Consider the following 72,089-nt stretch of genomic DNA (forward strand, 5'->3'; position numbering starts at 1 on the left):
AAAAGTGGATAAGTCACAAGTAAGAAGGAAATTGGCAACACTATTTGATCAGGAGGGGGTGATGGGGAACAAACTGGTTATGCTCAAGAGAGGGCTAATGAAGGACAACAAACTGGTTATGATTAAGTGAGGGATGATGAAGAGGAGCAAAGTTTTTATGTTTAGGAGGTGGATGATGAGGATTACTGGAGTGAAGATAGTCAATTTAGCCATTTGTATGTAGAGGAGACTAAAGTTGAGGGTGACTTTGTTTGGTGATGGCTCTCATGATAACCTAATCGATGTGGTTAACAACAATATTAATCAGTCTTGTAGAAGGGCAACAGGCAAAGGGAAGACAAAGTTGATTGATGTTGACGACTTAGATGTAAGAGTTGGTGAGGAACTTGATGTGAATTCTGATGAGGACATTAGTGTGGCAGGTTCAGGGGGTGATGAAGCTAAGTCATATTGTAACAACCTACGTTACTTGAAGAGGTCTAGTGATAGACTTAAATGACTAATGCTTAAAGGGATTGGAAGTACTACTCATATAAACAAAGTCTACTTTCTTTTCTGGTTATCCATGCAAAAGAACTCCACAGTTAAGCGTGCTTGGCTGAGAGTAGTCTTAGGATGGTTGACCTTCTAGGAAGGTTCATGGGATGTGCATGAGTGAGGACAAATGCGCTAGAAAAAACCCGTGTTAATCCGGGGGCCATGTACACAGCCTGGCAAGCTACCGTGAGTGACCACTCCCGACCCTAGGTTTGGGCAAGGGTGTTACAAGTGGTATCAGAGCAACCCTGCGATCGTGTGGTGATGGGAGGCAATTGTTATACACCCCTGGAGGCTATTGTTATACGCTCCATTGTGATCACCCACCTAGCGAGGGAGGATTCTAGGTTAGCGGTTAGCGGTTATGCTCCCAAGCGCAACGAGGACGTTGCGTTCTTCAAGTGGGGGTGATTGTAACACCCCACATTAATTGAAGAGGTCCAGTGATAGGCTTAAATGATTAGTGCTTAAAGGGATTAGAAGTAACTCATATCAACAAAGTGCACTTTCCTTTCTAGTTATCCATACAAAAGAACTCCACAGTTAAGCGTGCTTGGCTGAGAGTAGTCTTAGGATGGGTAACCTCCTGGGAAGGTTAACCGCTCTAGACCCGGTTTGGGTCGGTGTGTTACACATATGATACATTTAATCCTGCTCTTGACTTTGGGAAACAAATTATTCTTAAGAAAGGATTTAAATTTCCTTGTGTTGCCTAAATGTACTTGTGGTGTTAAAATAAAGTGTAAGTTTAGGTTGTATGGCGCGAAATTAAAAGGTGACATAACCAATTTCAGATTAAAACATTGTACTTGGATCATGTCTGTGTATACATAACAAAAAATGGAATGGTTACATCAGAGTGGATGGCTCAAAAGTACCTACAGGTGTGATGGAGCGGGTCGTTGTCCGCCATCAAATACATTTATACCCAACTACTAGCATAGCAAGCAAGTCGGGGTCGATCCTTGGGACGGGGGTATTCAAATTGTTCAATCTAATCGTAGTTGTGCTAAGGGTTGTCACAATTGGTTTGGGTTGATGATTCTAAACTAAAGAAGGCAATGGAATAAAAATAGCAATAAAGCAAATAAAGATGTAAACAAGTAATAAAGGATACTAGGACGATATCATGGGATCATAGGAGAATCATGGTAAGATAGAATAAATGAGTTATATAGATGCAAGAAATTTATTATTGTTGGATTTTAAGTTAGTTCATGTCATATAGTTCATAAGAAGATTTGGGTCCCTGAGCCGAGTCATTTGTGACTTTACAACACCTACAAGTCGACTTAATTCTTCCTATTAGACTACATGCATGATAAACCAATTCCTAGGAAAACTTACATCTCGGAGCCGAGTCGGTTAAAACTTTACAACACCTACAAGTCGACTTGGGTTTTCCCTACTTAACAATACGCACGGTCTAACAAGGCTTGAGTTGGTTTACATCTTACAAGCCTTGTTGAAAAGATACGAGATGAGTAAAAAATGCAAGGTTTCATAGTCTAGCATTAAATCAAACATGACATGTGCATAAGTTGAAGAACAATAAGCAAGCATTCATATGAACTCATTAAGCATAAATCTATCCCATGATTAACTCCCCTAATCCCCCACTAATCCTAGTTAAGAGACTACTCACTACTCATCATGATTATTATGCTAGCAATAGTGTCAAACATCACAACACAAGTGAACATGATGATTAAGCAAGACAATAAACAAGAGATTAACATGTAAATAAAAAGGGATTAAGAGTGTTACCAACTTGGAGAGTAAAGATTAACATAAATAAAAAAGAATCCTTGAATAAAGATGAAGACTTGTCAATTAATCTTCAAATACACACGCAAGAGATCCAAATGTAAACAACTTGAATTGAACAAAGTAAATGGAAGAACAATAGAAGAAACCCTTTGATTAATGGTGGAGAGTTGTCAATTCCCCAATACAAACCCAGAATTCTTCAAGTACCAAGCTAAATCTAAGATTGTATGAGAAATTATTGAGGAACGATTATTGTGTAATTTGTTGAAAGATTCAAGACTAATCTATTCTAATCTACTCCTAATGAAGGATTAATCTAATCTAAGGAAGCTTGATTTAATCTAAGGGAACTTGGTCCCTTGATTATTACAAATGGAGTATATATAGTGGTACATCATTAGGTTAAGCAAGGATAGATTATTAAATAACAATGCTAAGTGTTGAGTAGAGCTTTGCAAGTCCTGAGGGAAATGCGCGGATCCTAGGTCTGGGATGCTCATCCTAAGCTCGGGATGCGCAGATCCTCGTACAGGATTTTCTGAAATGGCAAAGCAGCTCCGGACGCAAGTCTATATGCAACTAACATATGAAATATGTGAGATATATTATAATGCAAACTATACTATATGAACTAACTAATATGCAAGGGTGATATGAAATATTTTACAAATGTAAGTTTATTCTAAATGATCAACTAAGATGTATGTCACTTGATTGTTTAACCTCCCCAAACCAATTTTAAACACCATTGCTAATGTAGGAAGAAGGGGTTTAACTATGAGGTAAATATACAAATGCAACTATACATGAGAGATAGGGAAAGAAAGGGTTCTTACAATCATTGTAGGAGATGAAGATGGTAGATAGGATGCATACATAGCCATGTCATGAGCCAAAAGAGAAAAGGTGAGATTTTAGCATTAATCCGCTCGAGTCAAGTCTGATCCGTTCGAGTTGAGGCTCGGGACGCCCGGTTTCACAGGAATCCGCTCGGATTGTCATGCATGAACCTTTTTATTTCTTTATTCATATCTTAGCTCACACAGGTTCACCTCGGTCCCCACGGATTGATGCAAGAATTGGCCCAACACTCGATTTCTTTATTTTCTTCATTTCTTTACATTTTCCATATTCTCATTTTCATCAATTTCCTTCAAAAGCTCAATTGAAATATGAGATCTCTCCCTTTAATCTCTCATGCAATTTATTAAATGAATGCAAATCTACACTAAATTCATATATACAAGTTAATGGTTATTGAGGAACTCCGTCAAACCAAGCATTGTCAATAAACAATTTCATAGAAAATTATCACTAGCACTCAAAGCACGTAGAAGTTGGTCAAATTCTTGGGAGTGGGACATGAATAGGCATGGATAGCAACACAAGATTATGCAATTGAAAAATGCCCAAGTAAAACACCGAACAAGCATGACAAGAATACTATGAGAAAAATCATAAGAGATGTGATGGATGGTAGGAACATGAAATGGGTAGTTGGTTGGCAATTCACTAAACTCGTCCTCCAAATAGTCAAAATCACCACATTCAATGCAAGTACTCTCATTATCATCTAAGGTGATTTCAAGGGTATCTATTTGGGGTTCTCAAATGTCCTCATATTCTTCATCCCAACAAGGTCCATTATCAAAGGGGTTGTCATAACAAGGCTCACCAAGTTCAACACAATTGTCTCCCTATAAAATATCATCCTCAAAGGGTGAGTTTTCACTCAAGCTCACATCCATCTCACTCTCAACTTGCCCATTAACATCAAATTCAATGGAAGTTGGTTTCATTGTTACACAAGAAGAGTAAGGTGACGGCATCCAAGCATTGGTTTCACAATCAAGAATATACTCCTCCTCATCATCACTCTCTTCATCTATCACACCATATTCCCAAGGAGGGGCAAATTTGTGGGCATAGTAGGTAGGATCAAGGTTATAGGAAGGTGTCTCATTCTCATAAATCTCATTTTCATCATAGTTTTCCTTAATGAATTTTTGAAATGTGGCCTTTATCGCTTCCATACCTTCCTTGGCACTTTCAAAGATGTCATGTACAATTTGCTTAAGACAATCACTACTACAGATACAGGCTATAACAACGGTCAAAAACCGTTGTTATATAAAAAAGCGGACGTTGTAAAAGCGTCCGTTGTAGAAGGTTTTAACAACGGTTAGTTTTCTTACGGAAACCGTTGTTATAACTATTAATAACGGTTTTAAATATAAAAACCCGTTGTGGAAAGTGTGACTCAATTTTGGGGGGAAAGTTATAACAACGGGTTTTAATATACAAAACCGTTGTTATAAATAAAGACAACGGGTGTTTGTAAATAACCGTTGTTGTTTGTTCTTAAAAAATAAAAAAAAATTAAATTAAATATTACTAGCTATAAATATTAAAGCATCTATCCTTTACCAACATATTAAAGCATCCTTTACTAACATTCATTAATTGAAACAACATGGCAATGAACCCTAATTTTATCAACAACGAAGAATGGCTTACACAAACGATTGAAGATGATGGGAAGGTTCTCGCCGGACTTCCCGCCGATCAACACCCATTAATCAAAGCATCCCTTGAACATCAACGGAATTATTGGATTAAGAGGCGTGAAGCGATCCGCTTGTCAACAAAGCCTCATCATCATCTTCATACCCTAGTCGGCCTGTTACTCGCAACTTGGTCGCAAAGAGATATGTTGAGTTGTACTCTTCCAACCTTATCTCCACATGCAAGTCGTGTCCTTACATATATTCAATCATATTGCAAAATATGAAGCCAATGACCCTAAGTTAGCGGTATACCATAGTGGCGTGATTGGTGGCAGGTTGAGAAGCGCTTTTTACGCTTAACCGGGGTTGTTCCGGCTTATTATACATCTTTTGATTTCTGATAATTGCTGTAATGTATTTGGTTTAAAATTAAATGAAATGATCATTTTGAAAGTGTTGAGTTATGCTTGTTTGATTTGCTTCCATTTTTTCACTCCCATAGATCTATCAGTCATCATCAAGATCTGATTATGGCACAACTTCCTAACATATATGGCACAACTTCCTAACATATATATTATCTCAACTAACATGCATTTCCATTATCTCAATATATTCTCCAAACCCTAACTCGCTAAAACATGCTCGATCCGTATCAAGGACGCCAAATGGTCGATAAAAACACATACATTAAAATGAAATAATTAGAACAATAAAATAATGACGATGAAACAAACCTCGATAATTACGTAACGTACGTAAAGAGACGATGAAATCAACAAAGGACGGCGAGAAAGATAAAGCGACGATGAGAAAGAGAGAAAGAGACGATGAGAAAGTGTGTGTTTTGTGTTTGTGTTTGGTCGCTTTGGTTTGTGTTTGTGTATTAAGGTTTGTGTTTTGTGGCTGCAGCAGACTTGTGTTTGTGTGGTTTATAGTATGTAAGGTATTGACAACGGTTATTAAACAACAACCGTTGTGAAATATGTTTTAACAACGGTCTTAAAAAACACCCGTTGTTAAATAAGTTTTAACAACGGGTTTCAAAAATAACCGTTGTGATTACTTTTCACTAACTTTGCGCCAATTTTGCGCCAAATTATTAACAACGGTTGTGCATGTGTGACCCGTTGTTAAAACTAATAACAACGGTTTTTATAACCATACCCGTTGTAATTGATTTTAGTAAAATTCGCGCCATACATTCTACAACGTCTATTGTGATTTTCGTGAATAATCGTTGTTAAAGGGGCGTTGTAGTTGCCTGGATTTGTAGTAGTGAATGGGTGGTCATGAACTCAACAAATTCCCAAAATTCCTCACAACTCATCTCACATATCCTACCACCACTCAAGTGAAATGCCAAGTTGCGGGTTTCAAGGTTCATGCCATTATAAACAACACAACATGCTTCATAATTTGAAAGAGTAAAACCATGATGCCAAGCATGAATCATTTTATCTTCAAATCTTGCAATATATTTATCAAATGACTCATTTTCATATTGCCAAAAAGTGAATGTAGACATGTTACACATATGAAATAATGCAAGTACAAGAATTAAAATTCTCAAAGAACCAAGATTCCTCAAGAAGAAGCACAACTAAAACTAGACAAAAGCACGATTCAAATACACAACACCGTCCCCGGCAACGGTGCCATTTTGATGGAGCGGGTTGTTGTCCTCCATCAAACACATTTATACTCAACTACTAGCATAGCAAGCAAGTCGGGGTCGATCCATGGGACGGGGGTATTCAAATTGTTCAATCTAATTGTAGTTGTGCTAAGGGTTGTCACAATTGGTTTGGGTTGATGATTCTAAACTAAAGAAGGCAATGGAATAAAACAAGAAATAAAGTAAATAGAGATGTAAACAAGTAATAAAGGATACTAGGATATCATGGAATCATAGGGGAATCATGGTAAGATAGCATAAATGAGTTATATAGATGCAAGCAATTTATTATTGTTGGATTTTAAATTAGTTCATGTCATATAGTTCATAAGAAGATTTGGGTCCCGAAGCCGAGTCATTTGTGACTTTACAACACCTACAAGTCGAATTAATTATTCCTATTAGACTACATGCATGATAAATCAATTCCTAGGGAAACTTACATCTCGGAGCCGAGTCGGTTAAGACTTTACAACATATACAAGTCGACTTGGGTTTTCCCTACTCAACAATATGCACGGTCTAACAAGGCTTGACTTGGTTTATATCTTACAAGCCTTGTTGAAAAGATAAGAGATGGGTAAAAAAATGCAAGGTTTCATAGTCTAGCATTTCATCAAACATGACATGTGAATAAGTTGAAGAACAATAAGCAAGCATTCATATGAACTCATTAAGCATAAATCTATCCCATGATTAACTCCCCTAATCCCCCACTAATCCTAGTTAAGAGACTACTCACTACTCATCATGATTATTATGCTAGCAATGGTGTCAAACATCATAACACAAGTGAACATGATGATTAAGCAAGACAATGAACAAGAGATTAACAAGTAAATAAAAAGGGATTAAGAGTGTTACCAACTTGGAGAGTAAAGATTAACATAAATAAAGAAGAATCCTTGAATAAAGATGAAGACTTGTCACTTAATCTTCAAATACATACCCAAGAGATCCAAATGTAGATCCAAATGTAAACAACTTGAATTGAACAAAGGAAATGGAAGAACAATAGAAGATACCCTTTGATTAATGGTGGAGAGTTGTCAATTCCCCAATACAAACCCAAGAATTCTTCAAGTACCAAGCTAAATCTAAGATTGTATGAGAAATTATTGAGGAAAGATTAATGTGTAATTTGTGGAAAGATACAAAACTAATCTATTCTAATCTACTCCTAATGAAGACTTAATCTAATCTAAGGAAGTTTGATTTAATCTAAGGGAACTTGGTGTCTTGATTATTACAATTGGAGTATATATAGTGGTACATCATTAGGTTAAGTAAGGGTAGATTAGTAAATAACAATGTTAAGTGTTGAGTAGAGCTTTGCAAGTCCTGAGGGAAATGCGTGGATCCTAGGTCTGGGATGCTCATCCTGAGCTCGGGATGCGCGGATCCTCTTACAGGATTTTCTGAAATGGCAAAGCAGCTCGGGACGCAAGTCTATATGCAACTTACATATGAAATATGTGAGATATATTACAATGCAAACAATACCTAATGAACTAACTAATATGCAAGGGTGATATGAAATATTTTACAAATGTAAGTCTATTCAAAATGATCAACTAAGATGTATGTCACTTCATGGTTTAACCTCCCCAAACCAATTTTAAACACCATTACTAATGTAGGAAGAAGGGGTTTAACTATGAGGTAAATATACAAATGCAACTACATATCAGAGATAGGGAAAGAAAGAGCTCTTAAAATCATTGTAGGAGATGAAGATGGTAGATATGATGCATACATAGCCATGTCATGAGCCAAATGAGAAAAGGTGAGATTTTAACATTAATCCGCTCGAGTCAAGTCTGATCCGTTCGAGTGGAGGCTCGGGATGCCCGGTTTCACAAGAATCCGCTCGGATTGTCATGAAGGAACCTTTTTCTTTCTTTCTTCATGTCTTAGCTCGCACGGGTTCAGCTCGGTCCCCACGGATTGATGCAAGAATTGGCCCAACACTCGAATTCTTTATTTTCTTCATTTCTTTGCATTTTTCATCTTCTCATTTTCATCAATTTCCTTCAACAGCTCAATTGAAATATGAGATCCCTCCCTTTCATCTCTAATACAATTTATTAAATGAAGGCAAATCTACACTGAATGCATATATACAAGTTAATGGTTATTGAGGAACTCCATCAAACCAAGGATTGGCAATAAACAATTTCATAGAAAATTATCACTAGCACTCAAAGCACATAGAAGTTGGTCAAATTCTTGGGAGTTGGACATGAATAGGCATGGATAGCAACACAAGATTATGCAATTGAAATATGCCCAAGTAAAAGACCGAACAAGCATGTCAAGAATACTATGACAAAAATCATAAGAGATGTGATGGATGGTAGGAACATGAAATGGGTAGTTGGTTGGCAATTCACTCAAACCGTCCTCCAAATAGTCAAAATCACCACATTCAATGCAAGTACTCTCATTATCATCTAAGGTGATTTCAAGGGTGTCTATTTGGGGTTCCCAAATGTCCTCATATTCTTCATCCCAACAAGGTCCATTATCAAAGGAGTTGTCATAACAAGGCTCACCAAGTTCAACACAATTGTCTCCCTCTAAAATGTCATCCTCAAAGGGTGAGTTCCACTCAAGCTCACATCCATCTCACTCTCAACTTGCCCATTAGCATCAAATTCCATGGAAGTTGGTTTCATTGTTACACAAGAAGAGTAAGGTGACAACATCCAAGTATTGGTTTCACAATCAAGAATGTACTCCTCCTCATCATCACTCTCTTCATCTATCACGCCATCTTCCCAAGGAGGGGCAAATTTGTGGGCATAGTAGGTAGGATCAAGGTTATAGGAAGGTGTCTCATTCTCACAAATCTCATTTTCATCATAGTTTTCCTTAATAAATTTTTGAAATGTGGTCTTTATCGCTTCCATACCTTCCTTGGCACTTTCAAAGATGTCAAGTACAATTTGCTTAAGACAATGGGTGGTCATGAACTCAACAAATTCCCAAAATTCCTCACAACTCATCTCACAAATCCTACCACCACTCAAGTGAAATGCCAAGTTGCGGGTTTCAAGGTTCATGCCATTATAAACAATACAACATGCTTCAGAATTTGAAAGAGTAAAAGCATGATGCCAAACATGAATCATATAATCTTCAAATCTTGCAATATATTTATCAAATGACTCATTTTCATATTGCCAAAAAGTGAACGTAGACATGTTAAACATATGAAATAATGCAAGTACAAGAATTATAATTCTCAAGAAACCAAGATTCCTCAAGAAGAAGCACAACTAAAACTAGACAAAAGAACGATTCAAATACATAACACCGTCCCCGGCAACGGCGCCATTTTGATGGAGTGGGTTGTTGTCCGCCATCAAACACATTTATACCCAACTACTAGCATAGCAAGCAAGTCGGGGTCGATCATTGGGATGGGGGTATTCAAATTGTTCAATCTAATCGTAGTTGTGCTAAGGGTTGTCACAATTGGTTTGGGTTGTTGATTCTAAACTAAAGAAGGCAATGGAATAAAACAAGCAATAAAGCAAATAAAGATGTAAACAAGTAATAATGGATACTAGGATATCATGGGATCATAGGGGAATCATGGTAAGATAGCATAAATGAGTTATATAGATGCAAGCAATTTATTATTGTTGTATTTTAAGTTAGTTCATGTCATATAGTTCATAAGAAGATTTGGATCCCGAAGCCGAGTCATTTGTGACTTTACAACACTTACAAGTCGACTTAATTCTTCCTATTAGACTACATACATGATAAACCAATTCCAAGGGAAACATACATCTTGGAGCCGAGTCGGTTAAGACTTTACAACACCTACAAGTCGACTTGGGTTTTCCCTACTCAACAATATGCACGGTCTAACAAGGCTTGAGTTGGTTTATATCTTACAAGCCTTGTTGAAAAGATAAGAGATGGGTAAAAAATGCAAGGTTTCATAGTCTAGCATTTCATCAAATATGACATGTGCATAAGTTGAAGAACAATAAGCAAGCATTCATATGAACTCATTAAGCATAAATATATCCCATGATTAACTCCCATAATCCCCCACTAATCCTAGTTAAGAGACTACCCACTACTCATCATGATTATTATGCTAGCAATTGTGACACCCTCATTCATTGCGGAAAAGTAAACACATAATTCTAGATAAAAACTGCCTAGATATGTTTGTAATAGGTTCATTTGGGTAAAAGCCTGTAATTTTTAAAACCTGAACCTGTTATAAAAATATCCAAATGGGAAGGTGTCAAACATACAAGGTCCAAAATAAATCTCATAAATAAAACATCGCTAAAGTCGCGAAAGAAAGTTATACAACCCAAATGTGAAAAAGGGAGACATATGTCCCTAAAAAGTATACGACATGAAAAGGTGTTTAAGGGTCACAATAAAATAAAGCCAATCTAGGTCCCAAGGTTACTTTGCTCGCTAGCTCGTCCATGTACCCCATATATGCATCACCTACCTGTCAATCACATTTTATACAAATACGAAAGCCACAGTCAGTGGGGAGTAACTCCGAGTTCTCCCAGCCACGAAATGTCATAATTAATATAACATGTAAACATAAGAATATGAATATGAATAACACATAGCCTTAGCATATAAATGCTAAACAATCGTGCTTATCATGTGAACAACAATATAACAACACATAGTCCTAGCATGTGAATACTAGACCGACTCATACTACACTATCATGTGAATCACATGACATCCAGGAATCCAAACTCTATCAACCATAGCCGGCTTGCATCTCACCTTCTATGATTCATAGAATCATCAAACAAGAAAGGACAATATATCTAGAGACAGACATAAGTTCTTAGTACAATTAATAGTCACTCTGTAACTCGAGTCTATACCACGAGGTAAGGTAAACACCCTAGTCCTAAACCTGCGCAGACCTAGCGACGTGCGGAAAACTACCGCATCCAAGACCATGATAACACCACATGAGTACCCCTAAGGAGTCCACCAAAGGGTTGGCTAGTACTTAAGCTGACCATATACTTCTAAGAGTACGTCAGGAGGTCATGCCCTAACTTGGATATAAACCCACCAAGCTAAGACACAAAGGCTATTAAGCGGTGAACATACACTCGTCAAAGACTATAATGGCCTATCTATGGCGAAGGCCGAAATACTCACCTAGGACCTAGTCCCAGCTTGAATACTTTAGCCAACACCACACAAGACAAGTAAGACACCCAATTAACCATAAGAGGGGCAAAGAGTCCAAACTTGCACACACAAATGATCATACACACCCTAGCATATGAAAGGCTACGCAAGAGCATGTTCAGCTGACAATCCAACAATATCTCCAATATCAATAGTAATCCAAATTCCAGCTAACCAATAGTACCATAATCCATGAGAACAAGCTAAAATAGCAAAGAGGCAACAAGACTCAAGCATAAGGCATCCAAAGCATCCAACAACCAACATGTGAACAAATATCAAGCCATCAACATAAAACATCCAATGACAACCAATCTCACCTCAAAGACAAACCCTCGACCTGAGTCCCGCGACGGGTCATCGGTCAAATCGAGGCTGACCGGTTTAAACCTAGTTTGACCAAACTCGTTCGGTCAATCTGGCCCAGCTCAGAGTCTTGGCCTACTTTGGCCCAAATCACAAAATTCATTACAATATCATTCTCATGCAATATTCCAATTTCTATCATGTGAACACTATCAACATAAAGAAAACATTCCAACTTACAAAATAACTAATTCCACAAAATTCTCGCATAATAAAATAGCATAAATAACCGTCTCACACAAGGGTAAACTTTTCTATAAATTTTAATCGATAAAACGACGTCATTTACTCATACGGACTCCGAATTGAGTGATTCAAGTGGCTAAACCACCTAATTTTTCGATGCCGTTCAATCTGTCATATTTTTGGAAACATTGGAAACCGTCTCGGTCCGGTACTGACGCGTTCCAGCCAAAACACGGACTTGTCACAACACATAATTCCTCATCCAAATTTGTTCCAAACAATAATATACAAATGGGTAACATAAATTAAACATAAGCATACTCATCTTACTTCATTCATTCATTTATCAACAAGATCGTCTCAAACAACAACAAACAACAACAAACAACAAATACAACTACTAATGTGACATTAATTCGTCGAGTGACTCGGAATAGTTACCTTAAGCTAGAAAAAGAGAACAATAACACTTGAGAAAGAGCCCTAGAAACCGAAATCACTCATCATCTTCTACAATATATGAGTCCCCTAACTCATCTTCAAAATCTTCACCTATACAAACAATAAAAACATGTTAATTAGCCTTAACTCGAAACCCTAGAAAAATGTGTCTTAAACAAAATTGGTGGAAATGAAAATAGAGTTTACTATTAGATGGGGAATGGAGAGAGGATTCCGAATATATAATTTTTATGCGATTTGGTGGAGAAATGAAGAAGTTATGGTGGATTTAGGGTTTGGTAAGGATGATTTTTGAGATGAATTTGGTGTTTGGAAGAAGGAAGTGATAGAATGAGAATTGAGGAAATGAAAGATGAAGAGGAGACCCATGGAGGATGGAGGGTGCATGGTTTGGGGTAGGGTGTTTGGGTGAGTTTCAATTGTTTACGTTTTGGTTCGTTTCGACGGAAATTAAAAATATTCGTCGAACGCGATTTCCGAGAATATTAAAGTTCTTAAACACGATTTTACTAAAAGATTAAATACTCATATGCCCAATATCCAAACTCGATTACCCAACGACCGTAAGAAATGGGAAAATCCCAATTTTACGACTTTTATCCGAAATCTATTTTATCAAAGGAAAAGGTTTAAATATAGTTTAAATCACTTTTAAACATTTCTAAACTCTCAAAAATAATTACATTTCTATAAAATAAAATAAGATTATATTTTATTAAATAAATTTTATTTCAAATAAATTAATATTAAATTAAAATAGATTAAAATATTACTTTTAAAATATAATAAAGGTCTTCAAATTTACGGGGTGTTACAGCAATGGTGTCAAACATCACAACACAAGTGAACATGATGATTAAGCAAGACAATAAACAAGAGATTAACAAGTAAATAAAAAGGGATTAAGAGTGTTACCAACTTGGAGAGTAAAGATTAACATAAATAAAGAAGAATCCTTGAATAAAGATGAAGACTTGTCACTTAATCTTCAAATACATACGCAAGAGATCCAAATGTAAACAACTTGAATTGAACAAAGAAAATGGAAGAACAATAGAAGAAACCCTTTGATTAATGGTGGAAAGTTGTCAATTCCCCAATACAAACCCAAGAATTCTTCAAGTACCAAGCTAAATCTAAGATTGTATGAGAAATTATTGAGGAAAGATTAATGTGTAATTTGTGGAAAGATTCAAGACTAATCTATTCTAATCTACTCCTAATAAAGGCTTAATCTAATCTAAGGAAGTTTGATTTAATCTAAGGGAACTTGGTCCCTTGATTATTACAAATAGAGTATATATAGTGGTACATCATTAGGTTAAGCAAGGGTAGATTAGTAAATAACAATGCTAAGTGTTGAGTAGAGCTTTGCAAGTCCTGAGGAAAATGCGCGGATCCTAGGTCTGGGATGCTCATCCTGAGCTAGGGATGCGCGGATCCTCTTACAGGATTTTCTGAAATGGCAAAGCAGCTCGGGACGCGTGGATTGAGTCTGCGACGCGCGGATCCTAGGACGGTTTGTCTATTTTAGCTCGGATTGTAAAACGGACGTCATTTCCTCATCCGGACTCCTATTGGAGTGATTCAAAAGCCTAGACCACTTGATTTTTCGACTCCGTTTTATCCAGTATACTTTCAGAGCTAAGAAAACAACTCTTGGTTTGGTTCCGTGCAATTTCTTCTTGTAATAGCTTCCTTCTCATCATCCTTGCGTTTAAGCCTATGATCCTTCTATATACTCTTTATTCCTACATACTTGGTCATCATTCTTGCCTCCTCTTCATACTAGTCTATCCAAGATCGTCAACAAGCTTCCGAATATGTGTGAGAGACGGGAATTCCGCCTCATTATCTTCTTTCCTACAAGACATATACAATGCAATAGGAAAGCAAAATAGGAAGGAATTGACGGATAAAATGGTCATGAAATGCTATATTAGTATGAAAATGGGTTCAATTAGAGGACTAAATGTGCGCAATTAAGAGTCACGTCAAGGTGTGGAGGGGAGATCCACATTGGCTTTTAAAGGGACTTCAGACTAGAGTAAAGTTGGATTATGTAGTTGATGTAGGATATCACAAGTGTTGGGTGGCTAGAGCAAGGGCAAAGATGATGATAGAATGTAATTCAGATGACCAATATAAAGGGTATTAGACTATGTATTTTTAATTAGAAAGTATAATCCAGGGTCCTCGGCTTATGTTAAGGATGATAGGATTGACAGACCCTCTCCAATTTTCCAAAGAATGTACATATGTATGGCAACTTGCAAAGAAGGGTTTCTAAAAGGGTGTAGACCCCTCCTTGGTGTTGATGGATGCCATTTGAAGGGGATGTACCCTGGAATGTGTTTTGCTATTGTGTTAATGGATGGGAATAACAATATCTTTCCAGTTGCATAGGGTGTTGTAGTGGTGGAAAATACTGAGACCTGGGAATGGTTTTTGGATTTGTTAAATAGAGATTTTGGCTCTGATGAAGGAAATGGCTTAACTTTTATGTCTGATAGGCAAAAGGTATTAACATTATATCATACTTAATTCAATTCCTAAGTATAACTATAATATGATGCCCTTGTTAACCAATATTCTTTTGTGTGTTAGACACATATGGGCCAACTTCAAGTTACAATTTCATGGTCAAGCCTTCGAAGATAGCTTTTGGAGGGCTGCTTGGGCAACAGCAGAGGTAAATAATTCATTAACCTCCCGCTGTCATTAGATACTACCCGTAATTAAACTGCTGGTACTACTGTAATCACAATGCTATTAGATACCTGCAAACTGATCTGCTACTAAAACTATTACTACTATTGTCATTACACTGAACAGGTTGAGTTCAAGGCAGAATTGGAAGAAATAAAAAAAAACTTTTAGATGAAGCTTACAACTATGTCAGCAAAATACCACCAACGCATTGGAGCAGACATGCATTCTCAACCAATTGTAAGAGTAGCATGATTCTCTACGATCTTTGTGAGACATTCAATTCTGTCTTGAAAGATGCAAGAGACAAGCCTATTATTACACACATGGAATAGATGTGTAGATATATTACGAAGAGGAACTTTGAAAAAAGAGAAGGAGTAGATAAGTATGAGGGAATATGTATGCCATACATTCAAAAATGCTTCAAAAGATCGATTATTGAACCAAGGACCGCCGAAGTCCAGCCAAGTATGTCCACAGATTTTGAGGTTGACTATAAAGGACATACTTTTACTGTCAATTTGGTGGAACAAAAATGCATTTGCTTTTATTGACAGTTAACTGGTATACCATGCGTCCATGCCATGACATGTATTCTGGATCAAAGACTAATCCCTGAAGATTTTGTAAATGAAGCATATTCTAGGGAGAAGTACCTAATGGCATATACACCTATAATCAAATATGTGCCTGGTGTTTCCCAATGGGAAGAAGCAGGCCTACCTGAACCACTACCACCTGCCTTAAGAAGGATGTCAGGGAGACCTTCTAAGAAGAAAAGAAGCAGATGAGTCCACTCAAGTGAAGAGAACCAAAAAGTCTAACAAGTGTGGAAGATGTGGTGGTCTATGGCATAACAAGAAGACTTGTAAGAACCCTCCAACGGCAACCAAGCACAGAAACAAAGGTGGCAGACCACCTACTACGGATTCATGGGTCAATGCAAATAAGACTAGAGCTCAATACAAAAAAAGAACGTCCAGAACCCATGATGAAGCCATTCCGAGCCAAACTGAAAGTCAACCTCCTTGTGGGTCAACATCCCAACCACATCAGTAAGCTGCAAATAGGGTTGTCTAAGGCCACGGGCAACCACGGGCGTGGGTACCGGGCCTCCGCTTTTGGTCATCGTATGACGAACTTTTATTAATGAAATTCAATACAAACTCGAAGTATAATATACTTAGTGCATTAATATTTGGGGCCTCATTTTTTCGTGTCGCACTGGGCCTCCAGTTGTTTTAAGACGCCCCTGGCTGCAAATGATAGGTGATGCGTGCCTTTTATATGATGTTTTACATCCCTTTTTACACGCATTTCAGAGCTCATTCATGTAGTTTATGCTACATTTCTCCCTATTTCCGTCTACTTCCGTATTTTTGTACATTATTGCAGAAATGTGAAGAATCCAGCGGAAATCAAGCTAAATCCTTCCACGAGTATCCTGCATTGCATGTGACGGGAAGTATTTGCTTAAGGAACGAGCTTGGTGCGCATTTCAAGGCCCAAAAGACAAGTTCACGAGAAATATGAAGTCTAGTAGCAGCTTAATTAGTCGATCGACCAGTACCTTCAGTCGATCGACCAATCCTCGGGTTACAGAAGCTACTGTTCATTGATGTCCCAGTCGATCGACCACCACATTGCTGTTCCAGACGAGAATTAAAAGACCGAGGAACTTGAAGCCCATTAAGTTTAGGTTTTGGAATAATTGTTACGTATACTTTCTATATAACGTAACTGAGAATATCTAGTCTTTTATCAAGTTTTATTATCAGAAATTTACATTGAGTTTTTAGTATATCATAGTTAGGGTTTGGGATTATTGTGGAGCATTGGATTTTTAATTCTTATTCCTAATCTTTCCTCTGCAACTCGGTATTCTTCTGCCCTATTTTTAGTTCATCTTTATTTCATCAATAGTATAGAATTGCTAAGTAGATTCCCGCAACTGTTATCATTGTTTATGTTAATTGTTTGTTCTACTGTTTTAAGCATGAATTCCTCTGTTTACTTTATTAGTTTTATTATTGTTTTCACCCTTAGCATGAGTAGCTAAATAGATTGTGCTAGGATGTAGGCGATTTAAAGCACAGGCGGCATTAGATTGAACATGGACTGATTCGCGTGTCAGTCGATCGACTGACATTCTTGGTCGATCGACTGACCTCGTGGGGTTTTATATTCGTTTTAATTGTTTTAATGTTGTATTTAACGAATCGAATGCATGCGACTAGTTAGATACTTAATTTATGACAAACCCATTAGATCGAAAGATAGGGTAAGTTATTTGATCACCAATTAAATCGACTAAACTAAACTGGCCGAGATCGAAAGATAGGTATAGTTTAGACCGTTAGTCACTTTTCAGACGAGAGTCAGTATTAGTGATATTAGGGACCTATAGCGAGATCGAAAGATGCTATTTGTTAAGAGTGGACCGAGAGGACCTCTTGTTTCCCGCCTCACTTGTGTTCGATTTAGATCTGTTTAGTATGCTGCCGCCAAAGCTTTAATGAACCGACCATCCTAGTACCCCTTCTTTATCTGTTTAAACCGTCTTTTTAGTTTATTGTCTTTATTTATTCTTAGCTATAGACTATCTCAACTCAACCCCCACAATTGTTACCTTAGACTGAATATAAATCAACTAGAATTTACATCTGCCTCCTTGTGGTTCGACCCTGTTACCACTAGCCTAGGTTAGTCTTAATAGGAAATTATAAATCTTATTTTTGGTACTCACAACGACGGGTATCAATAGGTTTATGGGCTAGCAGATTGTAGTTTGTAACAAATTTCTAATATGGACCTTTTGTTATGAATTAGGAAGTTCAATTTGTTTTTTTGGTTTTGCTTGTATTAGAGATAATGAATTATTGATATGGATTTTTGGTTTGTTAAATACAAATGGAAGTTTTTAAATGGCATCACTTCGCATTCCATCAATTTATGATATGGTTATTTCGATTGTTAAAATGCATCTAATGTTCATAAAGGAGATTGATGTTTGAATCAATTTCTGATTGCAAAATAATCATACTGAATCCATTGCATAAAAGGTTGCCATATTGCATTCCATTATAACATAAAAGCATTAAAAGTTTTTTTAAACAACATAAACTTACTAGAAATTCCAACTTACTAATTCATTAACAATGGAAGAATTCATAAACAATGGAAGAATGCAGTTACATTGCATAATGATCTTACAACATGAACCTACTAATGCATAAATACATCAAATGATCTCTTATCAGTTAAGACTTGCCAAATGGCGTCCTTCTGCCATCAATTTCTCATCCTTTTTTTTTGTTTTAAATGCAGATTGACTGAATCCTGAAAGATAATGATGAAATCCCATTAAACACATAGCCACACAATCTGTGAAGTCAAGACTTTTGACCGCCCAAGCTTTGTAAAATTCTGCAATGATTCGCATCGACTTGCTACCTTACAACTAGAGGCCGAGATTTAGAATTAGAGAGAGTGCTTCACCGAGTATGTTACTGCACAAAGGGTCTTTGTTAAGGCCCTTAATGGATGGATGTCCAAATTCTTAGTTCCGTTCAAGTAAAATATGTATTCCACAAAAAAAATTATCAAATCTTCTAGCCACCCGCCAGCATCAACATAAATAATAGTAGCATTTTGAGCACTATACTAAGAACGGAACAGCCCCAGAAGCTGAATTAATTTGATTATGAGAGTTCATTCCTAAGACCGATTCCAAGATTCTTATTCAAGAAGGTTGTCTTTCCAGCAGCAGATTCGAGGTAAGGCGCTCTATCTTTCCCAATATGCATAAATTAACCATGACTGAAATTAAGATGGTATATAAGCAATGCAATCCTTCATGTACTTTGATGCATGAGTAATCAGAATGAATCCAACATAATACACTAATAGAAAAGCTAATTCGAAAAAAAATAAAATAAGAAAAGGAGAAGCAAACCTGAACTTGCCCAGAAAATGATGACATGAGGAAGAGCTCTAGTAAACGATTTCTGGGTTTTTTGGGGATTGGGGGTATTGTTTGATTTGGAGGAATGAGAGGGATTGTGTGTAAATTAAATAGGGTTAGTAAGGGTAGTTTGGTCAGAAAAAATGATCGGAAGTCGTTAAAATGAAACCGAGTCGATAATTTTGTAAAACTATTAGAAGAATGTAGAATAAGTGAAAATGGTGTGGATAAACACGAAAGTTAGGTGGTTATTTGTAAAATTGAATATATTAGGTGATAATTTGTAAAAATGGAACATATTAGGTGGTAATTCATAATTTTTCCATATTATTATGATTAATCAAAATGCTAATTATAATCTCATTATTAAGTGTCTCCTTTTTTTGGACGTTAATAGCCTGCTTCCTCCTCCAGACCCCATCCAAACGCACTACCATCAAATCCACCCTCCTCCACTACTGTCACCTAAACTATAACCTCCTGCCCGACTTTCCCTAGAATCAACTCCTCTTCTCCTCATTGCACCGCCTTCCGCAACGAAAACCAACGCCTCGTCTCCTTTTATGATCAATTAGAGACTTACCCTGATCATAATTTAGGGTTGTGGATTCTTACCCAATTTCTGCTCTAATTTTAGGGTTTTTTTTTAGAATCTGGGTATTGTTGGTGAGAGTTTAAAGATTTGAAATTGGATATTTTGTGGGTAGCAGAGAAGCCATTGTTTTTGAGTTCCTATGTTTTTCCGTGTTCTATTTTCATGGCAACTTAAGGGTAAGTAAGTGGTGGTTACCCTATCTTTAATGGCCATTTGACATACAGATTCTACTACCCCTTGTTTTTATTTGAAATCTGGGTACTTACCCTAATCTTGTTTCAAAATTAGTAAGATAAGCCATTATTTTTTTAAAGGGTGGTGCTCATTCATGGACAGATTTTACTCTCTCATGGACGTAAATGATCATATTACCCCTTTTATTTTAATGATTTTCGTTTTAGTACGCTTCTTTCATTCGCTCTCTCTATCATCTTCATTTAATCTTTTCTCACTCTAACTATCACCAACCAACCATCACTACCCGTCAGCCACCATCCACCACCTTACCGCCGCCTCCCTTCTGCCGCCGGACGGTCTTGTGTAAAATATTTAACAAAAAAAAAGAGTACAAAAATTTAACCAAAAAAAAAAACGAAAATGAAAAAAAATCAAACAAGCAGAAGAAACTATCAAATGGGTTATGATAAAGATTCATGATAACAAGGTTTAAATGATTTGATACTCATTGAATAATTTTAGTCGTGCCTCTCCCCAATGTACTTGTTCCCTTGTCTATTCTAACTAGTAGCTACTAACTACACCCTTCCTCCTCACTTTTTTCATCACGACACCAATCACACTTCCTACTGCATAATCATTTCCTGCACTAACTGCAACTACATCTCGAATTTCATGATTTTCAATCTGCAGTTTCAGCAATATCACCAAATAATTGAATAATTTTAGTCGACTAGTCCACTGTCGGCGGGCCACACACTAAGCATCACCCCAACCCCGGCGGTCGTCCCTCACTCCAACGCCGGCGACGATTTAAGCAAACCCTAATTTAATTAGTGTAAACTAATTCCTTAATTTGATACGGAGTATAATAACTAGTGTAGACCCCGTGCAATGTATACAAGGTATCTATAGAGTTTTGCTTTTCAGTGTATTATTTATGGAATTGAAATTGACAATTTATTTATTTTTCATGTTTCTCCTCATTGTATTTTGATTAGATAAATAAAAATTTAAATCGTAAAAAGTAATGAAATGAGTATTTTTTTGAAAGTTTTTTTTTTGTTTTTTTACCGAGAAATTAATGATGTTAATATACGAATATTTACTAATAACATATTTTTTAACCGCAACTTTTTATCATAAAAACTCAATGAATTTTTAACAAATATTTACTATAAACATATTTTTTAGCCACAAATTTTTATCATAAAAATCAACGAATTTTTATCATAAAGTTCTTTAGGAAAAATAAAGAATTTCTTTATCATAAAAAGATCAGAGATAAAATTTTTATGCAGAATGTGAAAGATTGAATGTTATAAATATTTAAATACAAAAGATTATGTCCATTTATAACTTATCATGTCCATATTCTATAGTACATGCTAAAAATATCAAGCACTATTATAGGAAATATGTTTTAGGCGGGAAAAAATTGGAGTTTCGCCTATTCTTTTAGTAAATAGGGGATTAATAAAATTAAGAATTAGAATTATTACTTGATTGATATGAGAATTAACATTCATACTTTTTTTTTGACAGTGAGAGAAAATAGGGGATTAATAAAATTAAGAAATAGGTTTTGGGCAAAATCGTCTTTACAAGCGGAAGCTATGACACTTAAATGTGCAATTTCTGAGGCAATTTCTTGTGGCTATCGTCATATTGACGTAACTACTAACTGTCTAAGCCTGGTCCTTCAAGTCTGCGGTTACGTTACTATGGATCAAGCTGCTAAAGCAACTCTATTATCCTTGCAAGCTTTGGTTTCTCTCAACTACATTGTATTTCAATAAGTCACTGTCCTAGGAATCTTAATAGGGTCGCTTACTCCATTGCTAAATTAGCATTCATACTTGTGTAATTTGACGGATTTAAATAATTTTGTGAATTTGAGTAATTTTGTGAGGGAGAGTATTAGAGAGTTTTTTTTTTCAGGCAAAAGGCAAAAGGCAAACTATGGAAAAAAAATGAAAAAAAGTACATAAATGAGTAAAACACCACAAATACTATCCTACAACTAGTTGTATAATAGCTATGTACAACCGCGTCAAAGTTATCGAGCTCTCACACAAAATTGTTGAGTTATTTTACAAATTATTGAGTTATTTTACAAAGTTATTGAGTTTAATAATTATTCTGTTAAGCTCAACAACTTTGTATCATAACTCGATAATTTTGTTAATAGAGCTCGACAACTTTGTAACAAAGCTCCACAACCTTGAATAAGTTGTATATACAACCGGTTGTATAATATATTAACTGAACACGTACATGAATGAGCAACTACGTTTTTAAATTATATCCTCCACGTGATTTGAGGGTACATAAATGGTGGTGGATTGATAGTTGGTGATGAAGGAAGAAGGAGGTTTAACCAAAAGAAATTAGGATACCTGTTGGTTTACCTGATATTATAGGTAAAAAATGACCCCAGTGAAGTATGAGTAACTAAGGGTAATAGTACGGTTTATTTTGAGTTACATTAAAATTTGGATTATTATGAGTAGATGACCCTTAGATTATTCCTATTAAAATCGTTTGTAAATACGTCTTACTTAACCCACTCCTAGACACGAAGTTGTATAATATGAAATCCTAATGCTCATAATCAAGACTTTAATTAATTAAAGGAAAATTGACTCATTACATCATTTACATGTTTTGATAAAATCTAAAAAAAAAAAACTACTTCAACCAAGATAATGACCCAAATGGAAATAATAGAAAAGGACACCCTTTCATTAAATAAAATATTCTAACCAAAATGGAAAGCAAAGCAAAGCAAAACACCCAAATCATCGCATCAAACTCAGCGTTAATACCACCACTCAATCATCATCAATTAGTTAAATTTGTTTATTGTTTATAACCCCAAAAAACCATAACCAAATTTCATCCTTAATCACAAATTAGCAACTTTTATCACCATCTTTTTTTTGTTAATTAATGGCAAAATCATCTAATTTATAGTAATCACCATTATTATCTACTTAATCACACTTCCTGGAGACAACTTTAAGGTCCACCACCTCCAAATCTCAACCTCACTATCTTAATTCTTAACACCATTTTTATTTTTATTTTTATTTTTATTTTTATTATTGGTAATATCTACCCATTAATTATTATCACACCTTCAAATTAAATGCACTTATTTTTCAGTTACCTTTTTGATCCGTTACTTTGATGCTCTTCATCTAATCGCATTTCTGCCGCATACCCATTTCAATTTCTCATTTAATCTTATCTGGGTATTTCTTAGTTTTTCATTTCATTTTGTTTATTTCTTTGATTTGATGATTTTTTTTTGCATGTTTTTCACTGTTTATATGTTCATGTTTTTCAGGAAAAAAAAAATGGGTTTAATCTCGGGAGTTATGTTGGGTATGGTATTTGGGATCGCGTTAATGGCTGGTTGGCACCGTATGATGCAGCATAGAAGTACTAAACGTACAGCCAAGGTTTGTAGTTGTGTTTGGGTTTATATAAGTTAATTTCTCGGTCCCAGTTATCATTGTTTGAATACGTGAGGAGAGTTTTAAACTATGATAACTCGTGACTGGGACGGAGTGAGTACATTAATAGTCAGTTTGTATTTGATAGTTTGTTTGATTGATCAATTTTTGTTCAAGTATGTAATTGGGTTCTATTTTGCTTAATTGTTCCAAGTTTGTTTAGCGGGTATGTTTGATAATGTACTCTCCCTGGTCATATGTATACGGCTTTTATTCTTCACGGGAGGCATTTTAGTCGAAGGTTAACAAATGATTGAGACAAATGGAGTATTTGTCTTGTGTTATGGTCTTGTATATGACTTGGGAGGTGTTTTGGGTGAGCACGGGGACTGGGAATAAGTGCGGACATGTCATCCAAATGCGCAACACTAGTATGGGGCATTTACTTGGTAGACTTATGACAGTGTAAATTGTTTTTGAGATTGTATTAGAGTTGGATAAATTATGTCTTGATTCTTGAGGAATATGACTGAACGTCACTGACGTATTTTGTGAGGAAAGAAATGGCCAGTTTTTGAATATAGAATAGGCGTGAATGGGCGTTACATTGTGAAACATGGACTGCTGTTTGTCCCATGGAGAAAGGAGTAGCATGTGATCAATGCAATGCGATTGTGAATAATGTTGGTTGGGGATCTCGTAAGCAGCAGATGTTATAGTAGAGCTACTAGGTGATTGTTTAGTTTGTAGTCTTTGTTGAAAATGGCTCGAACTCATATAAATTTCACATGTGAGTGTTCCCACATTATTCATGAAACGAATCAAATGATTATAAACAAATGAGCTACCTAGCATTGCCAATTGGTTTTATGAGGGCATTCTTTTTGGTACTGTATAGACGTATAGTAGATTCTCTCGCCTCCTTGTGAGTGTCGCCTAAACCTTGGTCAATATTTTTAGAGTTTCGAAAACATTGCATCAATGTGTTCAAGGTACTTCTTTTTAATAGTTAATTGCAAGCTGTTAATTTCTTTTTTTGAAACTTCTACAACATTTATGGTGTTATGTAATTTGCTGTATTACCTTGCATTGGAATATGCACAATTGCAGAATTAGCTTTTAATTGTTGTTTGAAATGATAACATCTCGTGATCGTCGACTTGAATAAGGAGTCAGTGTCATTTTGAGTTTGTTAAGTCATGTATCGTTCGGCCATCTTCTTCATGCAGGCAGCTGATATAAAGGTCCTTGCATCCCTTGGTAGAGAGGAGTTGAAGAAAATTTGTGGTGATAGTTTCCCTGAGTGGATATCTTTTCCCGTCTTTGAACAGGTGTTTACTAAGTCTCTAGTTCTGGCATCTGAATGTCTATACTGTGGAGTATTTGTGCACCGTACATCGGATCTTTTGCACTTTCCCTTCTTTATTAGTAACATGATAATTGCACCGTCGAATCAATGTTCTCCGCCTGTCTTAAAGGGATGCAAAAGTAATTATTGACGGGAAGGGCGTAATTTATGTTTTGCCCGACAAATTAATCTGTTATTGGTCCTTCTGTCAGGTGAAATGGCTTAACAAGCAGCTGAGCAAGTTGTGGCCATTTGTTGCTGATGTAAGTATCTTGTTGCTATATGCTTTACAACTTTATAAGTCGTTATCCATTTTAAAAATAAATGTCTGTGTGTGGGGAGTATCGGAAAAGAATTTATTCATGTAATTTGATACATTTCGTTTTATCATGTTGTTCTGATCGATAATTTGGAGCTTTAGAGGAGATACATCGCTTAAATGATAATACTTACCAGAAATTTTGAACTTTGAAGTCTCGTTACATGGGGGAGAAAAACCTAAAAAAGAACTAGACCCTAATACATGACATTAAGGACCCTTAGTAGTGGTCCTAAGTCCTAACTCTTAATGAAGGTGTGAATGGCTAGAAGTTGATTGTTGTTGGAGTCCTTTGATGTCTATTTCAAACCATGTTGACTATATGCTGGGATTGGGGCATTAATTATACCAATATGTATCTCAGGCATGTATATCTCTGGGACAGAAGTAAAGATAAAGCATTTTTGCACTGTGCTATCACTTAAACAGTTGGCATTCTTCGAACCATGTTGGCTACCAGACTTGGTTCTGCCTATTACCCTTTATGGGGCTGTGTCTCATAGAGGCAGTCTGTTATAGTGCTAGCACCTTATTTTCTTATGGCTGTTCTGCATGTGATCAAAACCTCAGGCAGCAGAGTTAGTAATTAGGGAATCTGTTGAGCCTCTTCTGGAACAATATCGACCTACTGGAATCAGCTCACTGAAGTTTAACAAACTCACTCTTGGCACTGTTGCCCCAAAAATTGAAGGTACACTGAATTGTTTAATTGCTCACAGCTGTGCATTGTTTGGTAAGGTATGATGCCCGGAAGGCTATGCCAAATATAAGATGTCTGTAAAGCTTTGCTAATCGTATGATGTCTGGAAAGCTATGTTGAATGTTTTTTCTGCTTTTTCTTAATACTCCCTTCACTTAAATGAATAATCCCCATTTGTCTTCTCTTTTCATGAGGGAAAAGTCAAATAGAGCTTACTCATTGAAATTCCCCGAGTGTTTTTGTGTAAGTTTTAGATTGTTTTGAAGTTTAGCATGATTGCTGATACTTTTTGAATCTTGTGCTCTGGAAATTTCTTCTTGCCTCTACACTTAGAAGTTGGCTTCTTCCCTCTAAGCTCCTGGTGAATGCAGTCAGCTTCAAGTGGCTGGTTGTGCTTTGTTGATTTGTGGAAAAAAAAATATCTGCTGTTTTCTTACCTTATATTATTGGTCACACGCAGTTGCGGGACCAGGTAAATAAGATTTGTGGGGGAGGGGAATTGACGAAAATAATAGGGGAAGTCCCTAGTCCCTACTAGCCTTCAGTCGCTTCGCGCTATGCACCAACACGATAGATAGTTTCATGGTGGTAATTTAGGAATTCTTTTTTTTTATGGCCCAAGGGGTTATTCTGGTGGGCATGTTTTTTATCCTTTTCAAAGCTATTGAGTTGGTCTTTGTCTTTACTTTAGTCTGTTGTAATTCAACTGCTGCATGTGTACATTTGTTTTAACTTCTGTGCATGCACACAACTACTGCAGGCATTCGTGTTCAGAGCCTCCAGAAAGGACAGATAATTATGGATATTGATCTTCGATGGGGTGGGGATCCCAATATCATCTTAGGTGTTGAAGCTGCAGTTGTTGCTTCAATACCCATTCAGGTTAGACGAATTTTCTAATAAATTTTTTAATTCTCTTTGTTTAAGTTCGTCGATGGTTCATTTCTTTATCGATAACACTCCCTCAGTCTCATCCTTTTGGTTTTGCTTTCTTCTGTTGTGAGTGAATTTTTTTGAACAAAGGTAAAGAAATGGACGAGGGATGAGTATCTTTTTTTTGTTGTTTTTTTTTTCTTCGTTCACACACCTACACTTCAATATATGTCTAATTCTGTTGTGATTTGGTTGCTGGCTGCAGTTAAAAGATCTTAAAGTTTTCACCGTCATCCGTGTTATATTCCAACTTTCTGAAGAAATTCCTTGCATCTCTGCTGTCGTAGTTGCTCTCCTTTCTGATGTAAATATACATGTCCATATCTTTTTCCTTTATTTTTAGTAAATTTTTTTAATGCATTGATAGTAAGATTGAGAAACATCCTTTCTGCGTTTTCAACATAATGGTTAGACCTTGTTCTGTCTCCTCATATTTCGCCATTGGCAGAAGTCTTTGAGGCACTAAGATCATATTGTTCTACTGAATATTGATAATAGTAATGGAATTCTTCAAATTGGCCTACGAAAGTGTGTTTATATTGTAATGTGGGAATCATTCAATGTTCTCAATGCCAACATATTCCTTGTGGGTTATTTGAAACAATCTTGTATGATTTCATTGCAAGGTAAAGGTTGCATACATCATTACATGCACCCCTTACCCCAACATAGGCAGGAGCCTTTAAGGCATTGGGGTAATCTTATTGTCGTTGTTGTAGTACTAATATGTAATAATGCTCGTCTTTTATATGACCAGCCAAAACCTCGGATTGATTTCACTTTAAAAGCAATTGGTGGAAGTCTAACAGCGCTTCCTGGTCTCTCTGACATGATTCATGTAAGCAAGTTCTGTGATTTGATCTTTATGTGGCATTTATAATATGATGCTAGGACTGGGATACATGTTTTAAACTAGGATATTGATCCGTATTTTATCAAGAAAAATTCTTAACTCGAAGTTAAACTAGGATATTGATCCAGATTTTATCAAGAAAAATTCTTAAGTTGAAGATAAAAGGTAACAGGGACACATAGATGTATCAATAGTTCTAAGTTAGGATTCACATAAGATAAGGACATTTCCCTGAGCTGAATTCATAGATGTTAGAACAGGTGTTTTGGTTCTTTTCTTTTCTGGCCTCCATTTGAATAATAGAAGAGTCCTAAGTCCTAACCAATTTGGAGTGTGGAGCATCTAAAACAGTTTGACATTGTCCACATGGAGTTCGGGTTCTAGTATCAATGCGCAAATGCTGATTATTTGCTTAGAGTTTTGTGCCGTGGCGCTAACACCTTTTTTTTTGGCGGCATTTTTGCAGGATACCGTAGAATCTATCGTGATTGACACCCTTCAATGGCCTCACAGAATTGTTGTCCCCATTGGCGGTCCAGTTGATACTAGGTAGTAAAATCTTCGGTCTGTTTTTCTTAATATTGAAAGTTTTCGAATGTTGATTTATCAATGTTAGTGCCAAAACTTTGTGCAATGCTCTTTCTCGTTCAAAAGTCTCTTGTCACGCTGTTTGACACTTTGACCCTATTGTCAAGCTGCACATTATTTACTCAAACACCCCTGTAAATAACCTTCTAGCAACTAATGTAAATATATGGTATTTGGGTAAATAGCATTCTGACTGACGAAGAATCTTATGTAAAACCACCTTACTTAACTATTTCTGTTCCTAGTTTGACATCATCACTCATCAGCATCTTCAAAATTTTGTGATCTAAATTTGGTAAATTGAATTTGTGCTTTCTTGTTGTATGGTAATCAAACAATTATAGCCCATACTAGCAGCAGAACTATAGTGTCCTATTTTTTACATGCTATGTGCTAGTGTGTAAGCGTGATAAATTAGTAAGTGAGATCCGCATGGCGGATGCCCTTGTTAGCCGAAATTTTTCCAGTGGATTTCTGTTCAGCAATTTGTGAGCTCTTTATAGGGCTCATTTTGTTTTCAGCCCTTTCAATTATTGATAATTTACAATTACCTTGCAGTGACTTGGAACTTAGACCTCAAGGCAGATTGACTGTGACAATTGTGAAAGCTAATGATTTGAAGAACAAGGAGATGATTGGGAAGTCTGATCCGTATACAGTCATACATATCCGGCCACTTTTCAAGTATAAAACAAAGGTCATTGAAGACAATCTAAACCCAGTTTGGAATGAAACTTTTGAAGTGATTGCAGAGGATAAGGAGACACAGTCACTCATGATTGAGGTTTGGAATAGTTTTCCCCATCTCCATTTTTTATTTACATTAGGAGACAATCCATCTATTCTCTTGAAACCCAAACAATCAGGAATCCCACTGATGCGAACACTCAACAATCAGATATTTGAAGTGTTTGGTCTCAAGTTTACATTATACAACGTCAATAACAACACACTCAGTTCCAAAATGACTTGGCATTGGCTTATTTTACAAGAGGAGTGGGGATTTGGAACTTGTGACCTTGATGTTAAAATTTTGCCTTAGATCTCAGCAGTAGACCCGTAAACCTGACCTAACCCGATTTTTTAGGGTCAAAGACCCGGAAATATTGACCCGTGACCCGAAATGATCCGTTATTTTAGGGTCGAAACCCGATCCGACCCGTTTATCCCGATGGGTCAATGATAAATCAAGAATATTATTAAAATATTATTATTTTTATATTATATTTGAAATAATGAATATAAAAATAATTATTTTAATATTTTAAATTTAAAATTCAATTTTATAACTTTTATATCATTAAATAATAAAATAGTTATTTAATTTTATTTTTATAAACGTCTTAATATAATTACAAAAAATAATGAATATAATCATATTATTACGTAATTTATTTTCACAGTACATTTTTTACTCATCATAGTACTTTTTGTCTACTATTTTCCATTTGCATGCCCCTAGAATCAAAATAATGTACTGCATCCAAAATAAAAGAACATATGAAGAAACTACAAAAATTAACCCCCGCAGTACAATCCACCCCCACCACCATACACTCCCACCGCCGCATACTCGTCGGCCGGTCGGCTTCCATGTCACGCCGTCATCCCCCTCATCGTTGTAGTTATTTGGCTCACTCCACCTTCGCCTACAAACCCAACCCGTCGCACAATACTCACCCTCCGGCTTCCGTCGCCGACGCACCATACTCCCAAGTCCCACCCCTCGCCGAAAAAACAATTCGTCTGCAATGGCAAACTTATTAATGCTATGCGATTAATTTTAGAAATATTAAATTAAGTGCCCTGGCAGCAGTTTTGTCCAGGTATTATTCTAGGTTAGTGCATTTGCTCGAACTTCAGAAATGGCGAACTTATTCGCGCGTATTTCACATTTGTATTAAAACGAACTCCGTTAACTATTAAGCGATGGTATATGATGGTGATTGTTGATGGTGATTGACGGCGATGGTGATGGGAGAGAGGATACGAGGGGAGGGAGAACAATTAGATAAAAATGAGATGAGAAATGAGAGGGGTAAAATGGTCAATAGCGTACTGTAATGAGTAAAATGTGTACTGCGAAAATCAGTACCCTTATTAATATTAAATATAATTTAGTATTAAAAAGTATGTTTTGCGGCTGAAAAATGATAAAATAAAAGATGTCAAACTTTTTTCTAACCGTATTCCAACCCTAACCCAACCTGAGATCCGTATGACTCGACCCGCCCGACCTGTTTGCTCAGGAGATAACACTAATTTTGACGCTCTCTATTGGCAAGATATGTCATATGAGTACTTTTCTCCCAGATGTCGATTGTCAAGAGTTAAGATCCTCTCCATTTCCTATAGAGAGTCCATTTCCTTTCAACGGTCCAAATTGTATTCTGTCCACATCGAACGGTTCAAGATTTATGCATAGAAACAAAGGGTTAATAGGGTGTAGATTGAAAAATATTATTAAATGGGTTTGTGAGAGGATGATTCATGTTGCCGACCCCAAATCATTTTGGGATTAAGGCTCTGATGTTGTTGTTGTTGTTGGTGGGTTTGTGAGAGGAAATGGAGAGAAAGGAAATGAAGAGGATCCTATTTGAGATGTAAAGGGAAGGCCCGGCCTTTTAAATATCCACCATTTCTCCAGGGATTTTTATGAACCATTCTTGCATATTTGATTTCGGTGCAATCTTCCTAGCTCTGTGCTTGAGGGGCAGACCATGAATCCAATTTGTTTTAGTAAATACTGGTTTTTCCCCTTGGAACTAATGTACTCCCTCCGTCCCAATCATTTGTTTGCCTTTGATTAAATACCCCTCACAAAAAATAAAAAAGGCAAACAAATGATTGAGAAAAAGAGAGTAGATGACAAAGTTTGGATAACTATAGCAGCCCTAAATTGTACCGAGTAGGAGGGAGGATGTCATGCTGCATGCCAGCCTTTGATATCTACATTTCTTTGTCTTTCAGGTCTTTGACAAGGATATTGGGCAGGACAAGAAACTGGGTATCGCAAAATTGCCTCTAATTGATTTGATTCCTGATACTCCTAAAGAAGTTGACTTGAAATTGAACGAGTCACTTGATTCAACCAAGGCCAAGAAGGACAGAGGAATTATTACACTCAAGGTGCCTAGTTTACTCCATTTATTCATCACTACTGAGCTTTCTATACTGAAATGTCCCAAGAACATAATTTTTGGGCAATTACCTTATATGGGATATTGAAGTTAACAACACGCGCTTTTTTTTTTTTTAAAACAAACGTAACATGCGTCTTTTACAATTATGAATATGTAAAAAGTGCCTGATCAAAGTACGCTCCTTATTGTGGGATTGTATTGCTTAAGCATTGATGAGGCTGTCATGGAATTATCATTTTAGGTGGTTTATCACCCATTCACCAAAGAAGAGCAAAATGCAGCCATGGAAGCAGAGAAGAGGATCGAGGAGGAGAAAAAGGCGATGAAGGAAGCGGGATTGATAGGCAGCACAGTGGATGCACTTGATGGAGCTGCATCACTAGTTGGGTCTGGGGTTGGTATGGTGGGGACTGGTATTGGGTCTGGCGTCGGGTTTGTTGGTTCAGGACTTGGAGCCATGGGAAGTGGACTCAGCAAAGCTGGAAGGTTTATGGGTAGGACCATTACCGGTCATTCTAGCTCAAGGCGGAGTGGGTCAAGTACTCCGGTTAACCCTGTCCCGGAAAATGGTGCATAATACCCGTGTTAAAGTTTGTAGATAATCCCAGGTAGCAATTTCATGTTAATTTGACCTCAGTGTTATTGATTTGTTGCAATTGATTTTTCTTTTCATGATTCAGTCAATCTTTATAGTGTGCTTGACTTAATTTGCTGCACAGTTTTACCATTCTATTGCTAAATGCATTTGTTCTCTCTTCGGAATTGTCCTTGGTTATTCTGGTTTTCTGGCCTGTGTTTAAATCCTTGTTTTCCAAGCTGTGAAAATTCCTATATTGATGGGTTGTTTGTCTCACATTCGGTTTCGGCCTGAGTTCAAATCCTGGTTTTCTGGCCTGAGTTCAAATATGGGTTGTTTGTCCCACATTCGGTTTTGTAAAGACGCTTGAGGTTGGATTTAAGACATTTGAAAACAGAGGTGCATGCAAGATTGGAAGGTTTACTTTAGTCCGATCATCTTTCAAACTTACATAGTATAAACCACGAATAATTAAGTACACTAGGAAAGGCAAGGTAAGGGCATAGCTGCATAGGCAAGATAACCCAGGCATTAAGTAAAATGTTAGGCTGAAACCTGATACCATCCTTATTAGCTTTCCCAAATCTCCAATTCTCGGAATGTTACATTATCTTTAGCTTTCATATATTTGAAAGACAGTAAAGTGTATGCTGAAACTTCGCCATCCTGAAACTCTTCAAGAAACCGCCCTCTTTTGCATAAACCTTGATTGTTACTCATGAGATTCAATCCTTGTTAGTAGAAGTGTTCATTGTTCTGGCCGGGATGATTTGACATTGTGGAACCCTTTTATTTGTAAATCATTGGTGATTCCCCCTTGCCCATTTCGCTCGGCTTGGTCCACGGAGGTTGTTTATGCGTTTGGGTTTGCACCCGCTTCTAACAATTATAAAATCGTTGCGTTTAAACGGGAAAGCAATGTGGGTGAAGAGCTTCCGAAATTGTATGTTGCAGTTTATACACTCCGTGCTCAACATTGGAGGGTTAGGAATAATGGGTTGAGTATCGTTTCTCAAACAATAGTGGGTTGTCGGGGCCATTTGGTTTTTATTTCATTGGTGTTTTCTTGAAAGGAGTGTCTTATTGGATTGGGGATAGTGATCTCCATGGGAATGATAATCCATTTGGTTCCTTTGACTTTGATAAAGAAGAAATCGCTTTTTCGGAACTACCATTTAATTGGAACGACTTAGATCACTTAGACTTCTTTTTGTTTCTTCTTGGGGAATCAGTAGAGATTTTCACAATTTCTCCAGTAGAGTCCAGCATATGGATGCTGGAACAAGGCGCCAAAAATAGGCGATGGACTCGATGGTTCTCGGGGAAATCAAGTCAGGATGGTTGTGCTCTTTTCTACAATTTAAATGTAAGGGTTTTCTTTTGTGAGAGCGATGGTGGCCATTTTATTCGTGGGCATGGGTCGTATAATATTGCTACTTGTGCATGGCAGGACATCGAAGAATTGAAAAACATCGGATTGGTCAGGTGTTTCTGCCACCTTGACCCTTTTATCAGTGTTATACTCTTGATTATCCTTTTATAGTACGTTTTTCCTTTATTTTATAACCCGGGTTGTTACAGACCATATTCGGATAAGATGTTGAGAGAATATTTTCGTTGAGAAATGAAAATGCCAGAGTCGTTTTGAGCAATTTCTATGCCGAGGAAATACTTTACAGGACCCAAGTCTTTCATGTGGAAGCATGTGCTTAGATATTGTTTGAACTTTGTTATCATATAGCATTGTTACCATAAATAACGAGATCGTCGACGTAAGCGAGAACATGTACCGCTGTATCGATGGTAGAGATAGAAAATAACGAATGGTCATATGGGCACTGTCGAAAACCATATTTATTGAGTGCGGAAGCGAGTTTGGCATACTAGCAACGTGGTGCTTGTCGTAACCCGTATACCGACTTCGACAAACTCGGACATCAGTAGAAAGGAGAAAACCGGTATGAGGTTTCATGTAAACTTCCTCATTAAGATCGCCATGGAGGAAGGCATTATGAATGTCCATTTGGTGGAGGACCCATTTCTTAGCAGCGACAATAGCTAGTAATATGCGAACCGTGACAAGGTTGATAGTAGGAGCAAAAGTCTCATTGTAATCCACACCTTCTATTTGTCGATTGCCCATTACTACCAAACGGGCTTTGTAGCGTTCGATTAATCCATACGCGTTATACTTGATTTTGTAAACCCAGTTGGAGCCGATTGCCTTTTTATTGGGAGGAAGAGGCTCAAGTGTCCATATATTATTGCATTCGGGGGCTTCGATTTCGAGCTTCATAGCATTGCGCCACTCGGGTACCTACGCTGCATCTTTATAAAAACTAGGCTCGTGATGTTTAATCACGGCCGAAATAAAGACACGATGGTTAGGGGTAAACTTAGAGTAGTCGATATAATGAGAGATAGGGAAATGAGTACCTGAAGATGGTGTCGATGCGGTGAGCAAGTGAGACGAGGGACGAGGGACGAGGTTTTTGTAAAATGTACCCTTGAAGATTAGAGAGTGGTATTTTTAGACGGTGTCCACGGGCTAATCGATGGGTGTGGATATCGCATTATTTGTTGTGGTCGTGGGATGTTGTGGGATGTCGAGGGATGTGTTGTAACACCCTCATATACCAAGGTGCCTTACCAAGGACCACCCGAGCATATGTCGATGCTACATCTCGGTTGCCCGAGGTAAGTATATCAAAAGTAACAATCCAAAAACAATTATTAAGATATAATGTTTAGTGAATACATCGTCTTAACTGAAAACCAAAATAAAAGAACATCAATCCCAATACATCAAAACAAAGTATCTAAACTCGTGACAACGGAAGCTCGACTCAAAAGCGATGACAACTCATCCTTGTCTCCGCAGCTAAATGTAATCATCACATGTCACAATCTGCTCACCATCTCCGAATGGATCACCACAGTTTTAAAAAAACACAACGGGGTCAGTTCACTAAATAATCAAGATAAGCTAATCATAAAGAAACAACCAAGGCAACAACTGTACGACCAATCTCCAACTCCAATCATATCCAGTATCCGGCTACACACTTAAGTATGTAGCCCTGCCAGATTACCCATCGCAACAGGTAGTCCTCACCGCCAGTGGGGGACCGCATCTTTGCCCAACTTAGCCCCGTTCATCGCAACGAGCAATAACCCATATCCATTAATGTGCACACCCCCCTTTGTGACGGGAACCACAAGGGGCGAATCAAGGGCGTGAAGCCATTCCCGAAAATGACTCCACTCAGCCGAGGACGCGCCTCGCAAACATAGACAAGCAACAACAATTCCAACAACCAAGAAATACAATTCCAATAGTAATTCCACACATGCCAATACAACAACTAACACCTTCTTAAATCAATTAAACAGGCAATTGAGTAGGGAAACCCTACCCTATCACTGATCCGAATCACGAGTATACAGCGGAAGCTAGAAACGTTCCTCTACGAATCCTTCATCTAACAATAATAACAACCACCTAATCACAAATATGACAATCAACCATTTTCCCCAAATCCAAACATTAGGGCAAAAACCCTAAAGGACAACTCTAAACAAAATATATGAAACTAGTGACTTACCGACGAACTGACGTGAAAGTGATGAACAAAAGACTCATGAACGATCAAATGCCTTGAGAGTGATTAAGGATGATTAGAGGAGTGTGGAATATAATTAGGTTTTGGAAAAATGAAGGTAAACTGTAAAACACGATTTATAAAATCTTTAATCATCCTTCATCAAACCGCGGAAATAAATCCCGTCAGACCGGTTCCTCGGTGGAGTACCAAGAGTACTCGACCGAGTACCCCTTACTCGGCCGAGTATTACACTACTCGGTCGAGTGTTCATGGACAGTAGCCTGATCAGAAAAATAAATGACACTCTACTTGGCCGAGTTAGCCCTATTCGGCCGAGTAACAAGATCCAGAAAACCGTGGTATTACAGTCTTCCCTCCTTAAAACTAAATTCGTCCCCAAAATTCATACCATACCAAAAACAAACAACACAACACAACACTAACTACTCAACGACAACAACCACAACTACTCAAAGGTACCAACAACACCAACTATACATAACAAAACAACTCATCCCAAGCTCAAAGACACCAACAACACAACCATGTTGACCTCAAACTAACTCAAAACATGCATGCGACCATCTCCTACCCCCCCTTAAAAGACAACGGTTATGTCCCCGTAACCAAACATACCCGATCAAAAAGGCAAGGAAAACGCTCTCTCATAAACACCTTCGGTTCCTATGTGGCCTCTTATTTTGATTCGACCAAAGTACCTTTAGTAAGACGGTCTCACCATTCCTTATTTTGCACACCTAACGGTCTAAGATCTCCTTAGGAACTTCAGCATAAGTTAGAGACTCGTCTAACTCTATGTTCTCAACCTCAAGCACATGAGATGGATCACTCACATACTTTCGGAGTTGTGAAACATGAAACACGTTGTGGACCCGATCAAGCGATGGTGGCAAAGCTACTTCACCTACGCGGTCTAGAATCTCATAAGGATTGATAAACTTCTGACTTACTTCCCTTTCTTGCCAAACCTCATTGATGCGTGTCCTAAATAAGATGTTTTACACCCCATTTTACACGCATTTCAGAGCTCATTTATGTAGTTTATGCTACTATTCTCCCTATTTCCGTCTACTTTCGTGTTTTTGTACATTATTGCAGAAATGTGAAGAATCCAGTGGAAATCGAGCCGAATCCGTCCCCGAGTGCCTTGCATTGCATTTGGCATGAGGTATTTACACAAGAAATGAACTTGGTGCGCATTCCGAGGCCTGAAAGACAATTTTATGAAGAATTAGGAGCCAACTACCAGCTAAAGCGGTCGATCGACTGGGTGATATGGTCGATCGACCAGAGCACGACATACAGAAGCTACTGTATAGCGAGGGTTAGTCGATTGACCGGTCCCAGTGGTCGATCGACCAGACCGTGACTCTGACGCAAATTAAAAGAACGAGAAGTTTGAAGTCCATCGTAATTAGGTTTTGGGAAATAAGAACTACGTTGTATTCCTATATAACGTAGCTTAGGTTTCAGTTTTAATCATCTAGTTCTTTACATACAATTCAATAATCATTAGTTTAGTTTATTCTTTCATTAATAAAGTTCTTTTTTGCAATCGGTTTTGATCTTTCCTTTACAATTCCTTTACGGTATTCTTCTGTTCTAATATTCAGTTTTATTGCTTTCGTTTGTAGTATAGAATTGCTAGGTTAGATCTCCCGAAGCCAAATTATTGTTTTATGTTAATTGTTCATTTAATTAATTTAAGTATGAATTCGAATGTTTTAATTGTTAAGTTTATTGTTGTTATTATTTCCAGCTTGAGTAGCTAAATACCCTGTGCTAGGATGTAGGGAATCTGTAGCGTAGGCGGCATTAGAATATGAAGACCTAGAACGCGCCATGGTCGATCGACTGGGTTCCCTGGTCGATCGACTGGCCACGTGAGATATGCTTCGTTTTAATTAATTTAATTGCTATGTTTAACGAATCGAGTGCACGCGACTAGTTGAATGTTTAGGATTTGACCGACCCAATAAAGATCAAAAGATAGGGAAGGGAGATAGCCTACCTAATTAAGACGACTAAATTAATAAGATCGAGAGATAAGTTAATTTAGCCTTTTAAATCACTTTTCAGGACGAGAGTTAGCATTAGTGATATTAGGGACCTGTAGCGAGATCGAAAGATGCTACCTGTTGAGAATGGACCGAGAGGACTTCTTATTTTCCCGTCTCACGTGTTTGTTTTAGACCTACCTAGTATACTGCCGCCGAAACTATAGTGAACCGACCATCTTAGCACCCTTTTAATATTTAATTTCATCCGTTTATTTAGTTTACTTTTCATTTACTGCCTTTACTTATAGAACAACTCAAATCAAATCCCCCACACACTGTTACCTTAGACTAGAATTAGACAACTATTAATTGCATCGCCTCCCTGTGGTTCGACCCTGACTGCCACTAGCTATAGTAGTAGTTTGGACTATAAATATTATTTTTGGTGCATACAACGACATGCATCAAATTTTGGCGTCGTTGCCGGGGAGGCAATTGTTTAAAATTTTTAGTTGTTTCTATTTTTAGTCTTTCTCTTAGTTTAAGGGACATCTGTTCCTTAAACTATTCTCATATTCTACTTGTAGTTTCTTCTTATGCGCAGGTCACAGGGTGGTGAATTACTACTGTTCAATCCTGAGATTGAGAAGACTTTCCGTGAGTTGAGACGATCATCTAGAATATTGCCGACAGAGGAAGAGCTGAGTACTCTGTCTAGTTACTACGAGAACGAGCTTTTTGAGGAGGATCCCTCTTCGTCACCTATTTCTACTTCTTCAGCTGAGACCGTCACATCTCCAGACATGGCTGAAGAAGCGAGTATAGCCAGTCACTCTGAGCCGACAGCTGAGAATCTCTATAAGGGATTCGCATTACCAGGGACAGATAGAAAATTCGAGCCGAAACCGTCCTATATCAACTTGGTTGAGAGAAACCAATTCGGGAGAGCTGCAAATTAAGATGCAGCCAAACATATGGAGACATTCATTGATTACTGTTGTTCCATACCCCCACCAACCGGTGTGACCCAAGACCAGGTGAAGGAAACGATGTTCATATTCTCTCTTCGTGATGCTGCAAGGGAGTGGTACCGAGACCTGGATCGAGCTGCTAACGGGATCACTGATTGGAATTCACTGGCCTTAGCATTCTACAAGAAATATTTCTCTGCCTCGAAGACAAATGCCATTAGAGCTCAGATCACGAGCTTTAAACAGGGTCCTGATGAGAATTTTCATGAGGCGTGGGTCCGTTTCAAGAAGCTAGTGCGAACTATTCCGCACCATGGGTTCGAGAAATGGAGCCTATGCAATCAATTTTATAATGGACTCTATGACGATCAGAGGGCTATCCTGGATGCGGCAGCTAATGGCAGATTCCAGGAGAATGTTGGAGAAACTAAGGGGTGGAAAATTATTGATGATTTGGCCACCCATAAAGCTGAGTATGGAAATTCCAGGGGAAATCAAAGGAGAAGTGCTGAATCCCCTTCTGTAGCTTCATTAGAGGCTCTTACGGCGAGATTTGATAAGTACGAGTTGGGATGAGCTTCAAAAGGAGGGATCTATCATGTGAATGCTGTTTTAGACGGTCCTTTCGTCTGCAAGAGATGTGGAGGAGAAGGACATGTTTCGATAACATCGCAAAGATTCCCTATGAGTCTTGTCTTTGTCTTTTCAACATTATAGGCAGACAAACACTTATTTTGAGCCGAATGTCCATCCGAACTTGAGGTGGAGTAGCCAAAATGTCCTAAATCCGACTCCACCTCCACAGCAGCAGCAGCAGAATTATGTGCCCCCTCATAAGCAGCAGCAGCCATATCAAAAGCCTCCGTATGTCCCTCAGCAGCAGCAGCAGTACCAAGGCTCCGAATTTGCCGAGTTGAAAACTTTGTTGCTGAAAGAGTCTCAAGCTAGAGAGGTCGGGATGAAAATGTTGGAGAGCCAAATTGCTCAATTGGCGAGCAAGAGTGCAACTCGAGCTCCGTGGCATTTACCGTCGCAGACGGATCAAAAGGAGACCCTTAATGCTATTACTTTGAGGAGTGGGTCCACCCTTGAGGGGCCCGCTATGGTCGAGGATGTCACTGGAAAAGATGAGGCGGAACCAAGTAAGAAGAAAGCTGTAACGAATAATAGCAAGAAAAAGACGATCAGCAGGTATGTAAGACGATCAGCAGGTATGTCAGTCGATCGATTGACATACCCAGTCGATCGAGTGACATACCCAGTCGATCGACCAATCCGCGAAGTGACACAGCTACTGTTCATGTAGAAGTCAGTCGATCGACTAACATGCATGGTCGATCGACTGACCACGCTGCTGATGGTGAGTCTTTTCGTCCTCCAATGCCAAATAACTTGAGGGACCACTTGTTTTGGGGTACGACTACGAAAATATTGAGGCAAGACCCAAATGCTGATGGGTCAGTCCCAGTTCCAAAGTATGATCCGATGACGATTAATGGCTCATTTTTGAGACGGTCTGAAGAAGGGTCAAGCTACAACAAAGAGAAGGTAGTGGATTTTCAGCCTAAATCCACCGATGCCGGCATGAGAGACCTAGAGGAGAGGGCTAAGTTGCTTCTTTCAGCCCCCTATCCGGAGAGATTGGTGCCGACGAAGGAACATGTATCGTTTAACAAATTTGAAAATGTTATTCGTAGCTTAAATGTGCAAGTTCCTTTTCTTGAATTAGTTAATCAAGTGCCTGCTTACATGAAATTTATGAAGCAACTTTTGTCTAAAAAGAAGTCACTTGAAACTGTGCAATCTGTCGCACTAACTGAGGAGTCATGTTCTTATTTGACCCACACTGCACCTCATAAGCTAGAAGACCCAGGTAGCTTTTCAGTCCCATGTAGTATTGGCAGCTTTTCTATTGAGAAGGCCTTGTGTGACCTAGGAGCCAGTATTAGTGTAATGCCCTTGAGTCTTGCTAGGAAGTTGAAATTGACTAGGTTTGCATTTACCAACATGACGGTACAAATGGCTGATCGTTCTGCGGTCCAGCCAATAAGAGTCTTAGAGGACATTCCTGTGCAAATAGGAAAGTTCTTTTTCCCTGTTGACTTCGTTGTACTAGATATGCCCGAGGATGCCCACATTCCTATCATATTGGGTAGACCATTTCTGCACACTGCTGGTGCAGTTATAGATGTTGGTTCAGGGACTTTGACCTTCAAAGTAGGGAAGCATTCCATTGTCTTTGCCCAGACAGCTAAAAAGAAAGACCCCATGTGGCCAGTCACTTGTAATACGGTTTCTGAAAAGAAATCTTATTTTGTTCTTTCTGATATGCCTGTCTCTATGCCTGTTTCTGCTATAACACCTCCGCCCCAGATTGGGAGCAAATTGGAGGAAGATTCTTCTGTTTTGGATGTTGCAGGAGCTGGTTTGGGGAAGGAAGAGCCGCATGTTGCTCCAGCTATGAAGGAACCAATCGTTCAAAGAGGCGATTTAGGATGTCTTAGCTATGGCACTGATGAGGAGCCTGATGAGGAGCCAGTCAAAGTGACGGAGTTCGATTTGGATTCTGATGAGCTAGATGAAGTTATTGATTGGGGAGATGCTGAAGCTGTTGATCCATTGAGTTCTCCAGATGTGGAAGTTGAGAAGAGTGCAGCTGAGAAGATGAGCACTGTAGAGGCTACTTCTTGTAGCCAGAAGCCGAGCAAGTGGGCCATTCCATGGCCATTCTTGATCAACTATTAGTTGATTAAGACTTTTACAAAAACATTCATTTTATTTGCTTTTGTTAAACTTTCTTTTTATTGCTTTTGTGTGCGCGAGACTTCGCATTTTAATAAGTTTGCTTAGGATTTTAAACACTTTAGACTTTACATTTGGGTTTTGCGCAATTTTGGGCGCGTTATTGTGTGTATTTGTAGGTTTATAGACCATATTAGCTCGAGTCATTGAGCTAATTCAAAGAAAATCAGAACTTACAGCAGGTTTTCCAGTCGATCGACTGCCTCCTATGGTCGATCGACTGAGCTGCGACTTCCAGGAGCTTCTGTTCCTGTTCACTCTGGTCAATCGACTGGGTGATGTGGTCGATCGACCAAGTTCGCTGCTGTACCTGTTTTCGATCATTCCCCTGCTGTGTTTGGTCGATTTACGGAAGTTGAGGGAGTCTTTTCTCCGCTTTATTCTCCGACTCATTTCTTTTTTCTTCCGTTTATTTATTTTACACATAATGTTGCGTTTAATAAATTGTTTTCTCGAATTTACGCGTGGTACTTTTGCTTCTTTTCAGGTACTTATTGGTAGCACTGCTGGCTACTGAAACCTCCTAGCTCACGCTGGTTTGGGGAGGTTTCCTTTTGCTGCGCTTAAAGTCTTGTGAGTTTCCGAATCCTTACTTCATGTCTTGTGTGATTTGGTTTGGGGAAGGGTTTTGCATTGCATTTACATGTTTTTATTGCATTTCTGTTTCACGTTTATTGCATTTCAGTTTGCATTGTTTATTTCATTTCCTATTTAAATTGAGAAATTCAAAAAAAAAAAATTGAAAAATTTCGAAAATTCCAAAAAATTTCACGTTTATTTTAGCATTTAGGTCGAGTCGGAACGGTAGTATTTCAATGATGACATTGCACTTGCAGCTGTTTTATGCCTAAGCCTTGCTAATTGACATGTTATTAGTAGAATCATTTGCATAGTCTACGAGTTTTCATTAAATTTCTTGCTGAACTTGAGACTTGACTTAGTTTTTTTGGCAAACTACATCATTTTCTGAGTTTTAGAGCTTATAATTGGTGATATTCATGACCAGTTTATTTAGGATGTGAGTAGTTACTCCTTATGAGACATGTTACATAAATTTGCATAAATATGAACTTAATCTGCTTAATACCTGTATGCATTCGGTTTGTGGTTTGTTGACACATATGGAAGAGGTTCCCTTTATTCATTTTGCCCATAAGCTCCACACTGCCAGAAATAGCCTTTTTGTCCCGTTACTTCATCCTACATTTAGCCTGCCCTGGTCAAGCTAGTAGTTTATGTTCTTGGGATTGTTACGTCATTTTTGGTTGCATATGCTCTTTTGAGATGTTGTTGGGAAGATGAAAAAGAAAGGGAAAGAAAGAAAGAAAAAAAATAGAATTGAAAAGAAAAAAAAAAAGAGAAGAAAAATGATTCGAAAAAGAGAAAAAAAAACGCATGCTGTACTGTAGAGGACGGTCGATCGACTGCCCATCTTGGTCGATCGACCGAAGCCCGAGAAAAAAAAAAGAAATAAAAATCACATGGTTGGAGTTTTGATTAGTTGGTTATTTTATTCCTATGCTTTATTATCATCACTTGGGGAATTACAATTATTTCGGAGATTGTGAGATTTGTGCTTGCTATTAGCACCGTTTCGATTGAAAGTTTGAGCAAGAAGTTGGATGTTGTTATAATTTGGTTCCCTTAGTTACTAGCTTGACTCTTAACTCTGTTTTTATCCAAATTTATTTTAGCCTCTTCTTACCCATTACCTCACATATCCATATTTACCTCGGCATGTGTCATGGTCATTTGTTTGGTTGGAATGCATATGTATGGTTGTAGAGATTATTTTCATATTAGATTGCAGGCATGTTCTTATAGGTCGTAGTTAGGTGAGTGTCTTTACAAAATGAATTCTTTCTATCTTATACATTACTCACCTGTTTTTATTGAGTGATATGAGCGACCCGTGAGAGTCCGATTCGATAAGTCTCTATAGTTGACGGTTCAACAGATTTTTAACGACTACATAACTCGTTTGCATGATTCATATTGCTAATTGATTGTTAGTTATCGCATTAAATTGGTTTAGGCTATTCGGTTTGCATTTCGCTCTGAGATTGAACTCGTTCCATTAGGTTTTAGGATCGAGTCTAGTTCTTTCTTGGGGACAAGCAAGGGTTTGGTTTGGGGAAGTTTGATTCTTGTCCTAAATATGATGTTTTACACCCCATTTTACACGCATTTCAGAGCTCATTTATGTAGTTTATGCTACTATTCTCCCTATTTCCGTCTACTTTCGTGTTTTTATACATTATTGCAGAAATGTGAAGAATCCAGTGGAAATCGAGCCGAATCCGTCCCCGAGTGCCTTGCATTGCATTTGGAATGAGGTATTTACACAAGAAATGAACTTGGTGCGCATTCCGAGGCCTGAAAGACAATTTTATGAAGAATTAAGAGCCAACTACCAGCTAAAGCGGTCGATCGACTGGGTGATTTGGTCGATCGACCAGAGCACCACATACAGAAGCTACTGTATAGCGAGGGTTAGTCAATCGACCGGTCCCAGTGGTCGATCGACCAGACCGTGACTCTGACGCAAATTAAAAGAACGAGAAGTTTGAAGCCCATCGTAATTAGGTTTTGGGAAATAAGAACTACGTTGTATTCCTATATAACGTAGCTTAGGTTTCAGTTTTAATCATCCAGTTTTCATCATCTAGTTCTTTACATACAATTCAATAATCATTAGTTTAGTTTATTCTTTCATTAATAAAGTTCTTTTTTGCAATCGTTTTTGATCTTTCCTTTACAATTCCTTTATACGGTATTCTTTTGTTCTAATATTCGGTTTTATTGCTTTCGTTTGTAGTATATAATTGCTAGGTTAGATCTCCCGAAGCCAAATTATTGTTTTATGTTAATTGTTCATTTAATTAATTTAAGTATGAATTCAAATGTTTTAATTGTTAAGTTTATTGTTGTTATTATTTCCAGCATGAGTAGCTAAATACCCTGTGCTAGGATGTAGGGAATCTGTATCGTAGGCGGCATTAGAATAGGAAGACCTAGAACGCGCCATGATCGATCGACTGGGTTCCCTGGTCGATCGACTGGCCACGTGAGATATGCTTCATTTTAATTAATTTAATTGCTATGTTTGACGAATCGAGTGCACGCGACTAGTTGAATGTTTAGGATTTGACCGACCCAATAAAGATCGAAAGATAGGGAAGGGAGATAGCCTACCTAATTAAGACGACTAAATTAATAAGATCGAGAGATAAGTTAATTTAGCCTTTTAAACCACTTTTCAGGACGAGAGTTAGCATTAGTGATATTAGGGACTTGTAGCGAGATCGAAAGATGCTACCTGTTGAGAATGGACCGAGAGGACTTCTTATTTTCCCGTCTCACGTGTTTGTTTTAGACCTACCTAGTATACTGCCTTCGAAATTATAGTGAACCGACCATCTTAGCACCCTTTTAATATTTAATTTCATCCATTTATTTAGTTTACTTTTCATTTACTGCCTTTAGTTATAGAACAACTCAAATCAAATCCCCCACACACTGTTACCTTAGACTAGAATTAGACAACTATTAATTGCATCGCCTCCCTGTGGTTCGACCCTGACTGCCACTAGCTATAGTAGTAGTTTGGACTATAAATATTATTTTTGGTGCATACAACTACAGGCATCACTCATCACTCCTCGCATAGGTGACACTTTCAAACGAACCTTGTCACCTACCGCGAACTCAATGTCGCTGCGGTGCAAATCCGCGTAACTCTTTTGGCGATCCTGAGCTGCTTTCATCTTTTGGCGAATCATGTGAACTTGCTTAATCATATCCTGCACCATCTGTGGCCCTTAAACCACAGTCTCAGCACTATCATCCCAACATACCGGACTCCTGCACTTTTTACCATACAAAGCCTCAAAAGGTGTCATCCCAATGTTGGTCTGATAGCTGTTGTTGTATGAAAACTCGATCAAGTCCAGTCTATCCTCCCAACTTCCACCAAACTCCATGGCACAAGCCCTCAACATATCCTCTAAAGTCTTTATAGTCCTCTCAGTCTGACAATCTGTCACAGGATGAAATGTTGTACTCATCTTCAAGGTAGTTCCCATCAAGTCCTGCAACTCCTGCCAAAACAGTGATATGAACTTCGCATCTCGATCTAACATTATATCCTTTCGTACCCCATGTAACCGAACCACATGCTTCCTGTATCCCAAAGCTAGCTGCATCTTAGTCCAAATATCTTTCATCGGGATAAAGTGAGCTGACTTTGTTAGACGGTCGACGATCACCCAAATCATATTGTTACCTTGATGAGTCCTTGGTAACCCCACGATGAAGTCCATAGAGATCAAATCCCATTTCATCTCCGGTACTTCCAGTGACTGAATCTTACCTTGTGGTCTTCGTTGTTCCCCTTTTACTCTTTGACAAGTTAAACACTTAGCCACAAACTCCGCTACATCTTTCTTCATATTAGGCCACCAAAAAGTCTTCTTTAGGTCCTTGTGTAGCTTGTCACCACCCGGATGAACTGAATAAGGAGTGCAATGATCCTTCGTCATGATCAACTTCCTCAAGTCCACGTCACTAGATATAAATCATCTCCCATAAAAACGAACACTCCCATCTGTCTGTATAGAAAACCTCGAAACTGTACCACTTTCTACCCTTGACTTCCACTCTTGAATCTTGGGATCAAGTTCCTGTTTCCTCTTTTTGTCATCATACAAGTCCGGTTCGATAGTCCAGTCCCCGATGGCGTCGCGCTTTCGAATCATTTGGATCCCCATCTTAGACATCTCATTCCTCGGCTTCATCAAAGACATAGCTATACACAACGAATGTACACTCTTCCTACTCAAAGGCATCTGCCACCATATTATCTTTCCCCACGTGATATATGATCTCCATGTCATAGTCCCCAATCAACTCCATCCATCGACTATGTCGCATGTTCAGCTCTTTCTGTGTATAGATGTACTTCAATCTCTTATGATCCGAAAACACCTTAAAGGTTTCCCCATAAAGGTAGTGCCTCCAAATCTTTAGAGCAAACAGAACTGCACCCAGTTCCAAATCGTGAGTGGGATAGTTCTCCTCATACGGTTTCAGATGCCTCAACGCATAAACAATAACCTTCATATTCTCCATCAATACACAACCCAACTCATTCTTTGAAGCATCAGTATATACCTCAAAGTTCTCACTTCCCTCAGGTACAGCTAGAACAGGAGCTGTGGTCAAACGCTCCTTCAGGGTTTGGAACGCCGTTTCACAACTCTCATCCCAACGAAATCTGGTCTCTTTCCTCATCAAAGCTGTCATAAGTCTGGTGATCTTCCCCTTTAGTAGCCAGTTAACCCCAAGAAACTCTGGATCTCAACAACATTCTTCGGTGCTTCCCAGTAAGTCACTGCCTCAATCTTACTAAGATCCACCGACACATCCTCTTTTGATATCACATGGCCCAGAAAAACCACTTTCTCCAACCAAAACTCGCACTTAGATAACTTGGCATACAACCGATTATCTGGCAAAGTCTGAAGTACTAACCTCAAGTGCTCCTCGTGCTCCTCCTTAGTCTTGGAGTAGACCAAAATGTCATCAATAAAGACGACCACAAACCTATCCAAAAACGGGCTGAAAATCTGATTCATAAGATCCATGAAAACTGCTGGTGCATTAGTCAACCCAAAAGGCATCACCACGTACTCATAGTGACCATACCGCGACCGAAAAGCTATCTTTGGAATATCCCCATCTGTTATCCTCAACTGGTGATAACCCGACCTCAAATCGCTCCTGCGCCACTCAGCTGGTCAAAAAGTTCATCAATCCTTGGCAAAGGATACCTGTTCTTCACGGTGACATGGTTAAAGTCTCTATAGTTGATGCATAGCCTCATATTCATGTCTTTATTTTTCACAAACAAAACTGGTGCACCCCAAGGTGATACACTAGGTTGAATGTACCCCTTATCTAACAACTCATCCAGCTGCTTCTTCAACTCTTCTAGCTCTTTAGGTCCCATCCGGTACGGTGCTTTAAATATAAGTCCCGTCCCCAGTTTGAGCTCAACACTGAAGTCGATGTCCCTCTTAGGAGGTAATCCCGATATCTCATCTGGAAAAACGTCACCAAACTCCCCAACCACAGGTATATCAGATGCTAACGGCTTCTTCACACGCATATCCCTCACATGACAAAGGATTAAAGGATGCTTCTTCATCAAACATGACATGAAAGTCATTACCGCGGTCAACTTCATCTTAGGTCTCACTATGAACCCTCTATATGATACCTTGACCACCTTAGGTCCCTTTAAAGACACCCTCTTTTGTCGACAATCTATCTTAGCATCATACTTGCCCAACCAGTCCATCCCGACGATAACCTCAAACCCATCCATAGGAATCTCTAACAAGTTGACTGATAAGTCTACTTCCCCCACCAACATGGACACGTCCCTATATAACTTAGAACATGACACTGACTCTCCCGAAAGTGTAAACACACTATCTTTTACCAGTTCACATTCTCCCAAACCCATAGTTAAGGCATGACTCCTAGACACAAAAGAGTGGGTCCCGAATCGAACAGAACAAAAGATGGCGTGTTATGAACAAGAAAAGTACCGGTAACAACGTGAGCATCATTCTGTTCTTCCTGCTTGCCCATCATAAAGAGTTTTCCACTGCTTTTCTGGCCTCCACCCTGAACCATGGTAGTCGAAGTAGTCAGCTTGGTTGTTGAGTTATGCATTACACTGTTGCTCGGACGCTGATAGGACCCTCCATTATTGCGGTTGTAGCCGCCATTGTTGTTGTTCTGCCCTCCGCGATTGTCTCACGACCCATCTGGACTGTTGCTAGCAAAGCTCTGGCTTGGAGCATGCGAAAGTTTTCCTGATATGTCCCTCGAACCCCTTCCCCTCTCCTCTAGCACTGGTACACTCATACCTATTATGACTCGTTCCACCACAGTTGAAGCAGGTAAGATTGGAGTTATCACTAGTACTTCAACCGCCTCATCTTCCCCAAGTTCGAGATCCCCCGCATAACTAGATCCGCCAGAAAAGGTTCTAGCTTGATTGTGGTTGCCCTTCTTGTGACTCGACTGGTTGCCACCTTCACTCGCAATCTTTCTTTTCTAAGAATTCCTTTACTTAGCCTCTTTAGCTAAGTCCACTAGTTTCTCAGCCTGCCCTGCTCTTACATATACCTCCTTCAGATCTATGAGTACCCCAGCTGGTAATCTATCCATGATCTTCGACGCCAACCACTTTTCAAAGCGAAGAGCCAAACTCCGTTGACCCAATTGCATATCCTCCGTGTACCGTGACAGCTCTATACACCGGTGATAGTACTCTATGGCGGTCATTTTAGCAGCCATGGAAAAGGAATCGAACTCAGCTCTCAGCTTGTGGCGAATGTGCTCCGGCATGAAGTGTTCGATCATAGCACTCTTGAAGCCTGCCCATGGGATAGCATCCTGTCCCCGGTCCCTGTAGTATGCCCGGGCCTCTTCCCTCACGCTCTGCCACCATACTCTAGCCTCATCCCTTAGGTAGAACGCATCCTGTTCCACCATTATATCCACCGATGATAAGTCCTTTTTATATAGAGTTTAACTCCCTATTTTAGCTCGGATTTTATAGTATTATTTCACTTATATTAGTGTATTTGAGAGCTAATCCCATGTTCTAGGCGTTTTGCGTGTATTTATTACATTTTGTAAGAATTGAAGCTTTTGTAGCCTTTTCCAGTCAAAATAGCAAACATCGGAGTTCACGAGGCTAAATAAAGCAAGTTGTGACCATGCAAATGTGTTTCAGGAAGTATAGGGGCATTTTGGGAAGAAATAAAAATCCCGACCTCAAAACCAACTTGGGTTGGTGCAAGAATATTCAAGTCCAAATAAAGTCCAATAAGTTAAGTGGATTTGCATGAGCTTTGGATGCTACTTTGGTTACCAAAGGATGCCTAGGATACCTTAGACGGACGCATTAAGACATAAGCATTGGATTCCGCATCAACGTCAAGTGAAAAGTTAAGACAGAATTAAGAGAAAATTGAGAAAACCCACGACCTCGATCGGGGTGGGGTGGCCTCGATCGGGGTTAGCCTCTTCTAGGTTGTTTACGTTACACCCCCTTATTCCTATATAAGGGGGTTGATCCAACACTTGAAAGAGAATTCCTATTACGTTCTAGTTCACATGAGTTGTGGGAGTCTTTACTACAAGAGTGAGGAGGAGCTTTGGGGTTTCCTAAGGTTTATGGCCGACCAATGTCGGGAAGTAGCTCGCTAAGAAACTTTAAGGTGTGTTGCATAGGAGCTCATAATGCTTCTTCAAGATCATTTGGAGCAACAAGCATCTGAGGCCCGTACCTTAAAAAGACTCGAAGACATGCTCATAGACATGCGAGAAGGAAATAAGCAATTTATCGAAGCTTCTACTCTTCCACCAATGTGAGTCTTTTGCCCCTAATAATTTAGAATTATTGGAAGAAGATGATGATGGTCAAAATTTTTCTTTTGAAATCCCCCTTAACGTCACTCCAATTGACCACTTAGAGACTCATGTTAATGACATTGACCTTGTAATAGATGACACCCATGACATGGCTGTTGTTGGGCCCGATTTTAATGACACGGGTGAGGTTTCACCCAAGCCTTTGGAAACCTTTGAGAATCCTTTCACGGGGGATGTAGTTGACCCAATTGTGGTTGATAAGGGACTTTGTGATGAGACCATCGAGGATAACTGGGAAGAACTGACCATTTCCAATGAGGCTCACCCCATTGATTCTTCATCCCCTCATTTTGAGACCATATATGATGATAATTTGTGCACTAATGATTTATTTCATGGTCTTAAGCATGACGCTCCATTTCCTGCTGACGAGTGGAGTAATACGGTGGTTGTTTTTGAAGCCTCTCCTACGTATTTTGATAAGATTTTTCATCCTTATCTGTTGGGTTTGTGCCTTGATTCTGTTAGTCGCCGCTTTGAACGACTATGCTGGGGTAACTCCTCACATATCAATAAAACTCTCTCTCTTCTGCCATGTGGATGTAGCTAACACACCGTTAGAACCACGTAAATCTGTGCGTTTGTCTCTTTATTGTTCTTTTATTAGTTCTTTCTTGCTTCCGTTATAATATTATCCTTTGATCTATTATGCGTTAATCTTATCAATTGCGTAATGCTTTTGTATTGCCCATGCACAGGTATATGATCGGCTTCTAAGGGCTTTTACTTATTTTTTAAGGATGACGAAGGCCGCAACGTTAGAAAAATAGGAGTCTAGCAAGACTTAAAATTTGCGCTTCACGTGAGGCAACTCGTGTTTTTATTTTTGCATTTTTGCTTTTAATTTTTGCAAATTTCCTGTTTTCATAGAATTATTAGCAATAATTTCTAGACTAGTTGACATTTTTTAGTTGTGTTTTATAGGAAATTGGTGATAGGCTATCGCACACCTATACAAAGATAATATTTATACCCTAGACAACAAATGAATGTAGTACTTAGGGGTCGAACCCAAAGGAGACGGGAGTTATTAATTAATTGTTATGAAGCGAAGTTTATCTTGAGTCGATGCGGTTGATTGATTGATTGGTTGATTATGCAAATAAAATGAAAACAACAATAAAAAGAAATTGTCTAGGGAGGTCGGGTCACACATGCTAATTACGTAAATGTTTATGTCAAGTTAGGAAGTTGATTTTGCGGTAAATGTTTAGGCTTAGAGATACCCACCTTACGGCATTAGTATCAACCATAGACCGGATCCTAAAGAAACTCTCGTCCATGACTTGGTCGTCCTACTACACATGCTTAGTCTAATTCAATTCCGTGCCTCTCGACTTTTAGAACGAATGAACAAACTTAATCAATGAATAAGGCCTTTAAACAAAGATTAAACATTAAGGTGCAAACATGTGATAGAAACAATTTAGACAATATTATATCAACCTAATTTAACATTTTACAAATACTTTTTATGCATGGCTCCCTTCATTCCCTAGACAAAATAAACTATTCTGACATGGTGGAAATGTAAATAAAACTAATAATAAATGAAAACATGAATAAGAAATTACCTTGAAATTGGAAATGGACTAGAAATGGAAGAACAATACTTGTAATATAATTAACTTGTAAATGTAAATTGTTTTATAACTTGTAATATAAATAGGAAATGTAAATAACATAAATTAAATCTAAACTAAACTAAACTAAGAGCTAATCTAAACTAACTACTAAATTTAGAGAGAATTATATGTAAAAGTGTGTAAGAATGTGTATATAAATGGTGTGTAGTGTGTCTAGATGTTGAAGTCTACACCCTTTATATAGGAAATGAGGGGTGAAACTTAGGGTAAATACAAGGAGTCAGCCCCAAATATTTTCTCTTAATTACTTGATTAATTACCAAAGGAATACTAAGTGAGCCACTAATTCCATCTTAATTCACTTGGTTAAATGTGATATTAGCATCCAAAGCTTCACTAAGCATCCAAAGTTTCCACCTTAATTGGACTTCAAATCTTGGGCTTGACTTTGCATAAGACCTTATTTTGCATTTCTCATTTTAATCCATATCTTTATGCATGCAAATCCATGTAACACTTCAAGTTTGGTCCATCATCTCTTCTTCACTTAGCTTATGCTTCTAGTATTTGTACTTGAGTAGAATTGGGCTCATTTTAGCTCATTTTCCTACAAAACATGAGAAAACATACAAATGGAATTAGAAAGCAAATATTAGCTCATAAACACTAAATGTAGTGCATAATACATATAAAATGGAGCTAATCTAAGGGGTAAAACAATGTAAATTATGCACTTATCAATTGGAGATGAGAAGAGGGACACATGAAGAATATCACGCTTCCCCATGCTATAACCCCGTTCGGGGACGTAACTTTTGAAGACGGGACACTAAATTACCACGGAGTAAGAGCAAAGTCAAAACTCGGAGAACCAGTCAACCCCGATTAGGGTGGGGTGTCCCCGATCGGGGCCATCTGCTTTCATGTTCTTTGCCAAGTCCCTTGTGTCCTCATATCCTCCCGACGGTATATACTCTCCTTCTTCTCTGTTTTCTCCATTTTTCTCACTAAAAATAACACTCAAATCCTCCTATTATTAGATGAATCCCCTATTTATGCTAGCTTGGGGGAGGCTAGCTAGTTTAGTGCGTATGTTTTCATTTGTATTTTCACATTTCTTCTCTTTCCTCATTGAATATAACCCCTTGTTTTATGTGCTTTGAGCCGTTTTTGCGGTTAGCTTGGATGATTTACATGTGGGCACATTGAGGACAATGTTGTGTTTAGATTGGGGGAGGGATTACATTCGTATCTTAGTTAGTTTGCATTTTCAATTCAATAAAAATCTCAAAAATTGAAAAATTTTGTGCTAGTTTTGCTTCTTATGCTTTGCTTTCCTACCTTTTGTCATGGTTTTTATACTAATATCCCTATGCATTTCCCAATGATAGCTTAATAGCTAACGACTCTTTATTATTGACAAGATTATCGCTTCATGGGGATGTCTTGACATAATAGGTGGAAGATGGAATTTGAACCAAATAATCTTGATCTTGACTATTGGCAAGCCACAAAGTTGGTAAGGTAGAACCTCCTTAAACCGATGCATCTATATCCGGTCTCTCTTAGGTGAGTGTAGGTCTCCTTATGGTGTGTATTTCATCAAAACGCACAAGTATGGTCTTTATTCCATCACTAACAAGCATTACTTTCATATTTTGCATTGCATTTGAAGCCATTCACTTTGATTATATTACCCATTTCTAGCCCCCTTTACACATGCTTACAAATTCCCTAGCTACATTATATATTTGCCTACCTTGTCAAGCTAGTAGCTATGTCATTGGTGTAGGGTGCTCATTTGGGATAGGGCTGAGCAAAAAATTCGATTATCCAAACTGATCCGAATCCGATCCGAATTTTTGGATATCCGATCCGAAAGTTAAGTTTGGTTTGGATATCTGATCCGAAATCTTTGATTTTGGTTTGGATATGGATATTAGAATTAAAATATTTGGATATCCGATCCGATCCGAAACTACAATTTTCTAATTTAATTTCGAGAAAATAAAATTTTATTTGATACAACAACTTAATTAATGTTTAAAATATTAGAAAAATATCTAAGTGGTACTTCAATTTTATGTCGGGAACATTGGAGTAAGAATACTAAAGAAAATCATCATGTAAGACTGAATATAATCGTGTTTCAAACTTAATTTTAAAGTAAATTCAAAAGTATGGATATCCGATGGATATCCGCATCTGATCCGGTTATTTTGGATACCCGAACATTGGATATCCGAAACATTTGGTTTGGATATTGAATATCTAACTTCAGGATTTCTAATATGGATATCCGATCCGAACTAACACTTTGGATCGGATACCCGATCCGTACTCTGCCCTAATTTGGGATGTGTCTTAATGGAAATCATAGTGAGTTTGGTTAAACGGAATTGCTAATTTCCGTTTCAAATTATTATGAAATAAGAAAGTGAAATGGAAAAGAAAAGAAAAAGAAAAGAAAAAACAAGAAAAGAAAATAAATGAATCATGAACAATGAGAGAAATGAAAAGAAGAAAAAGAACATGATTTGAAAAGAAAGAAAGAAAAATAAAGGAAGAAGAAAGAAGCTCTCATGCTTTATTAATTCATATATTTTGGGGAGTATTCCTAAGTTTTACATTGAAAAAAAGGTCAATATATTATTGTATTTGGTTTCTAAATATTGGGTTACTATAGGATCGAGATTGAGCATCCTTACATTTGATCGTTGCTAGCTTGATCACCTAGCCCCACAAAACCATAATTCACATGTTCCCCCTTATTACCGATTACATATTGCCTTCTTCTTACCCATTTGACTTCTTATATGATTGCATTTTTTATTGTTTTGTCTTATGTTTTGGATTTATTTCCATATTAGATTGCGGGCACACTCTCATGAGTCGAGGATAGGTGAGTGCTACTCATTTAAATATCATTTTACATATAAAAGAGCTTGAGTGTACCGTCAGAGTCCAAAGTCAAAAGATCGTGCAAGCGCTTAAAAGTCCATTTGAATTCTTCCATGTTATGCCGTCATATAAATCTCATCCATGTTTTTGCATTTTCCTTATGCCCATGTTATTTCAGGATTTGAGTCATATGCTTAATGGTTTATTTTTGGATTATGCAATTGCAGGATTTAGTTACTTTCTAACCTTGTCTTAAGTGCTTTCTTGAGGAAAAGCAAGGGTTTAGCTTGGGGGAGTTTGATAAGTCAATTTTATATAGAGTTTAACTCCCTATTTTAGCTCGTATTTTATAGTATTATTGCACTTATATTAGTGTATTTGTGAGATAATCCCGTATTTTAGGCGTTTTGCGTGTATTTATTACATTTTGTAGGAATTGGAGCTTTTGTAGCCTTTTCCCGTCAAAATAGCAAACATCGAAGTTCACGAGGCTAAAGAAACAAGTTGTGACCATGCAAAGGTGTTTCGATAAGTATAGGGGCATTTTGGGAAGAAATGGAAATCCTGAGCTCAAAACCAACTTGGGTTGGTGCAGGAATATTCAAGCCCAGATAAAGTCCAAGAAGTTAAGTGGATTTGCATGAGCTTTAGATGCTACTTTAGATGCCAAATAATGACTAGGATACCTTAGACGGACGCATTAAGACATAAGCATTGGATTCCCGTCAACATTAAGTGAAAAGTTAAGACGGAATTAAGAGAAAATTGAGAAAATCCACGGTCCCGATCGGGATGGGGTGGCTCCGATCGGGATTAGCCTCTTCCGGGTTGTTTACGTTACACTCCCTTATTCCTATATAAGGGGTTGATTCGACACTTGAAAGAGAATTCCCATTACGTTCTAGTTCACAAAATCCTCTAAAATTCAGATTAGTTTTAGTCATTAGGTTAGGTTTAGATTAGTTTAGTTTATATTTATGTTGTTTACATTTCCTTTAAACATTTGAAGTTATAATTCAATCCATTACAAATTTTTTACATTTCATTCCTTGTTCTTCATTTGCAAGTTCTTCCATTATCAAGGTAATTTCATTTCTTGCATTACTTTTATTATTCATTTGTCATTAGATAATTTACATTACGCCCGAGTAATTTCCTTAGTCTAGGGAATTAAGGAAGCCATGCTAAATAACTAATCACAATTGTTAAAATGAGATGTCACGATATCAAATAATAGTTTCTATAACATGTTTGAATTATATTGTTTCATCTTTGGTTATTGGCCGTAATCGTGAATTAAGTTTGTTAATTCATTCTATAAGTCGAGAGGCACGGAATTGAATTAGACTAAACATGCTGTAGTAGAACGACCTAGCCATATCGAGAGATCGTTAGGACCCGATCTATGGTCGACGCTAATATCGAGAGATGGGTGTCTAAAGGCCTAAAAAGTTTATCATTATCATTGCATTTCTAAATTAACATGAATAATTAGTAATTTGCATGTGTGACCCGATTTCCCTAGACACTTTCTTTATTATTGTTTTCATTTTATTTGCATAACCAACCAACCAACCAACAATCGATAAACCGACCTCGATAGAATTCAATCCATAGCAACCTGTTTAGCAAACTCCTGTCTCCTTGTGGTTCGACCCCTATTACTACATTCATTTGTATTTAGGAAATTTATCTTTGTTAGGTACACGACAAGCCTATCAGCCAGACACTTCACTACCTCTAGCAAACTCTCCATCTCACGGTGCCAATTATCAAGCAGCTTTGGCTCACCGGTGCCCTCATAAGTAGATGAATGGAAGCGAGAAATAGTGGTGCTCAGCTGAGATGCATCCATCGGTTTCTCACCTCCCTTACCCATATTCTTGAGTGCCTCTATGAGCGCATCTTGCTGCTCAATCAGTCTGGAAATCTCATCAAGACTCATCTCATTAGCTTGGATGTATACAGCTGATCTGTTTTGCGGCATTTTGAGCTGATATAACCAAGAAAATATAAGCACATAGCCTACGACTCAAAATAAACAAATAACCCGCCAAAGAAATACTTGGCCGAGTATGGTGAAGTACTCGGTCGAATAAGGACTACTCGATCGAGTACTGAGACTACTTGGCCGAGTATCCTACTTCTGTAGCTGATCTCCAAATCACATAAAACATAGTCGGTCGAGTACATAGGGTACTCGGTCGAGAATGCCTCACTCGGTCGAGTGCCCCTCTTACTCGGCCGAGTGATTACAACCAGTAGCTACTGTTTTAAACATATGAACCCACACTCGGTTGAGTTCTTGGTTACTCGGTTGAGTATCCCCTACTCGGTCGAGTACCCGCCCTGCTTGCCCGAATCATGCAAAAACGAGCTACTCTTCGACTAATAAAACATACATAACCATACATATATTATATCTAAGCATGTTACTACCCTCCGAAAGCCAAGTAATTGTTGGAGCCGGTGTCTTCCAGTTAGTGCGGATAACGTTATTGCACGTACACTTGTACGGACAAGTGGGAGTTTGTTGGGGCTGGTGTCCTCCACAGTTAGTGCAATGACATATAAATCTCTAAAAGGATCAAAGGGTATACGTTTGTATTATTATCAGTTGGTCCACGTTTATCAATAACGGTTGGCTTGCTAGATAAGTTTGACATTATTGTCATACAGATGGCGGTGATCAACTGGTCCCTAAAAGTCACACCTATAGGATACGTTTGAGAGATGTGACGGTATGAAAATACAGTCATGTTGATGCCTAATATGACTAAGCAGTTAGTCGGAGTTATTGACTAATAATTAGTCAAACGCGATGTTGAGATATTTATTTAATACGGATTAAATAATAATGGCTAAGGTGAATTAAGCAGTTAATTCGTAAATTGAATATAAACGATTATATTTAATTAATGTATATTGAATTAATTAATTATACAATATTGTCATTATCGGACAAGTATTAATATATCGACTGAGTCATGTTACTAGTTGATATTTTAATATCCGATGACGGATGACGATTTATAATTAAAACCCGTCATATACATTTTAGCAAAACGAGTCGGACCACGAGTCAAAATAAGGAGAAAGTGGAAAGCCCACTCCCTCCCTATGTCACGGTTTGGACGAGTGAAACAAAAGGAGAGGCTTTCTCTCCTTTTGAGCTAATCATCTCATTTGAAAGAAAATTAGGGTTTTTTGAGCATTCTTCTCTGAAAATCCTAGACCTCTCATCAAAACTTCACAAAAGGCTCTCTCAATATTGCAAAGCAATTAGAGAGCAACTTCTAGCACAAGAGGCATAGTCTCAGACGATCTTGGGTGCAACGATTAGGAAGAAATCTATATTGATTTCTGTTCTTAGGCCGAATTCACAAAGGACCCGAGGTTGATTTTATTCTCTTATCGTTTTCCTCTTGTTTTTCGTTTATGACAATTAATCACATGTTAAAATTGTGTTATAATCCTTAATTTTAAGGGGTTTTATACGAATATTATCCTACAAGTGGTATCAGAGCGAGGCCACGTAAATTTTTCATCGTGATTTTCATTAAACGATTTGAATCGATAATTTTTTTGCATTGAAAACCGTGCGGCAGAATTTTTTTTAAACACGGCTGGTTGTTTTTTTTTTTCGTGCTGTTGTTTTCAAGTCGGCCGAACTGATCAAACAATAGGTTTTGTTTTTCGATTTGTTTTTGCATATTGTTATTATAATCCGTCTTCATAGCAATATGTTAAGGTTTTGTCAATTGCAGATTTAATTTTATAAGAATTAGGTTTAAATTGCTATTGATGTTTTTTGTCAAATCGATTATGTTTGGTTTTGCCAATGCTCTCGGCATGAGCTGCTGAAAAAAGAAATTTTTTTTTTTTTTTGTGTTTTGATCACGGTCCAGCCGTGAAAGAAGAAAAAAAAAAAAATTTCGTGTTTTATTTTTTTTTCGGCCATAACATGTACATTATACGGATGTTGTACACTCGCTTGATAGTGAAACGGTTCACTCACGTACCATTTAGTTATTTTAAAGCGATTTAAAGTAATGGATTGTCATGAATTAAAATTAAGTTGATAGAAGCGGTTTTGTCACATAATTTTAATCGTTAAAAGGTGGTTTGGATAAATTTAACATAATTACGGAATTATGTCAAGAATAAATTTTGTTTTAGTTGATGCATCTTTTATTTATCGTTACTTTTGAATGCCATGAATATTTTTTTATTATTACGTATTTAATTTTACAAACGGTTGTAACTTAGTGTGGCCTTAGTATAACGTGTTACCGTAATGATGGAACACGGTCTTGGTTGTATTTTGAGATCTCGCATCTCCGTTTTGGATTTTTCTTTGTAATTGCAGTTTTAATTTAGAATGTAAATAGGTTTATATTTTGTAAATTTTAAATTGTAATTTTGAGAAGACCAAAGATGGAGATCGGATGCTCACTCCCGCTGCATGGATCAAGATGAAACATCAAGACAAGCTTCTCGGGTCCAACAGTGGATTCCAAAGTTGTATTATGTTCATTTTGCTAGGATAGGCCACACTAGGACTTTTATTTACGTTTTCATCGTAACGATAGTTTGCATCATATTCCGCCTAAAACCAAACCACCTAATAATTGCTTGAAAACTGACTCATATAGAGGTTACGCGTTAGTTTTCTTTGATATACAGATATCACATGTTTTTAAATAAGCCATCACCTAAATTAATTCATTCACGTAATGCTAGATTTTCGTTCACTTAAAATGAATTAAAACTAAGTTGATGGGATCTTCCTCGTATAACCAAAAATTGAGAATAGTCTTTATAGGTCAAACTCCAATGAATCCCTTCTTCGTCGGTAGGCATAATATGACCCCTTCTACGTCGGGTAAGTTGGAACTGATTGACCTATTTTATCTCAACACTATGGTCACTCGTACGATCCTGTGATTATGGTGGACTATAGATAGGATTTACGGAAATCTATCGACCGAGAGTTCTAACGGTAGAACTAGCCAAACAGTAGGCTTATCAATTTACAGAAATTGAGTCTTGGGATCATTTGTATAATTCTTGAGGTAGATCGATTATACAAGTGCAATGAGTCTACACGTTAAAATAAATTTTAAATAGACTTAAATCACCTCGATGAGTTGCTTATTTCGTTTTGTTTTTCCTTTCTTTTTCAGTGTAGATCACGATCATTTAAACTGCGAATAACAAAATGGCTGGCCGTATGAACGACCCAATGCCAAGTGCCACATTGGACCGTGAGTCCTGGCTTCGGATCTTCATGAATCGATGAATCGCCTACTCGATCAAGAATGATGGATCAAACTTCGCGGACCGGGAGGCGGCATTACGGAATGTCGCCATTGCTGACGGGAAGCTCGGATATCCGACGAGCCCATCCCGCCAAACCCAGGCCCCACGGCCGAGCTAACGAGATCGCCACGTATAGCGATTTCGTCATGGAAGCGGGTGCGATAAAGAACGTACTCATTTTTGCAATGGAATCCAATTTGCAGAAACGCTTCATAGCCCAAGGTGCAAATAAGATTTTCACCACGCTCACTAAGGAATTCTCGAAAGCACCGAGAATCGTGACCTATGAGCATACCTGTCGCTTCTTTGAGGCGAAACTCCAGAAGGGCCAACCGGTTAGCCCACACATTCTCAGCATGATTGAGAATGTCGAGAAACTGGAGGCACTTGATTGTAAGATCAGTGAGAACATCGTGATTGACCGCATGCTTCATTCACTCCACGATGGTTTTGCGCTCTTTAGAGCCAATTACTATATGAATGATTTGAAGAAAAGTCCTCATGCACTACACTCCCTTCTCGTACAGACCGAGAAGGACATGAATTTTAGTGGGACCATGAAATAGGATGTTCTCGTTGTGTCAAACAAGGGCAAGGGTAAGGGCAAAGCTCAGGCAGACCTAGTAGTAGGCAAGCCGAAGTTTAAGAAGTCGGGATCAGGTAAGAGTGGGCCTGGTGAGTCGAGCACCTCACCAGGCGCGACAAAGAGCAAGACCGGTAACATGGAATGCCACCATTGCCACAAGACTGGGCATTGGAGGCGTACATGTCTTGTATACCATGAGGACATAAAAGCAGGTCGCGTTACTCCTGTTGGTATGTCTTCTTCTTCTTCTTCTACTTTTATTCATATGATTGAGATTAACCATGCAAGTTACGGAACTTGGGTACTAGATACTGGTTGTGGTTCTCATCTGTGCAATCATGTGCAGGGGCTCCGAAACATCGAACCCCTCGTAAAGGGTGAGGTGGACCTGCGTGTCGGGAATGGAGCACGAGTGGCTGCCGTCTCGAGGGGAACATATGTGATCCAGCTTCCTAGCGGATTTGAGTTATTTTTATATAATCGCTATTATGTACCCAATCTATCCAAAAACATTATTTCGGTTTACGCACTTGACAAACTTGGTTTTTCATTTGTAATAGAGAATAATAGCTGCATTTTCTCATTACACGATATGATTTATGGCAAGGCGGTCTCCATGAATGGAATTTATGTTTTAGATCGCACCACCGAAATATTGCACGTAATGAATAAAAAGTTAAAGGTTGGTGACAAAGATCAAACTTATCTATGGCACTGCCATATGGGACACATTAATGAGAAACGCGTTAAACAGCTCATACAGAATGGAGCTATCTCGGCCTTTGATTTTCAATCATTTGGCACGTGTGAATCATGTCTCATTGGTAAGATTACTCGAATTTCCTTCAATGGCGTTGGAATACGCGCTGCTGACCTATTAGGACTCATACATACGGATGTGTGTGGACCTATGTCAATCACCGCACGAGAAGGCTATAGGTATTTTATCACTTTCACGGACGATTTAAGTAGATATGGCTATGTCTACTTAATGAAGCATAAAAGTGAGTCCTTTGAGAAATTCAAAGAATACCAGAATCGGGTACAGAACCAACTGGGTAGAAAGATTAAAACACTACGATCAGACCGTGGTGGCGAGTATCTTTCACACGAGTTTGATCAACACCTTAAGGACTGTGGGATTGCCTTACAGTTAACTCCACCTGGAACACCTCAGTTGAATGGTGTGTCCGAACGGAGAAATCGAACACTACTTGATATGGTTCGATCCATGATGAGTCACACCGTATTGCCTGATTCATTGTGGGGTTATGCTCTTCATCACCGCTCTAATACTTAACCGAAGTCCGTCTAAAGCTGTTGACAAGACTCCATATGAACTATGGAAGGGAACGGTCTCTAACTTGTCCTTTATACGGGTTTGGGGCTGCGAGGCTTATGTAAAGTGGAGACACGAGGATAAGCTCGGCCCGCGATTGGTCAAGACATACTTTATAGGTTATCCTAAAGGAACATTTGGTCATTACTTCTATTCGCCAACCGAACAACGTGTATTTGTTGCGGCTAGTGCGACATTCTTAGAGAAGGAGTTTCTCTAGAATGCGAAGAGTAATAGAACCTTCGAGCTGTCGGAGATTCCAGAACCAAATGCCGAGCAACCATTGGAGGAACCAGTTCCTTCAATCCCGGCTGCGGTTAATATTCCTGAGGAACCTAGGAGGTCGGGTAGAGTCTCTATTCCTCCGGACAGATACATTGGTATGGTAGAGGAACATGACATAGATGACATTCTGCTCTTAACGAGTAGTGAACCCGCAACCTATAAAGATGCCATGACTAGTTCCGACTCAAAGCTATGGCTTGAGGCCATGCAATCCGAGATGGACTCCATGTATGAGAACAACGTACGGGATCTTGTTGACTTGCCTGCTAAGGTTCGTCCCCTTCAATGCAAATGGCTTTACAAGATAAAGCATTCTGTGGAAGGTCAACAAGATATCTATAAAGCACGACTAGTCGCTAAAGGTTTCACCCAAGTGCCAGGTTTGCACTACGATGAAATTTTTGCACCCGTAGTCATGCTGCGTTTCATTCGGATTATCTTAGCAATTGCCGCTTTTCATGACTATGAAATTTGGCAGATGGATGTGAAAACCGCCTTCTTAAACGGTTATTTGGAGGAAGAGTTGTACATGGTACAACCCGAAGGTTTCATCGATCCTGAACATCCTAAGAAAGTGTGCAAGCTTAAGCGTTCCATTTATGGACTTAAACAAGCTTCTCGGAGTTGGAATCATCGTTTCGACCAAGTGATAAAAGAAAATGGATTTACTCGATCGGTCGAGGAACCATGTCTATATATCAAGTCGAGTGGGAGCAAGATTGTCTTCCTAATATTGTATGTTGATGACATACTCCTGATTGGGAATGACATACCTCTCTTAACTTCGGTAAAAGTATGGTTGAAGAACCATTTCCAGATGAAAGATCTGGGTGAGGCACAAAGAATTTTGGGCATCCGTATCTATCGAGATAGATCACGTCGGATGTTATCTCTCAGTCAGGAGTCTTATATAGACAAGATACTAGAGAGATTCAGCATGACTAACTCCAAAAAGGGGGTTTTGGAGCATTCTTCTCTGAAAATCCTAGATCTCTCATCAAAACTTCACAAAAGGCTCTCTCAATATTGCAAAGCAATTAGAGAGCAACTTCTAGCACAAGGGGCATAGTCTCAGACGATCTTGGGTGCAACGATTAGGAGGAAATCTATATTGATTTCTGTTCTTAGGCCGAATTCACAAAGGACCCGAGGTTGATTTTATTCTCTTATCGTTTTTCTCTTGTTTTTCGTTTATGACAATTAATCACATGTTAAAATTGCGTTATAATCCTTAATTTTAAGGAGTTTTATACGGATATTATCCTACAGTAATAACATATAATCATGCCTTAAATACCGCAGTGCTCAATATATATGCAATTATTCAATTTATTCCATCCAACAACTTCACAAAGAACATATAGGTAACGCACATAACTCCAATATAGAACGACTCCCAAAGACACCCCTATAGTGACCGGCTCAAAGTTGTAAGGGCCTGAATGTGACTTTGGGACGTCTCCCAAGCCTTTGCGGCAGCTCCAAACAACTCTTACCCGAGTTCATTTTAACGAGACTCCCTATGCTTATTTGGTTAATTGGTTTTAGGTTCCAAAATTGTCGCTCTTATACCACTTTGTAACACCCCCATATACCAAGGTGCCTTACCAAGGACCACCCTAGCATATGACAATGCTACCATCTCGGTTGCCCGAGGTAAGTATATCAAAAGTAACAATCCAAGAACAATTATTAAGGTATAATGTTTAATGAATACATCGTCTTAACTGAAAACCAAAATAAAAGAACATCAATCCCAATACATCAAACAAAGTATCTAAACTCGTGACAGTGGAAGCTCGACTAAAAGTGATGACAACTCATCCTTGTTCCCGCAGCTAAATGTAATCATCACATATCACAATCTGCTCACCATCCCCGAATGGATCACCACAGTTTTAAAAAACACAACGGGTCAGTTCACTGAATAATCAAGATAAGCTAATCACAAAAAAACAACCAAGGCAACAACTGTACGACCAATCTCCAACTCCAATCATATCCAGTATCCGGCTACACACTTAAGTGTGTAGCCTTGCGAGATTAACCATCGCAACAGGTAATCCTCACTGCCAGTGGGGGATTGCAGCTTTGCCCACCTTAGCCCCGCTAATCGCAACGAGCAATAATCCATGTCCATTAATGTGCACATACCCCTTTGTGATGGGAACCACAAGAGGTGAATCAAGGGCGTGAAGCCATTCCCTAAAATGACTTCACTCGGCCGAGGACGCACCTCGCAAACATAGACAAGCACAAACAATTCCAACAACCAAGAAAGACAATTCCAATAGTAATTCCAAACATGCCAATACAACAATCAACACCGTCTTAAATCAATTAAACAGGAAACTGAGTAGGGAAACCCTACCTTATCATTGATTCGAATCACGAGTATACATCGGAAGCTTGAAACGTTCCTCTACGAATCATTCACCTAACAATAATCACAACAACCTAATCGCAAATATTCCAATCAACCCTTTTTCCCCAAATCCATACATTAGGTCAAAAACTGTAAAGGACAACTCTAAACAAAAGATATGAAACCAGTGACTTACCGATGGACTGATGCGAAAGAGATGAATGAAAGACTCACGAACGATCAAATGCCTTGAGAGTGATTAAGGATGATTAGAGGAGTGTGGAATGTAATTAGATTTTGGTAAAAATGCAGGTAAACTGTAATACACGATTTATATAACCTTTAATCATCCTTAATCAAACCGCGGAAATAAATTCCGTCAGACCGATTACTCGGTCGAGTACCAAGAGTACTCGGCTGAGTACCCCTTACTCGGCCGAGTATTATACTATTCGGACGAGTGTTCCTGGACAGTAGCCTGACCTGACAACACATGACACTCTACTCGGCTGAGTTAGCCCTAGTCGGCCGAGTAACAAGACCAAGAAAACTGTGGTATTACAGGTGTCGAGGGAGGCTGGTCATTAGGTGTTGCCGTATGGTTGTGGGTAATGGAAGGAGAGGATGGTTTGTCGATGGATGGCTGGTTAATGAGAACCAGTTGGTCAATGGGTGTCAAAGAGTCATGAGTGAAAGGAGAAGGGTCAGTGTCAAGATCATGAATATTAATAGATTGATAGGGAAAATTGTCTTAGATAAAGATAATGTCCTGTGATTCAAAATAAGACCTGATGTTTAAATCGTAAAGTTTCCAACCCATTTTTTTCCAAATGAATAGCCAATAAAAATGCATTTTCGACTTCGAGAGGCAAATTTGTCACGAGAACGATTTATATTTTTAGCGTAGCAAAGACAACCAAAAACACGGATGTTATTCATGGGTGGCGTTTTATAGAAAAGCATTTCATATGAGGTTTTTCCGTTAAGAAATTTTGACTGTATTCGATTAATTAGATGGACGGATCCCAAGACACATTCGCCCCAAAAAAGAATGGGTAAACTTGCTTGAAAAAGAAGGGCACAAGCTACATTTAAGATATGACGATGTTTGCGCTCCACCTAACCATTTTGTTGCGGAGTGTCAATGTTGGAGGTTTGAAATTGAACACCATTGGTTTTTAAAAAACGGTATAAATGGTGCAAATTCGGTGCCATTGTCACTACTTAAGATTTTGATGTTTTTGTCAAATTGACGACTAATTATAGCAAAACAAAAAAAATAATAAAGTTTGTTTAGCGTCAGTTTTATTACGTAAAAGGTAAACCCATGTAGAACGAGAAAAATCATCGACGATGGTTAAAAAATAACGAGACCCACAAGATCCATTTTCGGAATAAGGACTCCACAGGTCGCAATGAATTAAATCAAAAATAAATAGAAGCATCAATATTCACACATAAATAAAATGGAGTACAAGTTTGTTTTGCGCTAATGCAAATATTACAAGTATTATTATGAAAATTTCTAGCATCTTTATTCGAAATAAATGGTAAAAAAACGAAAGATATTGGAAGAAGGGTGCCCCAACCTACGGTGCCAAAGTTCGGATGTGTCAACGGACCTCTCCATGCAAACCGTGGCCTTATCGTCATGAACACCTTGCAAATAGTAAAGTCCCTCGCGTTGTTCACTCGCACCAATCACTATATTCGAGGAACAGTCCTGAATAATACATAAATTATGAGAAAATTGAATAGTAAGTGAGTCGTTGAGAAGCAAGCTAGAGACGGATATCAGGTGACAATGTAAGTTTTCAGCATATAAACGTTTCTTAAAACGAGACGGGAAGAAAGATAAATATCGCCACTTTTAGTAGCGATTGTAAGATCACCGGTAGGTAAACCAACAAATAAAGGGATATAGTACGAATATTCTAGAAATGAGTCAGAGAACCCGACATATGGTGAGACTCTCCTTTGTCAATAATCCAAGAGAAAGACGAAAAATTACCATTAAGACGATCAGTTGCGGGACTGGCTTTGCGGGAATGCTACATGTTTGTGGGTTCATCTAATTCTTACAGACTCATACTATTGAATTCAAGCCTGTCAACGTTATTTAATAATAGTTGAGAGGATGATGCACCACTGCCATTGTTCGAACCAGCACCAACAACCATATTCACCCGTGGAGGATGACCTGCAGATTGGGTTTTGTTGCGTTCTAGAAGCGCTATGCATCGCACATCCAGTACAAACGTGGCCTTGTTTAAATACGTATCATTTGTGTTAACATAATCACGGTCGCGGGGACGATCGCCCCACCAATCAGGGAAATTACGAGTGACACGATAACAAGTTTTAAAGTAGTGGCCAGGCCGATTACAAGCAACCGTAAAAAGGACGATTCGGGTTATTCAAAAGGACATTCGAAGGGACATGGGATTGGTGGTCAGACCTATAATCACGTCTCTGTTGGAGTTAGTGTCCTTCATAATAGTGCGTTTACATAATAAATATCATTGAAGGAATATCATCAGGATATTTATTATTTGATCATCGTCAGTTGATTAACGTAAATCGATAACGGTTGGCTGACTAGAGTTTGACGTTATTGTCGTGAGACGGCGGTGATCAACTGACCCCTTTCGGTCACACCTAAAGGAACGAACCCCAATTGACAACTAATTAATTGTATGAGATACAATTTATTTAGTCCCTTGATTTATAGACTAAAAGGTTAGTCAATCCTTTTTAGATAGATTTCGAGTTGCGAACTCGAGGCGCGGCAGTTATTATTTAATTATGCGATTAATATTAGTACGTATTTGTTAATTAATTGTTAATTCACTAAAATTGTGCTAATTGATTAATGTGATTAATATTAGTACGTAAATAATATGTGTAGCGGTACACGTATATTTACGGAGTGTTTTTGAACAAAAATTAACCGGGAAGCATTTAAACATAAAACGATGTTTAAAGTAAAATTACACATATTTGTGCGATAAATATAAGAACCAAAATAGACCCATAAATGGGCATTGGACCGTGTAAAATAGAGTATAGTGGATGATTATAAACATAATCATTTCACTTTGCTTTATGCTCTTCCCTAAAAATTACTTTTTGTTCTATTCTATGTGATGTTGTATTGGACATAAAAAAGAGCAAATGAACACTCCTCTCCCTCTCACCTACTCGGCCACTCCCTTCCTATTTCCCCATTCAATTGTTCATTTTTACACTTGAACATTTTGCATTTGATAGAAAGTGTAAGAAAATTCTTCTCTCTAAAATAATAAAAATCATTTACTAAGTTGTTAGTAAAACAAAAATAATTACTAAGATTGTTAGTAATATTACACATATTATCAAGGGTATATCTTATCAAATATCTAGTTAATATTTGTAGGATATTGGGTATTTGTTCTTGAGTGCACATTGTTAGGAGATCTTCTCTTTGAAGATTAGGTAAGGAGGATCATCCTTTATTTTAAGCTCAAGAACAAGCAAGATGGGAGATCTTGATTGTACCTATATTACCATCATAATCAATGTAAGGAAATTGTTTTTCCTTAATCTTTATTATTATACTTTTATATTAGTATGCATGTTACATAGATCACTAAAATAACATATTATGAGATAATTTGTTTTTAATTATAGAGTCTAATTTAGATCTATGATCTTTCAAGTAGTATCATGAGATAGGCTTGTAATTTGCATGTTGATTTTGAGCATATTTAATAAATTATGAGATAATTTAAAAAACTCAAAAATTGTGTTAGAAGAGGTTTTAGCACGAAAATTTTTGGACATGCATACCTACTGATCTCAAAAGGTTTATGGTAAAATTTGGTGATTTGTAAAGTTATTTTTCTATTTTTAATGTTTTTGGTAGAGGACCGAGTCAAAAATGCCGTATTTTGGTTAAGAGTTAACTAAAAATAGTTAAAGTTGATTCAGGTCATAACATTTGTATATTGTTTCATGCATATTTTCTACAGATTATATGTAAAATTTCGAAGGTTGGTTTGAAGTTTTGCATGTTTATTGATTTTATGAGATAAAAATCGATAAAAGTGAATTTAATTAATCATATATTTGAAATTTTTGTTCCTGCCCTTGATAAATTTATTTACATTTAAAAATATGATTTAAAAGTTAAAAGTGAAATTTAAAATGTAATTTCACCTTTTTTTGATGTTTATTGGTTTTAGTGGTTAAAAATCGATGAATATCGATCTTTTTCTTCATAAAATCTATCCGAAATTTTTGGGCAATTTTTCTCACTTTTTGGTGTTCTTGGGAGTGTTCCAGAATATTCAATTTTTTATTTATTTAATTTTTGGTAATATTTTCAATTATTTTGGATTTATTACTTAGAAGTTATGATTTTACCGATTAAATTAGCAAAATATCACCAAATCAAACTAATTATTCATCATCAAATTAGTGAGGAATAATTTTTGAGGTTCAAAACAGTTTGGAAATTTAGTTTAGACTTAAATGAGACTTAAGAGTTGATTATTGATTTTTACAAGTTAAAAATCGATTAAATCCACAAAACCGAGATGGATACCAACGATTGTTAGATATGAAGTTGAATGAATGATTGTCATTTATTTAAAGTATTTATTTTATTGTAACTAGTATGACCTAGTTATTTTTAATCGTTATTACCCGAAATGAATGGGAATAGCGATTTGTTTGTAATTTAAATACGATCTCGTATCGTCGGTTTGTAATTAACTAATAATTTTATTTATTTTATTAATTAATGTATAATAGGAATAGCTATGTAATTTGATTGTAATAGTTATTTCACCGGCGTTTCCAAAAGACGGATTTACATCGAGACGGAGTCTATTTTTGGAAAGGTGTTCCAAATCCCACTAGAAGAAGCCCCTTTGGAAGATGTTCCTATGAAGAGGCAAGGGACCAAGGAGTTGGTTTCCGATATGTAATAGTCTAGTTTTTATTAATTTATGACTAAATTGACAAGATCTCTCACATAACTAAAATTGAGATTAGCCTTACCAATTAGTAACACCTATGAATCCCTTGTTCATTAGAGTCACGCTCGCCCAAGCGGGGTGTTTTCTTTTTACCTCGGGTAAGTAGGGTGGTAAATGGTTATCACGCGCCAAAGTTGGTTGGACTCAACGGGGTATAAGACGGTCTTGTATTCCAGGGCTAGTAGATGGATTTAAAGAAATTCATCAACCAAGAATTCTAGAGGTAGAATTAGTCAACCGTTGACTTACCGAATTTACACGATTATGGGATGTTTCACCCAAGCGATGCTCATTTTTGTTTAAAATTTGGGTCTTGGAATCATTTATATAATTTAGTGGGAGATCGTTATATAAATGTTAAAACTTGTTAAACATGTTTTCACAAGTAATTTTAAAACAATGAATGTTAATTTTTCCTTATTTTATTGTAGCATTTTAATTCGCAATGACAACTTCATCAACTCCATCGACTACTCCACTAGGCAAAGATTCATGTCTAAGGTCCGTAATGGACAAATGTATCCTAAAAGATGACGGTAGTAACTTTCTTGAATGGGAATCCAACATCAAAAGTGTCGCGTTGTCCGACAATGTGCTCACTTACTTGACCGATGCCCCTCCCATCGAGCCTGGTCCAAGGGCCTCATCGGCGGTGCAGACCGCCTATGATGACCATGTGAGGATGTCGAATTATATCAAAAATGTGTTGATATGATCGATGTCCCCTAAGCTCAAGCTTTAATGCATTTCTTTAAATGCGTACGAGATATTCACTCCTATGACTACTATGTTTTCACAAACACCTAAAGTCCGTCAATACGATGCGGCGGCACGCTTCTTTGAAGAAAAGCTTGAGAGGGGCCAAAAGGTTGGTCCCCATGTGCTAAAAATGGTCGAATATGTCGACATTCTAGAGCGTCTAGGGTGTAACATTCCTAAGACTCTTGTGGTGGATCGAATCCTCCACTCACTTCCCACCAAGTTTGCCCACTTTAGGGTAAACTACAACATGAATGGCATGGATAAGAGGTATCATGAAATTCATGCACTCCTCACCCAAGCGAAGAGGGATATGGAAGCTAGTGGAAGTGAAAAAGGGAATGTTCTAACCATGAAGTTAAAGAACATGTCCCTTGGAGTTAAGAAGGGAAAGGGGAAGGAAAAGTCCCAATTTAAGAAATCGTCAAAGAAACAAGACAAGGAAAAGGGGAAAGCTGTTGAAAATGGCAATCCCAAGCCAAAAAGTGTCAAACTCTCTGAGGCCGAATGTTTCCATTGTAATGAAAAGGGACATTATAGGAGGTGTTGCCCCAAATACTTGGATGATCTCAAGGAAGGGCGTGTGACGCCTATTGGTATGATTTCCTCTCTCTATGTGATAGACGTTAATTATGCTTGCACTTTCACTTGGGTACTTGATACCGGATGTGGCTCTCGCCTTTATAATCATTTACAGGGTTTAAGGGACGTGCGAGCACTAGTGGATCTCCGCAAGGGCAATGGAGCTAGAGTAGTGGCCGTTTCCGTGGGGACCTATGTACTCACTTTAGCTAGTGGTTTAGAGTTGTTTTTAAATAAGTGTAATTTTGTACCAACTTTAACCAAAAACATCATCTCCATTTCCGCGTTAGATGCGGAAGGATTTTGTTTTATGATTAAGAACAATTGTTGTATTTTTTCGTTGAATGATTTTGTTTATGGCAAGGGCATTTCAATTGGAGGTATTTATGTTTTAAATGATGTTAATGACGTTTATCATGTGGAAACTAAAAAACTCAAAACGGATGATCCAAATGAATCCTACCTTTGGCATTGTCGTTTAGGTCACATAAACGAAAGACGCATTAAGAGACTTGCTTCATCAAAAGTGCTCAAACCATTTGATTTTGAATCTTATGGTATATGCGAGTCTTGCCTTTTAGGCAAGATGATTCGTGCACCTTTTGCGGTAAAAGGGACACGAGCTAGTTAGGTTTTGGTTCTCATACATACGGATGTGTGTAGACCATTAACCATCACCGCTAGAGGAGGTTTTCACTTCTTCATTACTTTTACTGGTGACTTGAGTAGATATGGGTATGTCTACTTGATGAAGAACAAGAGTGAAGCTTTTGACAAGTTCAAGGAGTTTCAGAATGAAGTAGAGAACCAATTGGATAAAAAGATTAAAACACTACGATCCGATCGTGGTGGTGAATATCTAAATTCTCAATTTGATTCACACCTGAAAGATTTTTGTATAGTATCACAATGGACTCCTCTTGGCACACCACAATTAAATGGTGTAGCAGAAAGGAGAAACCGAACTTTATTAGACATGGTTCGGTCTATGATGAGTCTAACCGAGCTTCCTGATTCATTTTGGGGTTTTGCCCTCTTGTCTGCAATATTTTCACTAAATCGAAGCCCGACTAAAGCGGCCGATAAGACTCCATATGAGATATGGACATGAAAAGTCCCTCATTTGTCATTCATGCGAATTTGGGGTTGCGAAGCGTACGTCAAGATCAAGTCTGAAAATAAGCTTGCACCCAGATCAAACAAATGTTTATTTGTAGGATATCCAAGGGAAACACGTGGCTATTACTTCTACAATAAAGCAAGAACAATGTTTGTGGCTCGTGATGTTGTCTTCCTAGAAAGAGAGTTTATTTCTAGAAGACAGAGTGGGAGAAAATTTGAACTTG

The 72,089-nt window shown here is 38.0% G+C and overlaps 1 protein-coding gene and 1 non-coding gene across 3 annotated transcripts; one reads left to right on the plus strand and one right to left on the minus strand.

Moving 5' to 3' along the window:
- Positions 1-22,896: 22,896 nt before the first annotated feature.
- LOC141596821 (calcium-dependent lipid-binding protein-like) lies at positions 22,897-32,269 on the plus strand. 2 transcript variants are annotated; one of them, XM_074417075.1, is made up of 12 exons: positions 22,897-23,188; positions 23,515-23,629; positions 24,853-24,954; positions 25,184-25,234; positions 25,861-25,981; positions 26,751-26,872; positions 27,129-27,227; positions 27,681-27,761; positions 28,243-28,325; positions 28,923-29,148; positions 31,335-31,493; positions 31,749-32,269. In XM_074417075.1, the coding sequence occupies exons 2-12, from the start codon at positions 23,525-23,527 to the stop codon at positions 32,082-32,084; spliced, it is 1,485 nt and encodes a 494-aa protein (XP_074273176.1). In that variant the 5' UTR covers positions 22,897-23,188; positions 23,515-23,524; the 3' UTR covers positions 32,085-32,269. The 2 variants fall into 2 exon arrangements, with proteins under 2 accessions (XP_074273176.1, XP_074273175.1); XM_074417074.1 differs by lacking the exon at positions 22,897-23,188 and adding an exon at positions 23,312-23,420 and having other exon boundaries at positions 23,517-23,629.
- Positions 32,270-38,894: 6,625 nt separating this feature from the next.
- On the minus strand, positions 38,895-39,001 carry LOC141598037 (small nucleolar RNA R71). Its single transcript, XR_012523241.1, has one exon. It is a non-coding gene; the product is annotated as a small nucleolar RNA R71 (small nucleolar RNA).
- Between the last annotated feature and the right edge of the window lie 33,088 nt (positions 39,002-72,089).

This window comes from Silene latifolia, chromosome 8, assembly GCF_048544455.1.
Source record: "Silene latifolia isolate original U9 population chromosome 8, ASM4854445v1, whole genome shotgun sequence".
Taxonomy (NCBI): domain Eukaryota; kingdom Viridiplantae; phylum Streptophyta; class Magnoliopsida; order Caryophyllales; family Caryophyllaceae; genus Silene; species Silene latifolia.

Bases quoted from the DNA above. Each gene is read 5' to 3' on its own strand.
- LOC141596821 (XM_074417075.1), top strand. From the start codon at position 23,525: ATGGGTTTAATCTCGGGAGTTATGTTGGGTATGGTATTTGGGATCGCG. The intron at 24,955-25,183 runs GTGTTTACTAAG...TCCTTCTGTCAG, and splicing joins CTTTTCCCGTCTTTGAACAG to GTGAAATGGCTTAACAAGCA. The intron at 31,494-31,748 runs GTGCCTAGTTTA...TTATCATTTTAG, and splicing joins GAGGAATTATTACACTCAAG to GTGGTTTATCACCCATTCAC.